The sequence below is a fragment of the Psittacula echo genome, assembly GCF_963264785.1.
Source record: "Psittacula echo genome assembly, chromosome: 10".
Taxonomy (NCBI): domain Eukaryota; kingdom Metazoa; phylum Chordata; class Aves; order Psittaciformes; family Psittacidae; genus Psittacula; species Psittacula echo.
In genome coordinates this window covers 14,739,371-14,809,364 of record NC_137741.1, presented here as the reverse complement: position 1 = coordinate 14,809,364, position 69,994 = coordinate 14,739,371, and the positions used below count along the sequence as shown (strand labels likewise).

At 49.8% G+C, this 69,994-nt stretch overlaps 3 protein-coding genes across 10 annotated transcripts; 1 reads left to right on the top strand and 2 right to left on the bottom strand.

The window, feature by feature from the left end:
• Positions 1-41,139: 41,139 nt before the first annotated feature.
• MRPL46 (mitochondrial ribosomal protein L46) lies at positions 41,140-43,699 on the bottom strand. The gene is made up of 4 exons (XM_080625953.1): positions 43,462-43,699; positions 42,912-43,101; positions 42,239-42,412; positions 41,140-41,581 (listed from the first exon to the last, which is right to left on the bottom strand). Exons 1-4 carry the CDS (start codon positions 43,669-43,671, stop codon positions 41,331-41,333), a joined length of 825 nt encoding a protein of 274 aa, XP_080482079.1. The 5' UTR covers positions 43,672-43,699; the 3' UTR covers positions 41,140-41,330.
• On the top strand, positions 43,694-46,902 carry MRPS11 (mitochondrial ribosomal protein S11). Of its 2 annotated transcripts, XM_080625954.1 has the most exons (6): positions 43,694-43,786; positions 43,897-44,001; positions 44,507-44,596; positions 45,313-45,442; positions 46,080-46,145; positions 46,551-46,902. In XM_080625954.1, exons 1-6 carry the CDS (start codon positions 43,734-43,736, stop codon positions 46,656-46,658), a joined length of 552 nt encoding a protein of 183 aa, XP_080482080.1. In that variant the 5' UTR covers positions 43,694-43,733; the 3' UTR covers positions 46,659-46,902. The 2 variants fall into 2 exon arrangements, with proteins under 2 accessions (XP_080482080.1, XP_080482081.1); XM_080625955.1 differs by lacking the exon at positions 43,694-43,786 and having other exon boundaries at positions 43,974-44,110.
• On the bottom strand, positions 45,450-69,252 carry DET1 (DET1 partner of COP1 E3 ubiquitin ligase). 7 transcript variants are annotated; one of them, XR_013957710.1, is made up of 6 exons: positions 69,188-69,252; positions 67,414-68,522; positions 63,591-63,781; positions 61,808-61,999; positions 52,351-54,904; positions 45,450-45,724 (listed from the first exon to the last, which is right to left on the bottom strand). XR_013957710.1 is itself a non-coding variant. In XM_080625951.1 (6 exons), the coding sequence occupies exons 2-6, from the start codon at positions 68,494-68,496 to the stop codon at positions 57,919-57,921; spliced, it is 1,554 nt and encodes a 517-aa protein (XP_080482077.1). In that variant the 5' UTR covers positions 68,497-68,522; positions 69,188-69,252; the 3' UTR covers positions 55,412-57,918. The 7 variants fall into 7 exon arrangements, 3 of the variants coding, with proteins under 3 accessions (XP_080482078.1, XP_080482077.1, XP_080482076.1); XR_013957711.1 differs by lacking the exon at positions 45,450-45,724 and adding an exon at positions 47,014-47,364; XR_013957712.1 differs by lacking the exon at positions 45,450-45,724 and having other exon boundaries at positions 52,000-53,020; positions 54,007-54,904.
• Positions 69,253-69,994: the final 742 nt, after the last annotated feature.

Below are 69,994 nucleotides of genomic sequence, written 5' to 3'. Positions count from 1 at the left end.
TGGCAAGTGAGGACAATGTTCTGAGCATCCCATGAACACGCTGAGGACTTACGCAATACATGTTTACCAGACAAAGGGAAAGACAGAGAGGAAAAAGCAGCCCCAACAAGTGGCTCTGTAAACAGAAGTACCCTCTCTTAACTCAGATTGCAGGTTTTCAAGAAATGCATTATGCATTTCATTAGCCTGCAATTAAATTCATCTTTCCCCAGTATGCGAGACAGCAATGAAAAAGGAAAGGGAGACACCAGGGCAAAAGACAAGGAAAGCCCATGGTGCTCATAGGGTTGGAAGTTGGAAGAATACTGGGAGTTGTTTTGGGGAGCCTTTAACAGCCACATGCCTCAGAGATGGGCAAACTGGTGAACATCAACACAGACCCATCTCTAGCACAAATGTAACCTTCTCACCTGGCTTTTTTGGCATCTTCTTGGCCTGATTCATTTTATTCCTCTCCCTCCACACACAGCAGGTCTCACAGATAAGGGAGAGCAGACTAGAAACACAAGAGCAGACTTGAAACACAAGAGCAGACTTGAAACACAAGAGCAGCTTCACAGGAAAGCAAAAGAGACGTGGGAAGGACCAAGACCAGCTGCTCTGGGAGACGAAGCAGAGAGTGGCTTCAGCTGTGGGTCTGAAAAGGCTCAGAAGGAGCGCTATGACCTGGGGACAATGGGGCATGGTGCATCGGGGCACTGCAGGGACAGTGCGGGACAGCGAGACGCAGGGCTTTGGAGAGCAGAGGACAAACCACTTTCCACTTGGTAAAAGCACCAGCACTTTGGTTTCACTTGTACCTGATCTCAGCACCTGTCCCCCTTTATGAAAACTCCCTTATTTAAAAAGAAATCCTTGGGGGGGAAGGAAAAAAAAGGGAATTAAAAAACCCTCTGCAATTTGTTCCTCCAAGCTGGGCTGCCTTCCTGGCCCTGATTTTATCAGAGTGGAGACAGGCTGTCCTTGCAGAATGATTTTACCATCTTGAAAATGATTACAGAGCTGCACAATGCCTTCAGCTCGCCATGTAACGATATTTTTATAGGCTGTCTCATTAGATCGCCACCCGGGCTGAGGATATTTTCAAACATTGTCTCTTCATGGTCGGCGTACCGCAGCAATGGGAATAGAGTGACGGATTGGAGGGAGTTCAGAGGGCAGCGGCAATAATCAGAGATCTGATTTACAAGGAAACATTAAGAAAGCTGAATCCATTTTGCTTGGCTAGAGCAGAGAACTGAGCTTCCACCTACAAAGATGTGGAAAGGGCAAGAGGCGGGCGCTGGGGAAGGTGGTACCTGTGTGTAGAAGTAGAGGGGAAATTAATACACGGAAAAGCACGGTGTTATTTCCACAATAGTTTGTTTTCAGCAGGTCTGGTGTGGATTCATGGGAAGGACAGGAAAACTCAACTGGAAACATTAGGGAAAAAATGACCTCCCAGGGCATAGTTCTGCTTAGGCAGAGATGTAGATTACAAGACCTACAGGGTCTGCTTCTCCTCCAACATCCCTGCTTCCTAAATCACTGCTGACCAGCAGTGACAGCCAGCCATCAGTGACCCAAGCTGCCACCGGACCCGTGCCTAGAAGGTGACGGGCTCCAGAGCTCACTGTCACTGCTTGGAGTCACTTAAGCCCTCCAGACCCTGGCCGTGGGTACATCACACCACATGCCTGAATGAACTGACATTATCCCTGCAAATAAAGATCATGGTATGTTGCACACTTGGGGTTTTTTTTTCCCTCTTGATAAATATATGTGCTATAGCATGGCTGCACTCTGTGAACTGAGGGTGTGAGCAGCCTGTGATTAGAGGAGAATGAAATGCTGATTATGGGTTAATTAGCCAGGCTAATAAACTGCCTGTAGCTTCATTTAGGAGAGAAACTGTATTAAATTACACAGAAAATAGTGAAGAACATGGACTGGAAGAGTGTTTTTCTTAGAAGGGTTGAAACGTTGCCCCTGGGAAGGAGGGAAGGATGGAGGAAGGGAAAGAGATGCCCTGTGTGCATGCAGAGGAACACTGCAGGTGTGCAGTCTGAGTTCATCCCTGCTCTTCCCCTACAGCCAGGCTGTAGGAGGAGGAGCAAACCGGGCCAAAATCAAGCTGATTGGAAACGTTATCTTCAGATCCGGTCCTCAGCCATAGTCAAAGGTGGGTTGGGACCTGGCAGGGAGAGCATCCCAATGAGGCAGGAGCCAGGGTGAGGGGCAGGACTCAGGGGGCAGAGCACTTCTGGTACTGGAGGAATGAAAGCAGTTCAGCACAACTTAGCCAGAAAGTGACAACAGGAAAGGGACAATCCTGCCCTGGGGAAGGATTAAATGATCTACAAAAATGATCTTACACAAACCAGTTGTTTCCATTGCGTATTTCCTCTCTGAATCAGATGTTTAAAGGTTTATCTGAAGCGGCTTTTCTTTCTTCCCTTCTTTTTCCCTTTCGCCTTTCCCCCCACCATGATGGGACTACATGCAAGGCTCTGGTATCAAATTAAATCCCACCCATCACATTCCAGTGTATTAATAATGACACTTAATAACTTCTGCTTAATAGTCACCATATTTGTGTGGAAATCTGTGACACACGGAGGACTGGACATGTTTTCTCAGCACATGCAGCGTGGTTGCCCCATATGCTGTGCAGCTTGCAAAGAGGAGAGGGGCAAACAAATGGCACACTGGGGAAAAAATACTGCAGATTTTAATTGAATTTCATGTTGCTGATAAAAACAAGGCTGACAGCTCTGAAGATTGGGGTCTTCTCATTCTACAGTAGATATAAGCACCACGCATGGCTATGGCCAAATCCTGTCCTGGAGGGGCTGGGAGGACATCTCTTAGTGTGCATTGCATCCTCATTTCCCAGCCACTGTGGGTATCCGGAGCAGGCCAGGGTTACCTGAGGAGGTTTAACTCTCAAGGGCTGTGTTTTGGCCTATACCAAGCCATACCTGTGGCTTGCTCCACGTGTGTACAAATATAATTGTGAGGGCAGCCAAAATACACCCCTGAAGAGACAGCCTTAACATACCTTGTGAGTCCAATGAGCCCATTCACAAGCTGAACGACCACCAAATAACGTCTTCTGTTTAGGATCATGCAGAGGGGAAGGGAGTCCAGAGACAGTCCCAAAGGAGTTTCTGTATGGATGGAAGACCTCAATGTCTCCCAAGGAGACATCCCTGGGAGGGGATATCTCCACCATGTGCCCAAGCTGGGTGAGGAAGGGGTCTCCTGAGAAGATTGCAGGTGGAGATGATGTGGGGGGAAGCTGCTGGAAAGACCCCTTCATGTTGGAGACACGGGCTTCAGTTCTCTGAGCTCTCGCCCATTTACAACTTCGCTCCTTTTGGCTGGGTTTCCAGCACGGGTTAGATTCCTGGCTCTGCTCACTGAGTAATTAAAAACACTCATTTAAACAAGAGCAAAACCAAACAAACTAGAAATCGGTCAAACCTCATCAGTCAAGACTGCTCTGAAGCAACCAGCAGGTACAGCCACGGAAAGGCTTTGATTCCCCACCCATCACCCTAGGTTTGCTGCAATGGAAAATCACTTTCCCTGTGTAGAAGAGGCTGCTATTACAACCTCTCCTGGGAGGAGCTGCATAAATCCCAGAGCACCTTTCCTTATTGTGAGAAAGGAAACACAACCTTAGGTGACTCCCAGGGTCTGCAGGAAGGCCACCCCTCCAAATCACTCTGCCATTGTCCACCCAGCCCTATTGGTCCCAGGGAGAATTTTGCCACCTAAACACTACACAGGGGATCTCACCCACTTAAATCTCCTTCATATACCATAAATAGGCAAGGCTAGAAATAACTGTGATGGAAATGGTGGTGATGGGGAGACAGATTCGGACGTGGTGATTCAAAGGTCTTCCTACAAAATCTTTCTAATTGGGCATTTACCTAAGCTGCATTCCCTGCTGCACGAAGCCGTGCTTAAAGCAGTGCATACTGCAAGACAATTGCCTTTTTAGTTTGCTGGTTATTATTCCTCATTGGAAAAGGGGGAAAAAAGCTATCGCTGTGGATTTTTTATCAGGTTTCAGCCATTCTGCCTGATGTTCAATAAAAGAAAACCTATCTCTGTTAGAGATGAGTAGTCCCTTACAGAACAGTCATTGCCTGCAAAGTAACCTTTAAGCATTTTGCTGTCTCTTAAGTTAATGCAGGTAGAGGATGAAGAGGAAGTTACAGTCACTTCTGGGTGCTTAAAAAATGCAGCTATTTCTGTTAAAATTCAGCAGCCATCCACACACACTTTGATTGGTTCCATTGATGTTGTTGTTTTCAGTTTTCCTGGAATCACTATTCTTCACCTTTCTCTTGCCCAGCTCAGCTGCCCAAATCCCTATGCAAGCAGGAGGAGGGAAGTAGCATCAGCCCTCTCTTTGGGGACCAGCAACATCTCCCCGTCCCACCACTGATGCTCATAGCAGGAAACCCCTAAACCTTCTCCTTTAGCAGCTCCTTCAGGAGAGTGCAGAGGAGCCAGCAGATCCCAAGCAAGGGTCTGGGCAACAAATGAGGGGCTGTTAGAAGGGGAATGGCTGGTGTTGCACTCCAAGCCCTTTGTCCTCACCATCACAGCAGCTTGTGTCTTATGTGCGCTTTCTGCACATCTCTGGGTATGACTTCAGCAGCTAGGATTGGCCTCAGGGTGACAAACCATCCCTGGTGCAATACATGCCACTGGGCAGGCAATCCCATCCCAACAGGAGATTGGGATCTCTGTGTCAGACATATCACACACTTCTGCTAGGGCTTGCCAAGAGCACTAACTCTCCCACTACAACCACCCCAGCAAGGTAAGTTTGCAGTCAGGCTGCTAACGTGGGCAAGGTTTGCTTTTGGAGGCCTTTTGGCATGGCAGCCTTAGATGCCCCTTGCGTATCAAAGCCCAACCCTTTTGCACAGGTCCATCCTTCTTCAGGGCCCACCAGCTGCGACAACACTCAGGATACAGGGCTGAAGGATGGCCAAGCAAGAAGGACACATGGGGGTCACCTACCGCCTCCCTCCACATGCATCCATCCCCACATGCTCTGAGCTACACCAGCAGAGAAGAAACCCCCACAGTTTTGTTGGTCTGGCTCTACAGATAGGGGTGGCAGAGCCCAACGAGTGAATCCACACATGCCATAGGAAACCAGAGCCCTCCCCATGCGACTCACACCATGGCCACATCCCAGGATGCAGGAAGGTCAGGAGTTAGGGTACCCTTGGCACCTACTGCATAAGCGACAAGCAGCTGTCAGCAGCTTACGGGGGTCTCCGGCTGCCTGCAGATTTCCGCATTAAAGCTGTAAGCTCTCATGCCTCGCTTGGGACCAATAAAACAGGATAGGGTAGAGGCTGTCGTGATAAATGGGGCATAAATCACACCTCCCCCTGCTCCTTCCCCTTCCCTGGGGGGAGGTATGCTGCCAGAGCCTTCTCCGGCCCTGCTTCAACATGCTCAGGCAGGTCCTCTTCTGCCTGCGCAGTCAATTAGAACTTCATCAGAAATCAATTTGCGAGGCCCAGCTGAGACGTACCTATAGATCAGGCAATGCCAAGTGATTATTACACTAATGGAATATTCCATTGATTAATTGAATATTTAAGTCCTGAAACGTAAGCCCCGCTGTCTTATCCATGGCTTGTTACAGTGCTGAGCGGCAGAGACATCACACCAACATGAGAAGCTAACCTTGGAGTTCACTCTTTTGGGGTGAAAGGCAGAGTCTGGTACTGGTCACAGAGGACAGATTTTTACCTCTTTGGTAGAGTCCTCAGCCAGCCTGAGAGGCTGCTTATTCCTGTGGCAGCAAAAATAGGATCCTACCTTTCCTAATAGGATGGGCTTGGATACTTGTCCTGAGTTGGATGTTAACGCAGGAGCTGTGCATTCTGGGTGAGGAAGTCCATGCAGAATAACAAAGGGACTTACAAAAAGCACATGCAAATAGCTAAAAAAGCAGAGAAGATGCTGTTGGGTCCATTGCCCGGACTCCTTCTGAGGGCTGTCCAGCTGGGCAGCACCCATCACACCACCTCACCTCCAATGCATGGCTCTGGAAAGCTCAGCCTTTCTCTGCCTGCTGCACAGCAATAGCTGAGGACAGCGCTGCTCCTGCTCCCCAAGCCCAGGCTGGAAATCCTCGGTGGTTTATTTTCCTTCTTGCACACCAGCAGATGTCAGAACTGCAGATCACAGCCAGCGGGTCAGGAGGGACATCCCAGGGGTTTCCCAGCTCCTCTACACACAACTTGAGATCTCCTCCACGCCACGAAAGCCCCGGGGGTCCAGAGGGCAAAGGTGGCCCCATGCCTGCTGCACTGGGCTTTCAGATTCACCACATGGAGAGGGCCAGGTTACTTGTTTAGTGGAACACCTGGTTAAGTGCTTTGTTGGATGAAGGCCACAATGATCAAGAGAGGGAGAACAAGGCAGAGATGGGGAGATGGGAGGGACAGGAGGGGCAAGTGGAGGAGATCTGGGCTGCAGCTGGGGCAATCACCACCAAAGGGCTCCGTGGTGAGTTAATGAATACTATCCCCAAATGGTATTACTGATTAACTCAGTGAAGAGCCATTAACTAGGTGAGCAAGAGAAAGGAGTCCAGTTCTCTGCTCCAATGCCAGATGGTGAGGACCCCTACCCTGGCTTAAAAAGCACTGATTGCCTGTGCCCAGACCCTTTGGGTTGGTAGCTGGAAGAAGAAGCCATGCAACCCATATGGCAGATGTCCAAAGGAGTGGAGATCTATTTGCTTTCCTCCCAGCGAGGCTACAAGCATCCCCTCAAAAGCTGTATCCAAGGAGATGCTAGAGGCTACAACAGTGGTCACTGTTTTCAGGGAAATCTTTGCAAGGGTGAAACTGGACCCTTGTTCCTGCCTGCTGCCTATCCACAAGGCCGAAAGCAATGGCTGTCATACAACTATAGATGGCAAGATGCACATAGGCTCCCCATTGTTCCCTCCTTCCCTTCTCCCTGTGCCCAGCATCTGCCCTTCTTCCTGTCCTTGGTATTGGAAAGGACCTTGGAGCCAGCCAGACTGAAGGGAGCACATGGAGAGCAAACACTGTGCCTTGCTTCTGGCTGGAGAAGAGTAGGTGTTCCCCCTGCATCTCAACATCACACACGTCTTTGCGCTGCCTTGGTCATCACTGGGGACTCCTGGTCTCTGCTATTACCCTCAGGGTGTACTGGGATCTTTGGCCTGAGCTCTGGCAGTAGAAGGAAGATGCTTAGCTGCTGTCAAGGGAAGCAGCATTTTTTTCCCCTCTTTATGTATGTTTTTTCTGAACCAGAGGGTAAAAGTAAATGGAGAGGAAAAACAAGTATTGATGGAACAGACAGAAGGGAGAAGAGAGCTTTTTGTCTCACTAAGAGACCTGACCTTTCTGTGGTAGCTTCAAGAACCCTCAAGAAAATGTGCTTTGCTTGCATTTGCTGCAGGTGAATCATTGGGAGTTTTCACCCCCTCTCAGGAGATAACGTCTAGACGTTTATTAACTTGGAGGCTCTGGGTGTCTGTGAGACCTGAGGAGTCTAGAAACTCCCAGCTGGTGAGACCAGGCTCTGAAATGATGCTCTCAGCCTTTTCTCAAGCAGTGGATCCCTAAGAAATCCAGCATTTATCCTTCTCAGCCCACCCTCTTGCGCTCATGCTTGGACCCGCTAACAGGGCTGCAGCGGGATGTGGTTCTGCAGGGGCCTCATGCACTACTCATGGTCTTCAAACCACACTTTAGTCACAAAACACAATAGACTCATAAAAGCAGCATGGGAAGATGGGCCAGAAATTAAACACATTCCACTGGGTTTGGGTTTGTGTTTGTGAAAGAGGAAAGTTCATCTGTGCTGGCATAAAACCATACAGCCCCTCCTCTCCCATAGTGATGAGGAGCCAAGTGTCCAGGCTGCCTTCCTCACTGGAAAGGACTGATCAGTATTCTGCTGATGCCAGGAACTGAGAGGGGAACTGGAGATAGGGCAACAAAGGGGGTTGTGCTGTTGATCAGGATGAAATGAGATGCAGAATGATGGAGAACGTATCTTACCCATCTGCCCTTGAGTTCCTTTAGCCTCTCCTTGTCCAGAGGGATGCAAGAGGCCCGCGGCAAAGGTATTACAGCAGTAGAATCCGGACACACGCTGGGGGAGGCATGCAGTCCATCCAGACATGAGCCTCCATCTCCTGCTGTGTGCAGGGCAGGAATCTCTTTGGCAAGCCCTAAGACGTGGCCCCTGAGGCAGAGGGCAGCAGAAGCAGCGAGCTGGCTAGTGCAGGGTACCACGGAGGTTCAAACAGCAGTCACTGCTGACATGGGGAGAAGGGATAATATCTCTTAAGCAGGGCTCACTGCCTGCCAGGCAGTGCACAGAGGTCAAATGCTGCCCTCACAGCCCCTGCAGCCTCCTGCCAGAGGGCTGCTACAGCCGCTGAGTGCCCATAAACACATGTACCATCTTTCTTTTCCTCGGCAAACATCATTGATTTTAGATGAAGGATCTGCAAAGCATCTCCCTTTGTGCAAAACAAAGGTGTTCTGCACAAAGGCAGAAAGCCTGGGGTGGTTTTCTACCCTGGTAGCAATGCAAGCAAGCAGCTCTCCCTTCTCTGCCCTCCCCAGGCTGCTCAACCTCCCCAAGGACTGATCCTCAAGCTGCAGGGAGCTGATGTCTCAGGGATCATCCAGCCTTGCTAGATGAGACAAGGCAGGGGGTGAGAAGGCAGGGGGAGAGGAGGCAGAGATGAAGCCCTGCCTACTGCAGCCCCACAGCAGAGACCCAGAGACCCTCCTTCTGCGCTGAGAACCTCAGCTTCAAACCCAGAAGATGGGGAGCAGAAATGGAGGTATCAAAAGCATGGCATGAATCACAGGGAGATTTCAGACTGATAAATATTTCAGACTGACAACTATTCCTGTCCTTGAAAGTTCATTCATCAAACTCTCAGCAAGGCCTTCACTTCCCAGGACCATAAATACTAAGACCTATTTTAACAACTGCTTTCAGCGTGGCCAACACTGAAAGTATGGAAACCTGTTACAGATCAGCCCATATCCTTGCATATCATGGTATAATTTATTGCACCTATAAAATCTATATTCAAATATACCTCTGTTGTAATTACAGTCCCTGACTGTGCAGGATCTATTTGTGAGCTGATTGTACCTTGTTTAGACATGACTCCACACAATGACAACAATTTAGAAACAATAGCAGGTATTAGTATCACAGCAATATAAGCAGCCCTGGTCTTACGTGCAGGGAGAGTTTTACTGCCTGTCCAGGAGGGAAAATCTGATCCAAACCCAGGAAAACCTGCTTGCTGTCAGAAATGAAATGATGCAGACTTAGAGCTGTGACGCTCTCCCCTCTGTGGTGCTGGTGTAGTTTCTGAGCGATGCTACACCAGCTCATCCCTGACCCCTGCAATGGTTATCACAGACTCCAGCCAGCAGGCATGGGTCCTACTCCAGCTTCTCTGCAAGCCTCAGACACCTGAAAGAATTGAGGGACTGGGTTTTGGGGGTATTTGATAGTTTTCTAGTTAAATTAGCCCTGAATTTTTGGGTTGCCAAAATGATGGAGCAGAACTGTGATCTCCTTGCTAAACGCCACTGTAGAAGGGAAGCACAGAACCCTTCGTTGCACCACATCCCTGTTAGCAGCGATAGCCTATGATGATAAAGGGGGAATTCACTTTGCCTTCTGTCCCACAGATAAATATCATCCCCAGATCCTTACACCAGTCCCAGCCTTTGACGTCCAGGCACTGAGCAGCCACCGGGCTTCTTTGGTTCCCACCTCCATGCACCATCTTGGCTGCGAGCTCTTTAAGCAGAGCCTTTGCGTACCGGGCTCTCTTAAGCACATTTCATTCGTGAATTAAGTCCCTGACAGCCCATATCTCTGTGATCAATATGTTTGTTTATTAGCAGCAGCTGCTGCGTTTCAGCAAAACTGGAGGGCTCCAGTAGGAGCAGCGTGCTCTAACCGCAGAGCAGGCCTTGGGATGGGGAGGAGAAGGACCTCCCGCTGGCAAATGGGAGCTGGGCTGGATAAGATTTCACGCTAATGACCCTTTAATTGAAATCGCTGCTCGGGACAGATTGCTCAGCTCGGGGGTATCTGCACTGATGGCTCCCGGTTTGGCCACTCCCGAGACGAGCCCATGAAGTCAGCAGTGGTGAACAAAAGCAAGTGACTGGGACAAGGAGGGGTCGCTCATCCCCAGTAGAGCTCATCTGCACATCTAAGGAAGCCTAAATCAGCTGTAAATGGAGACCTGTGCAAAGGGAGAGGGTGTGCAGCTTGTTGGACGTTATTCTTCTGTTTCCCTGTATCTGCCGACCCGGGCTGGATATAGCCGCTGCTGTCTCATTGTTTGGGCAGGGTTGTCCCCGTGTGCTGGTCGTGTGTGCCCAGGAAGGAGAATCAGGACAGCTGGACCTCATTCCCAGCTCATGGTGTGACCTGAGCCTTGCTTTGCATTATTCCACCTTCCTCTGTCTCTCAGTCTCACTGAGTGGATGTTGCAAGGCAGTAGTAATACCTGTCTACCCTTATACGTGCTAGGCAGGAAGATGGACATAGCAGAGAAGAACAGGAGCTGGAGAGAAGGGGAAAGGGCTGAACATGGTTTTCCTCCCCACAAAGGCAAGGGAGCTGTGATATGAAACTCAGGATTGAGTCCTCAACAGCTACAGAGATGCTCCAGGGTGTGAATCCTGCTCTGTGCATCCAGCTTAACCCCAGCCAAGGGGGAACCTCCCCGTCCCCCTTTGTATCACAAAGTGTATTACGGGACAGAAAGTGCTAATGAAACAAAGGCTTGTTAGAAGTAGGCAGCTCTTTTGGATCTGTTTTGTAACTAGAAATGTTGATGTGTGTCTCTTGCAATGCGAAGAGATGTCTGAGTGCACAGAAAGGAGGGTTACGAACCTGCTTTGAATGCATTTATTATTCCCATTAATTACTATGCCTGCTAAAGAGGACCAGCTGTTCTAGGAGGCTGTGGTACCAATTTATCAGGAGAAGATTCCAACAGAAGTCACAGAGAGTTTTCCTCTGAACTTGGGAGGATGGAAGATGGAGGGTTTTTAATTAGAACTTATTATTAATGGGAATGTAGCAAATTAAAAATAGTCTGCTTCCCACCTCCCCATTATATGAAGCTCTGATCTCAATTAGAAAGATCAGGGACTAACCATTGAATGGGAATTACTGAGATGAAAACGGACTGAAAGGCAAAAAACCAAAGACAGAGGCATCACAGGGAGAGAATGGAGATGGGGAGCAGCAGGACCAGGGAACAATGAGCAGAGGCTGGCAGAGGCTGCCTGCAGCTGCCCAGCATCACTGGCACAGCTGGAGCTGGTGACTTTCTGCTTTCCCCTCCCAGGGCTGCTGCTAACAGGGATTGTCCCATCTAGAGCCATCACCAATCATCTCTGTTTGAGCTTGAGACATGGTGCTGAGCATCGTTTGTACCCCAGCTTTGCAGGCTCAGCAGAGTGGGACCACAGGGTCTGGCCTATATGCGCACCGCTGTAGGAAGGGAGATCCCTGTTCTCAAGCTCAGGGCCATCTGTGCAAGCTCACTGAAGAGTGCAGACTCCTATCTACTTGTCATTGCACCTGCAGAAGCGTCCCGTTGCCACTGTATGGCTCCATCCCAAAGGTCTTCACCCCAGGCTCTGCCCTCATGCAGGCTATCGGCAAGGCTATATCCTGCCTTGGTCTTGTCCTGTTGGTTCCCCAAACCCAGCAGCATTGAGGATGCCCTGAAGCTGCTGAGTTGTCAGCAAGAAATGATCAAATTGGTCCTCAGGCCCTCCAGCCCTGGAGCTGTAGTCTATCACACAGGTATAAAGCAGAGGCTGGCTGCAGAATCAGTCCCTGCCACATTTGGGCATGCAAGGATGCAGTAAAACAACCCAGTGTGCAGGTTGAGATGGAGCCTTATGTTTCATTCAGGTTTTACCAGTCTGAGTCATACCAGGTCAAGGAATGGGCAGTCAGGAGTCAGACATGGGCTGATGCATTGATTCTTTGATTCTATGATGCAAAGGGACAGTTGGGTCCAACCAAACCCACCTCCTGCATCCCACTGTTTGAAAGACTTGGTTAATGACTTCTTGATGAGAATCTCATCTGCTCCTTTCTCTGGTCACTTATGGATCAGAGCCCTGGACTCCTTTCCAGCATATAATCCATGCCATATTCTAGGGCAGGCAGGGACCTTAGGCTGAAATTACAGCCTTGCTTACTAATTGCTGCATGTTCTCTCTCCGTAGGTATATCATTGCCAGCAATTAGCACAAAATCCTTTCCCACTCTTGTTAAGTTCCTGTGCTGCAGTTAAATACTCCCAGATCCCATTTAAATGATTTCAAATGCAATTCATTCTGGCTCGTTAAATAATTCCACAGCAGTGTTTGTCGTCTTCTCTCTCAGTTTTCCAACAGCCACTTTCTCCCAGAAAGGATATGATGACTGAAGAATGGAGACGGGGAAAAAGTAAGCGATACGAACATGGGGTCCATCCTCTGCCCCTCTGAAGATTGTGTTCAGGGGTGAAGGCAACCTTGGTCAAAGGGCAGAACTCTGTGACTGTGTCCTGTGACTTGTGATAGACAATGCTGGGGAATGCTGTGTAAGTGGTGATGACAGGCAGGCAGCGAGCTCAGCCCATCCTGGCCTCCCGCTTCACTATCTCTGCTCCTAACATGCGATATTTCCCTTAAAGCCTCAGTTCCTGGAGACAAATGATGCAGCAAGACTGAAAGACAAAAAGAAAGAAAAAACGGGGAAAAAAAAAAAAAAAGAAAAGTTCTGTTCTTGTGGCTGGGTGCAAAATAAATAAAAGCTGTGAGTGCCATTTGAGTGCAACCCACTGGTTCCAGAGCCAGAAGGCAACTGGAGAGAAAACAACATTTAATATCTTTGTTTGAATTTGGAGACCAGACTGGCGAACTCTGAGCGTCTGGGGTCAGCGGTCTGGCATCTGCTGTGCCTCTGTGCTGGAGAGGAGGCGAAGGAGCAGGGCTCGTCTCCTCAGGCGCATCTCTGTGGCTCCGCAGCCAGCGCTCTGCTCACCACAAGGCAGGGACACTGTGGCAGGGAAAACTCCCCATCTCCATCAGGAATAGCCACACTCCCATTGCAACTTCAGTAGCTTCTTATTTCCTCCTATATCCACGCGTTAAATTTGATGGCTAACCCATTCCTACCTATAGACACTACATGAAGCGATCTGCATATGCAGCTTGATATGTCGGTGGCTTTCAATACGCAATCCTTGAGGCGTTGGAGTCCAGCCACTACTTGCATGGAGTCATGAAAAGGTTGCAAAGAAAAGCAATTTCCTTTCTGCCGTTCGACAGTCCAGGGCTGTGCTACTGCTGGAGAATTTGTAGTGGTCCTTAAGCTGATGAAGCTGAAAGCCACTGTGCTAAATGCATTAAAGATCCTGCAGGACGAAAGGTGGAAGAACAAGAGAGTGCCCTCTTGTCAATAGGAGGGCAGCTGCCAGACTGCCTGTCGGGGAAGGAGGAGGATACACAGGGTTCAAGCCCCTACTTTGTGTTTATTCCTGCATGCTTTTGTTTGTTTATGATGGAATGAGTTTCAAGTGAGGTGCATGGATGAACTCCTTGAGCCACTTTGTTTTGAGGGCGACATCGAGTGCTCATAGCTAATGGTCCTCCTGAAAGGCTTGGATGAGAAATGAGAGTTTGGTTGGAGGGGAGTTAGCACTGAAAGGGGAGAAAGCAAACCAGAGATGCCAAAAAGAGTCCATGCAGTAAAGTTTGCTGCTGAAAATCAACTTGGCTAGCCACACACCTCAGAGCAGGATGCCGTCCTATTCCCAGGCAGCCATGGCATTGAAGGGATGGTCCTGAAAAACACCCTCTAAAATAGATAGGGCAATGTAAGGGAAATCTCTGCTTGAAAATGTGTGTCCCCATCTGTTAAACAATATTCAGGTGCTCCTGCATTTATGCTTCCTCCAGATTTATGCAGCCATGGCTTTCGAAGGCAGATTGTCAATGAGAAGAACAGATGGAGAGAACAATACTCCCATCCAAGCTTTGCACCAGAACTGAAGAAGTTTGTAATCTGGTTCTTGTTTACAGATCCCAGGCTTCAAATTAAGCCCCCTCTGGTCTGAATCACTGGGTAGCTCAGGAGCCTGTGGCAGAGATGAGATCCTCCTGGTTTTACTTAGTCTTTTCTGCTGGTTTTCCATTGAGGGCTATTTTATGAATGCAACAGTGGTTTTGGGGATGTTTTCTGCATGAGCACCCATTGGGGTCAAAACCTGGGCCAAAGATAACAGGGCAGCAGGGCCAGAATTTCCTTCTTCTCCATAGATATGGGAAAGCATTTTTCAGGTTCCCAAGCTTCATGACCAAGCGGTGAGCAAAGTCTGTCCACTGCCCCGAAGCTTTCATCAATGCAAAATTTGCTGTAAAGTGATAAAACTAATTTCATGGAAGAAAAATAATACTCAGTTGCATCGGCATCGAGCTCCCAATCTCTCTGTTTTCTGTATCTCCATCGATATTCAAAGGAAAACAATGTGATTGTTAATTACAAACTGTTTTGAATGCATGAAAGAAGCCGTTTCAGAGCCAGAGCCTGCCGGAGGCAGGGGAGCTGAGAACACGACGTGTGCCGAACTGCTTTAAAGGGCAGAAAGTCCCACTGTAATTAAGGCTGGTGCGATCGCTGTAACAGACACAAGGTGGAAACGTTACCTTGCTTAGCTTCCCTCTTGTCTTTTCTCTGCCTCTTGGGTTGTGCTTTGGACTAGGTGGAAAACGCTGGAGAGTTTTGCATTTCAAAGAAGTTAATGCATAAGTGATGTTGTGATTCATTAGTTGTCTATCAATGCACTGGTGTCCCAGGGTCCACAGATAAGTCAGCAGCTGGTGCTCCCCTGTGCTCATCTTCTGCTGGCAAGGCAGAGATGCATAGGAAGGAAGAGACCTCCTTGGTGCAAGAGTTAATGCTCAAAACACTTTTTTATTTATTTATTAAAAAATACAGCTTTTCCCAGCTGTACGTGATCTTCTTAATCCCATCATGATCCAGCCCACTGTGGAGAAAGCAATCCCAACAACCTGATGATGCACAGGATGAAAGCGTAGCACACCTCAAAACAGAGGAGTCTGAATGCAGCACATGTACAAGGTAAAATACATACAGGCATGCAGCGAGGCATGCACAGGATTCCAGCGAATACTGGGCAAAGAAGGAAGTGCCTCAAATGCAGACACACGGACATGCACCACACACGTATGGAGATAAACTTCTAGAGGAACTTCAAGCATGTGGCACATGGGCAGCTGTAAAGCAGCAGCTCACAGGGAACAGATGCTCAGAAGGTCCCAGGACCAGCCCTGGGCAGAGTGCATCCCTGCGCTGTACACCCATAGCTCACCTGCTAGCAGAAGGTCCCACTTGAGCAGGACCAACCTTCTACAAGCCCCCATGGGGCTGGAGAAGATGTGGAGGATGGCATTTCACAGCAGCACATCTGTGGGGCCAGAGGTGGGGAACAGTGGCTGGAGTATGTGTATGACAGCAGGGAAGAGAGACAAATAGGATGTAAAAGAGAGGCTGGATCAGACACCCAAACCCAAGGAGACCTTTGGATAGAACCACGTGGAGGGTCTGTAGAAGACTCCAGGAGGCCAGGACAGCCTGCAGCACCCATTCACAGTCACCTACTCATCACCAGAGAGGGACTGCAGAGGCCAGAGTGCTTGTACCTGCCCAGCCAAGGACAACCATGCCATTGCCACTGCCACATCTGACTCCTCTCACCTCTTCTCTACAGCACCATTGCAGAAATCACCAGCACCCCATGCCCAGAGCAAGGTGCCTGCTGGTTTGCCCTGAAAAGAGGGCAGCTGCCTGCTCTGCAGTTCAAAGGCAGCCTGCTTCCACTTACCAGCAGGGCTGAGGTTAATCCTCAGGGAAGGAGATAGTGCAAGTAAGCATTTGTGGTTGCTCTGTCCTCTGATTTGCTGCTCCACAGGACTTGGAAGCTGCAGGCCTCCTTTTCCAGCTCGGTGGCTGCTCCACACATTGTGGCCAAGGCTGATGATGTTGGGACCCCTCCTCGGTACTGCCAGCCAGGCTGTCTTCTCCTTGCACCCTCTTGCAAACTGCTTGAAAGGGAACATCTCTCAACCCTGCTCTTCTCCCCTTGGAGCACCACGAGATGATCTCAGCAGCCCCACAACTGCCTTTCTCTGCCCCTGCCCTGGTTTATTGCCCATCAGTAAGACAAACCACCCGGGGTGCTTTGCTTTCCCCTCTCCAGTCCATCTCCTCTATCCTCCTGTCCTCGCATTCCTTCACATCCAGCTCCTACTCCCCAAACGAGGATGCTCATAAATGTTTTGGCTCCATCACAGGGAAATGCTCCTGTGGCTCTGCCCCTCTCTTGACCCAATCCCAGCCACATTTCCCCACATCAGCCCAGCCCTTCCTTCCTGGGAATTTACAATGCTTCCAGGGTGGTTTTTCTCCTCCATAGGATTCATGCTGACATTGGTGTTCCCCAACACCCTGCTCAGGAGGCTGCCTGACCCCAGCAGTCCCCCCTGGCTCCAACCGCACAGACGGTCAGCAGGAACACCGTGCCTGAGCCGGTGGCTGTGGTCTTACTCCACACTGTGGCTCCGCTCCTCCTCCTCTGCTCACAACCTTCCTCCTACAGGCTCCGGTGACTAATGCTGATGGCACAGGCTCCTCTCGTCGTGCATCATCCAGCACACGTGGGTGTGCGAGGGTGAGAGCGAGCACACGGAGGGGGAGCTGGTGAGAGTGTGAGACGGGCTGCGGGAGCCTGCGTGTGATGGTGTGAGGGGGGAACAGCCTGGGGACCAGGAGGGCAGCGAGAGCTGGGGATGCGAAGAGACATCCGTGTAGCAGTGGTTGGTGGGACATTGCTCAGAGGGTCCTGATCAACCACAGTGAGCAAGGGAATGGACTTGAAGCAGCACTGGGTACACTGGGAAGATTGGTTTCTCTTACATGAGAAACAGAGCAGGAGGCCAGGCAGAATGGCTGAGACCCCAACCCCTGCCTCAGTTTCCCCCTGAGCAACACTCACTATTGCCACAGCCATTCTTTCTCAGCAGACCCCCCAGGCTGCCATTCTCACACTGGTGATGCAGCTCCAGGACTTGATAAGACACAGCTCATGATGCACCGAGTCATCAGCAGTGACCATGAAGGTGCATGTGCGGGAACTGGGAGACAACGGGGTGGCCCAGCACTGCTCAGTGTCCCATTCATGGGCTGCTTCACCACCCATGGGGTGTCAGAGCCTCAAGAAAAGGAGCTGCTCTGGGTCAGGCACTGAAGAGACCCTTCCCTCTCTCAGCAGTCCCACCAGCCTCCATTTAGCCCCAGTGCACAGGGCACCTCTTGGTGGCTCCTGGGGGATGCAGGATAGCATCCCAAAGGAGCCAGGTCCGTGCCAACTCTCAACCCAGTCATGGAAAAGTGCACTGCACTGAGGTGTTCTTGCCTGCTGTGTCCTGGCCAGCCTTGGGTGCCCACCTGCAGTTTATCTGGGCAGTTGTGCACTCATGGATGCCTTGGATATTGCTCCTAAAGGCTGCAGGGCTCCAGGAAGGGCTGCCTTTGCTTTGTAGGAGGACACACACAGTACCCATGGCTGGGATGCTGCTGTGATCTCAGGCTTTGACTGCAGGATAAGCCCCAGCATCCTGTCCACCAGGTATTGTAAAATCCCACCTCCAGAGCCTGCTGTCCCCTCAGGCTATTACATTACATCACATCATTACAGCTATGAACTGCTACTAGGGGCTCATGGCACATCTGCCCACCTTTGACCACCCCACCACATGCCAGCTACCCACTGGGACAGCCAGGAGCGGGACCCTTTGTCCTCATCCCCTCTTGCCACCAGGGATGCACCTCCTTGGGTATCCCATGGGAGGCCATGCAGTGCACTTAAACAAGGCCGTTAACCAAGCCTGTGCTTCCCAGGCATGTGGTTTGTGTTTTACAAGCCCACTTAAGAGCAGAGGAAGGGGCGAGCTGTCGGCTGCCGGTGTCCCCAAGGGCTCCGGCGCCCACGCTGCCAACCGCAGCCCTGCAAGCCTGGGTAATGGGCTAAAGAGCAGCAGAGAAAGCTGGAGCAGCCGGATGATGTGAGCAGAGCAGGCAGCGCTGCCCATGGGCTCCTCCTCCTCCTTGCTCACAGGGGGAGTCCGGTTTTCTCCCTCCCTCAAGAAGATCCCATCGCCTGATGGGGTCAGATGGGGAGGCAGGATCAGGCTGAGGCCAGGGAAGCCTCTCTTCCCACCCTTGCATCCCACGGGATCTGTTCCAATGCGGCTGTTTGCTCCCCTGACCTTGCCCTGCTGACACCATCCAAGCCACGCTAAGGGACACAATGTCCTGGAGCAGCAAGGAGGGTAGCAGGGTAAGACCTCCAGCATAGAGACTGGGAGCCACCTAATAAACTGAGGGTTCTCATTAGCTGTGCACTGGATAGAGCTTTGTCTTGGAAGGGGATGGATCCAGAACACAGAGGGCGGAGATGGAGACCCTTCCCCAGAGTCCTGCCCATATCTCACAAGAGATGCGCTATGGGACATGAAAGACACGCTTAGAGATGCTGAAGGTGTTCAAGCCTCTGTTTGCAAAGTTTCAAGGCGCAACAGTCAGCAAATGTCAATGCAGCAGGTCAGCATCAGTATTGACTTAGAGGATTTCTCAAGACCTAATCCCCTCAAAAGCTTCCAGACATCAAACCCCATCACTGACCCCGTGACCATTGGAGGCACGTTTCATTTCCTAGCGGTGGTGATTTGTTGTATAAACCTTGTTTATATGCAGCAGGATGGGGCCCCAATCAGGAGGTTTCATGGTGGGTCCTGGGCACTTTTTGCCACCTACTCTCTGGATCAGAAACACAGTCCTCACAGGCACCTTCAACCATAAGAATGGAAAGGAGAAGCAACAAGTACTGCTCAGTCTGAGGCATAAAAACACGTATGAAGGAAGAAGAGCACTTTCAGCCCAAGTGGCAAGGACAGTGCATCTGCAAGTCATAGAATAGGTAGGGTTGGAAAGGACCTTAAGATGATCAGTTCCAACCCCACATCCCTCTGTCCCCAGAGTCCTCCAGTGCAGGTCCTCACACCACCAGGCTCACCAGGACCTGTCCCCTTGGCACGTCCCATCCTCAGCTGCCCCACAGCATCCATCCATCACACTGAGGACATATTTCCCAGTCAGCCCTCATTCAAAAGCACCTCATGGCTTTTGGCAGCTGCATCACAAAGCATTTTCCCAGCTTCTACATGAACATCTCCATTCCAGGAGAGCCCATAAACACCTGGCAGCAGCTTCAGCATCAGGGTGGATGCTGGCTGGAAGATGCTGCCTGCCAATTCAGCAGTGCTGTGTACGAACACCTCGCAGGGGCCTGCTGCAAACAGAAAGCTGGTCAAATCCTGCTTATCAGATGGGATCTACCCATATCCCTGCTCACAGCACTATGGCTGCACGTTCTTTTTGTCAGCTGATGATATGAGGCTGAAATGAAGATAAATGAGTGCAGAAAAAGAGATAAATCCCTCCTCAAAACACATCTGAATGCGGGATAAAAAAGCAGCTCTGCAACAAGGGTTTCTTCTTTTCTTCTCCCCAAAGTTTGGGAACTTGGATGTGGGTGTGAATATCACTTTAAGGATTTATAAAATGACACATGGCCTCACCTGTCAGCATGCCAAAATCTGAATGTCGGTTTTAATTACACTGAATATTTTACTTTCTTATGCAGAGGCATAATCAATTATCTTATTTAAAGGCATTACGATAATGTGTGTGTAAAATGGAGCCATTCCCTGTATTGCATTAGATTCTCTAATTATAGGAGAATGTTTGGAGCTAAAATGTCAGCCTGTCATCTGGCGGGTGTGTAATTCATGATCTGCATTTGCCGGCACGGATGGAGCTGACAAAAATCACTTTCACTCCTTTCCACTGCTTTGGCCTCAAACTTGCCTGCTCTGGAGGTGATAAATCCCACCCCATCTCCCTTCCTAGAGCACAGCGAGTCCATCCCATTCTGTCACAGGTGGATGATGCTGTGAGGAGCAGAGTCTGATAAAGTGCTTTCTGTTGATGGGGGTTTCTTAGCTGAACCTCATTGTGCACAGAGATCAAGTGTGAGGTTATAGATAAGCTCTTGGGCAGCGTGGAGCTGTTAGGATGTCATCATGGGCTCAGCAAACAGCTTCCTTATGGTCCTACCTGGCAGGAGGAGACCCAGGCACGAGCAGGGCTGGAGGCAGAATACAAAAGCCACCAAGGACTTTTCAAAACACCCTCATCTGAATTATGAATAATGAAAGCCCTCCAACTCTCAGTTATTAAAGAAAAGGGATTAGATAAAAATAGTGCGCTTGTTTCTTGGGAGCTCAGTCCTTTCTCTGAGCATTACCCAAGTGAAAGCAGCCTGGATCGCTTCACTGCTTGTATTTTGCAGGACAGATCATGATCGCATCCATGTCATCACTTCAAGTGGGTGACCACGCAGAGCGGTGGGAGGAGAGAAACCCCCTTGACTTTGGCATGGGGAAGGAGGAGCTCGGGGGTTTTGGTGGTTATTAAACCCTCTCAGTAGAGGAGAAATGCTGCAGGAACATTGCTGTGACAGCATCAAAACAGCAATTGTGATCCCTGCAGGGCAAAGGATGATGAGAAGCATTGCCCTGGAGGTGACACATAAGCAACACCACATTATCACAAAAGGGATGGTTCTGATGAGGGAAACACAGCTGGTGGCTTTGCCATTGACCAAAGGGACAAATCACTCATGGGAGGGCTGTCACTTTGTCCAGGTCACCCCAAAACACCCCTGCAGAACCAGTCACACCACACTGTATGTCATACCACTGGCTGCAGGCAGTGCCATGTCCTGGCCTGTCCCTGTATCCCAGCTTTCAGACCAAGCCACCTTCTTGATTTGCTGCAACGACCTGGATCTGTGCAGCACAACTGGACCCAGGACCCCCTCATGCTTTCCTCATCCCTGCCCTCCATTTCCCAGCACCAGCACCATCTTTCCCATGCATGGGCATCCTAATGCAGGCGTCATCCCAAAGCTGCCGAGGATCCACATGATGCCATTAAGAGGCTTATTAAAAAGTGATGCTCCAATTTAACACCTATTAGCCAGCATGGTGCCCTTTAGCAGGAAGAGGGGAACCTGCAAATGGAAGCCCCGGCTCCCAGCAGAACCCTAAGTGGCTGAATTAAACTTTACAGCTCCAATTAGAGGAACACTAAAGCAGCACCAGCACTGCGGATTTATTAACATTCATCCCATCCCCAGACTGCTGCTGGCCAGAGCTAGCAGCAGGAACAAGCGGGTGCTTTGCTGGCCATGCCCGTGCCATAGGGATGCTCCATCTGCCCCAATGGGGAGGTTTTGGGGAGAGTCTAGGGATGGGATGATGCAAAACAAAAGGGTATTGGGGGGAACAGAGGCTGAAATCATCCCTGGTGGTCGCTGTGATTTGAGTTTCCTGTTTCTCACCAGCTGGTAGGATGCAAGGGCAAAGAACGGATGAGTGCCCCTGTGTTCCAGTTCTTCCTTTGGTCCAGATGAGCAGGGCAAGAGCAGCAGCATTCACACACAGCTCAGAGTTGTTTAAAAAGCCTGGGTTTGTTCCAGGGGGTTTACAGGCCGCCTTTGCCTAATAAAGTAGTTTCTTAGCATCTTGCATCACCCTAATTACTTGTCACAATAACAAGAGACAGCTCTCGTGTGCTGTGCTCCATGGCCTTGCCAGGGGAGGCACAGCCAGCCAGAGAGACAGTGGGATGCACAAGTCTGTAGGGAGGATGAAGACTTGTCATCATGCATTCCCACCCCTCAGCCCCAGCATTTGAGGTCGCTTCCCAATTCATTTGATGTTTCCCATTTCCCCATCACAGCTCCCCAGAGCAATAGCACCAACACCTCATGAGAGGCCCCTCTTACCCAGGTTGCACTGCCAGTGGGACCCTTTCCCAGCTGCAGGGATGGGAGCAGTGTTCTGGCACTGTGCTGCTCTTCCAGGATCACAAACATCCCCTCCCTGGCACAGAGGGATGTCTCCAGCCCTAAGCCACTAATGCCTGTGCGGGAGAGCCAGGGGTGAAGGACAGCAAGACCAAGCAGACCCTATTCTGGATCCCTCAGTGGCACATCATCCCCCATGGAAACCACGACAGCTCCAAAGGCTCAGCCCCCCATCAGCTCCTACATAGAGCCACAGAATGGTTTGGGTTGGAAAGGACCATAAGATCATTCAGTTCCAATCCCCTGCCATGGTTAGGGACACCTCACCCTAGAGCACATCACCCAAGGCTCTGTCCAACCTGGTCTTGAACACTGCCGGGGATGGATGCCCCTTGGAGCAGCCACTTGCCCACATTGCTGCCTGCACCAGCAAAGCAGCTCCCACCTCACCATCTCTTCTCATGCTGCTGTGACAGCACAGAAAGGATTTCATCTCCACAGTTCTCTCCCCGTCCTCACTGCTGGCTCATCACCCCGCATGCCCTCGCCAGCCATGCTGTCATCTCCTCGCAGCCAACAGCATCTAACAGCTCTTTCCCCCCCTCTTCATGCAGGCAAACAAACAAACCAACCATTCCCGGCCTTTGTAACAAGAGGAAAATTAGTAGCAGGTGAAAGCAGATTTTAATGAGAGCAAACTGTTCCCAGCATCGCCCAGGAACAGCGTTTCCTTCCCCTCCCTTCTCCTGTTCTGTGGTTTGAGTGGGTAAAAAGCAAATCAGTGCGGGGAACACATAGGCTTCTCCTGAGCGAAGTACAGGCCTAACAAAGAGCTTTCCCCAGGCATTTGTGTCCCCACTTGCTCCCCGCATGGACTCCCCATCATCCATCCTCTGCCTGTCCTCCACAGGCTGAATCCAGCCCTTATTCACATACGCTGCTCCATAAAGTGGGAACTTTTCCCTCCCCTGTCCATGGCAGGGGGGGTTGGAACTAGATGATCTTAAGGTCCTTTCCAACCCTAACTATTCTATGATTCCAGTCCAAAGTGAAGCATCTCATTTTGTTCTCACATTGCTTAACTTGGGGTTTTAAGTCTTTTAGAAAAGGAAGATCAATGGCAAACCTCAAACCCCCAACATCTGGGAACAGAAAGCCCCAAGTTTAGGTTCCAGAGGGACTAAGGAATCGCCTGGATGTGGTTACATGTTCCCCAAGAAACGCTGCATCCTTGAGCCAAATGGGGGTGTTTGGCTTGAATTCATTAGTACCTTTTGTTCCTCGTGCCACTATTTGTTCTGCATTTGTTTACATGAAGAACCCCCCCCTTCCCATTCCCCAGCTCCCCTCACATATTAGAGGAACATTATGGGATATTTATAGCTCAGCTGAGCTTGCTAAATGCCTTCTTCTAGGAAAATAGTTCCTCAAACTGTCTATTTTGACTCTTGGTTTAATCTCTCTTACCCATCCATTCCCACTGATGCCACCGGAAGCCCAACACCACCTGAGTGTGATGGGGCCCCAACGGGCATGGGTGCACAGCTCCGTCTGGGGATGTCACCTTGGCTTAGCAAGGAGCAGTGAACCCCAGCCCTGCCACCAGGGCTCAGGGGACATCCCTTCAGTGCCATTGCACGGCAAAATGGTGCCATCACGTGCCTATATCCAGGTTGGGCACAGCAGGGAGCTAGAACAGCCAAGCCGGGTTAGCTGAGCTGAACACCCCACTGGCAGGGCAGACAGGGCTTCGAGCATCCATGGGACAGCTCAGATGGGAATAAAGGCTTGCCTCACTCCAAAGGAATCCCATCCGCTTTGAGCAGTGCTGGCGTGGGGACAGACAATGCATTGTCTCTGCAGGAGGCAAGAACAACTTTTGAGCTGGCTGCACCCATTTATCACACATTGGGCAATGCAGAAATGGGCCCCCCAAGGCACACAGAGCAACGTGCTGCCTGCCACCCCGGCTGGGAAAGAACGTCCCCAACCCAGGGCCCTGTGCTGCACAGCTCTGCTCTCCTTGAAACTTGACAAACTTTAGAGAGCAATCCCTGTGCCCATGGTCTATAGCTCCAAAGTCACATCTGTACTAGCACATCTGGCTGGTGCCACTCAGAGCAAATCTGTGCTCACCCCCTAAGGACACAGCTCTGAGGCATAATCCCTCTGCATCCTCACCTACAACCACATGGCCAAAAGCTTCTCTGATCCCCTTTCTCTTAATATATAGGAGGGAAACATCTGAGATCATTGCAGTTTTATTGTCAGATTTGGCAGCCCTTTCATATTTGCTTGGATTGAGATATAAATTGAATTTGGTTTTCTCCTGCTGACTCAGTTATTTGTTATAGGAATAAGCATGTTGTAATGGATTAGACTGGGGAAAAGAGATTTCTCTTTCAGGCGTGTGCACGAGGTGGGATTTGCCATACCCTGTCCCATGTTTTCCTGGCACAGCTTTGCATCACCAATGACTTTGCAAGCTCCTTCCCCTCAGTGCCTAGCCACAGCTGGGTGTAGGATTTGTTCTGTATCAGACTTGTGCTTCTTCCCCCAAATTCTGCACTGTTTTAGAGCAAAGGAAACGTAACCAGTGGTGAAATCATTCGCTAAATCTGCTCCCATGTCCTTCCACCTACTTCAGTCCTCATCACTCACTGTGGTGGAATCAGTGCAAAGCATTTATGGGACTCCTCAGCTGTTCCTGCAGCCATCTCCCTGCCTAAGGAGCTGTCAAACTCCCTTTGCCCTTCCCTTTGAGCAGACCAGGAGAGGTACATCGTGTTCTTTGCATCCCAGCCACATCCTTCCCTATTTGCAGCAGGGCTGTGCTGCACTGTCACCCAGCCCACAGGGACTATGGTAGCACATGCAGCATTAATCCATGGATCTGCCCACCAGCCCTGACATTTCCATGCTTCCCATCCCAGCATTACCACTTCATCCAGAGTTTAGCACCCTGAGTTTCCCACATTGCCACCAACTAGGGGCAGAGCCCCCAGACATGGTCCAGGCAGCAAAGCCCAGCTGTGGCTCCCCACCATGCCTGCTCCATGGCATCATGTGGAGAGTTCTCATGGAAAACCCATTAAATCCTCCTGTCCCCGGCACTTGACAGGGGCTGCAGGTCCTTGCAGCATCCCTGAAACCACAGCACACTCTGCAGGCGTTCACACCGCAGCACCAACCCCAAACCCTGCTTCAGCTCATCCCAAGCAGCACAGCACCAAGCCCTGGCCACCCCATGGGATGGAGGCACTGGGATGCAGAAGGGTCTGGTACAACACAAAGGCCATAACCACAGACACCAGCAGGAAGGCAAAGGCATCAAAAAGACCCTTTCGCATCATCCTCCTACCTGGCCCTCCAGTTTTACCTCCCCTCTGCATCCTCTGTTTGCAAACCACTGCCTGCAGCAGGGTTTGGCCACTACCATGGGACTTTGCCCCTTCCAAGGCTCACCACAGCTCAAGGCTCCAGTACAGCAGTGTCCCTGCTAATCATATCAGCATGAAGATGGTTTATAGCACTGCCACTGCTGTGCACCAGCTTTCCTAAATCACCCTCTGCAGCAGCCTCCATCCCTTGCCTCAGCACCAGCCCCTGGCCTGACCCCTGCTGAGGTTAGAGATGCTGGGAGAGCCCCCTCAACAGCAAACAGTGCTAAAGGGAAGCTTGCAAAGAGCTACCTGGCAAGGACGGGGCTTGCTGGCAGCACCAAGAGCAGCCTCCAGCAAGGAGGCCTCCACAGCAGTCAGAGAGCAGGTCAGCCCCAGAGCACATCCTGCAAGGGGTCACTTAGGGAAAACAAAAGAAAAAGCAGAGCCCTAAGAGAAAAAAGCTACACAACACTACCAAAAAACAACAAACACACACCACCCACCCCACACCCTTTTATACCCAGGGCATGCCCAGTTTCCCACCCACCAGGGCAAACACCCCACTTAACAAGCCCACATCAAGCTGGATATGAAGCAGTTGTGGTCTCTCCAGACCCATAAAGCCGTCACATCAGTGGCTTCACCTGCAGAAACCATCTGGCCCCAGCCCCTGGGCATCTCCCCATGCCAGTGCCTGATGCCTTGGTGCAGGGAAGGAGTCCAGAGCCTGACAGAAAGCAGCAGCATTTCTGAGCAGAGCTCTTGCAGAATCCCCATCCCTTCCCGCACGATGCGCAGCAGGAGCAGCCGCAGTGTTCGCTTCCCACCTCAGAGGAAAGGAGCCGCGAGGCAGACGGAGTCTCTCGGCAGTGAAGTGCTGCAGCGCAGGCTGCCAGGAGTCGGCTGGGATGCTCCTGAAGAGCATCCGGCAAGCCTCAATAGCCTGGATCTGCTGCTGGATCCCTGTGCAGCAGAGAAGCCCTTGGTTGAGGTTCCTATTGGGACGCTGATGGCCAGGAGAGTCACTGTGGGGTGCCCCAGGGCTGGACCAGCCCCATTGATGACTGCTATGGGGTGACTCTTGATGTCCCCCCCAAAAACTGTGGGAGTTGTCCCTGCAGACAATGAGAATGATGCTGGCTCAGGGGAGCTGTGCACTGGGGAAATCTGGCTCCAGTCACAGCCTAAGGGGGATGTGTGGGACAGCAGCCTTGAGATGCACACGTGGGGGGTAAACCCCACTGCTCTGTTTGCACTCGCTGTTGGAGGTGGTGGGATCCCATGGGCTGCTGTGTCCTCCCCGCTGGAGCTGCACACTGCGCTCAGCATCCCTCCCTGGGGTATCCCACGCAGCCCCATGGCTGCCTGCATCACCCACAGGCTGGCATCTTCATGCCCAAAATCAGTCCCAGATGTGGAGAGCTCAACAGCCAAAAGCAGCACGTTCCAGCCCCTTGGGGCTTTTGTTGCTAAAGCTGCCAGGCTGCAGTGGGGCTCTTGGCTGGCCCTGTCCACCACTGGTGCCTCAGCCTTTGTTCAAGCGCATCTGCCTCTCATGGGTGTTTAAAAATAGAAATAACAACAACCTCTTCTCCCTTTGTTGCCTGGTTGGAGAAATAGCTTAATTAGTTAATAAGGGGCTTAATTTGTTGTAGAGCTGTGTGAAGAACTTGCAGAGGGCAAGCTAAGTCAATAAGTCAAAGCAATGAGACTTAGAGGTAGGCTAGTGAGGGGAAGGCGCCCCACTGTGACTGGCCATGTCCCACAGGGAGACCTGCCTCCAGCCTCAATGAGGATTTGTAGTCAGGCCTAAGGAGCTTCTCTCGGTGGTAAAATGATTGTGTCTCAGCAGAAAAATGAGGTAAATCAGTGGTTTTTGTTCTGATGAATGATTTTTGCCCACTTTAACAGGGCAGGAAGATGCTGCTGGCCCCAGATATGGCGATTCCCCTTCTTTGCAGATGTGCAGCTCCCAGTATCCTCCCAGCACTGAGAAAATGCAGGGAGGTGACCACAGGACATCTTTTATTCCCATACACTCAATGTATGAAGATGCTGCTCCTGATTATGGGTTTCAAAGACTTTATGTCCAAGTGCACTGAGCCTGTATACCCAGATCTTCCGCACCCCTGTCCTGGCTGTCACAGCAGGACCTGGTCCCTCAACACCCAGTTCCCTTGTTAGCAAAGCTCTGTCAACAAGCTCCTGCCTGATCCAAAACAACCTGGAAATGAGTGTTTATCCATAGCAACATTTAAAAGGCATAAAATGGGTCTTTATGTGGAGTCACACTGCAGAAGAGGCTTCAGCATTCCTTATCCCCAAGACTGGGGCAGGGGATAAGGACATGCAATGGCAGCCAGGATGCTCAGCAGTGGTTAACAGGTCTTGTAAACATCCTTACAACCCTGGTTTCTGCTGGGCCTTGTTAAGGATGAGCTCTTAGAGATGAGCAGGGTAGAGGAGACAGACAGGGATGGGATCTAGCTTTTGGCACAGGCTGTTTCAGCTTGTTAGAACACAAAGGGCTGATGGAAAAAGCTGAATGCAGACTGCACCAGCATCACCTCCTTCTCCATCCCTCTTCCCCATCAGGCAACACAGTCCAGCCCTGTTGAGGACTCTGGATCACATCACATAGCTCTGATCAATTTAATGCATGTCTTTACCAAGCCCATGGTGACTGGGCTTCCCAGATAAGCCTCCTTGATCCCGTTGAGCACTGGCTGATTTCCCAGCAAGGAAAGGGTCAGTGCTGGGCCCAGAGCCAGGGAATGCTGCTGAGGTCCACACCAGGAGATGCCAGATGAGCCAAAGGCTTCGCCCCTGCAAGCCAAGGCAAACACACAACAAACTCGCCCTTCTTCCCACAGCTCAGCTCTCCATGTCCTGTTTGGGTGTCGCTATAGGTAATTCCCTGCTTGATGTCCCATCAGGGATGGGGGGATGGAGACACCATTTCAGGATAAGACAAAAGGGCTCTTTCTTCCCCAGCATTAACCTCAGGCAGCTCTCGAGAAAAACTCTGGGCAATTAGGGGAGCAGAAGAAGATTTATAATTGAAATGCAGTTTGCAGCACTACAGGCGGTTCCCTCGAAAGCCAATTTCTCAGAGACCAGAGGACAAAATAAGGAGAGAAAATAATGGAGACAGAAGGGGGAAAGGGAACTAGTTAGAGAGTTTTAAAACCTCGCCGAAAACTCCATTTAGTTTAACATTGCATGATAGCTTTCATAATTCAGAACAAAGTGCAAAGCTCTTTAATGAGGCCATTAATGACCCTTTAATTTACTCCACCAGGGCTGAATTCATAAAACATTTATGTTCCATTTACACAGGATTTTCCTGAGATTCTTCAGGGCAAGTCACCATCACAGAGCAGGTGGGATGAAACGAAGGGCTCTTCTCTTCTGTTCCCTCTCTTCTTCACCCTCCACATGTGTCTTTTAATTCTGCCAGAGGAGCTGCAGGGACCCAGGGGGGAGAAGAGCCATTTCTGACCCTTCTGCATGGTAAATAGATGCAGAGTGCTCTCTTGTATTCCTGCCCTAGGAACAATGAAACCCTTTTTAACAGCCAGCCTTAAAAACCATCCTTATAAAGATCATTACAGCCCAGCTCCAGTTCATTACTCATTTGTCTGCTGAGAGAGGTCTCACTTGTGGTATTGGATTTGCTCTTGGGGCAGCACTGTCGATCTCTGAGCATCTGGGGGGGATACATCCCACCAGCTTTTCAGGCTGCTTCCCACTGCTTTGGAGAGTGATGGAGGAAGGGATGGAGGGAGGCTTGAAGGATGCAGGTACCAAGGTGGGTGCTGAGGCTGCTGATGCTGACTGCTTCGCTTGCTAGGGAGGGTGGGCTGGATTGGAAGCAGAGGTACCTGCGGGGCACTGGTAGAGCTGGTAGCTGAGGTTGTCTCTTGGCACCTCAGTATCTCCTATGGGCAGCTCACAGAGCTGTCACAGCACACATGGGGCAGCACCCCATGGTGAGAATAGCTTTCTCTGCTACAGGACTGTTATGCACTTCTGGCTTTGACCTAAGGAGGGTTTCTTGCACCAACAGACACAACATTCATGGCAAACTCAGGAGGACAGAGGTGCCAACCCACAAGAATCAGTCCCCCAGAAGCCTCTGCAGGGAGAAGCAGGGGAGATGCTCTCATGCTATCGACAGAGGAGAAAGTTGGAGAGCACTGGAGAGCACATCAAGAGCCAGTGTTTCTAATACCTATAAATGACAGCCACAGTCCATGCCTGAAGGTGCATGGACCTGGGTCTCTCTTCTACATGTGGCAAATTGTGGGGGCACAGGCTCAGAGGGAGCTTTATTTTCCATATCACTGCCCTCTCCCCCTCACATCCAGGTTGGGTTGTCATTCCCATTTCCTTCTTCACCCCCAGTTTTGCTGATGCAGAACAGAAACCTGACGGACCATCGAGGCACTGACACTGCTTGCGTCTGTGTGGTTCATGAGTCATCCTCCTGGTTTCACAACTAAAGGACTGCTGACGCTGATGCCCTCCGAAAGGACACATCCGCAGGAGCATCAGTACCTTTGAAACCATGTCAGCGCTCATCGGCAGCAGGATATGGGCACTTTGGGTTTGTTATTGTAGGGTCTCTTGCGTGCACCAGGTTTTATGCACCAGGTTTGTGGTTGTAGGATCACTGTTTTACTTCAGGGGAAGGAAGCAGAGAGGAAGATTGCTTGACCTGCCTGGTTCACTGATGCAGAACAGCTTTGCAACAGAGGGTCAGGTTTGTCAGAACACTTACAGCACAAAAAGAAATTATGGCCAAAAAATCTTAAACATGGATAAAAAAATCAGTTAGAAAAAGAAAAAAAAACATTTCAATGGAGAGGGAAAGAAAATAGCCACCATTTTCAAATATTCAATCTCACACTCAAAAGGGATTAAGCATTAAAAGCACCAGGACAGGATAAATAGGGAACTGGTCCAGTTCAAGTCCAAAGCGTCCAGTGTCAGCAATGCAAGTGGTGTTTCAGGAGATCAGAGGATGGGAGGGGAAGGAACCTACAACAAGAAGAGGGGGCAAAACAGAAGTGGCTGCCCAAGGGACCAGAACATCCAGCAACAGGTTGCCCATTCCGCCTGCTATAGAAGGAATGCTCTGCATCCCTGTGTGGAGGTGGAATGCGCCTGGTGGATGCATTTGTGGACCACAGAGGCAGGAAAAGCCACATTTCCTTGCTTATATCACCCCAAAGGGAAATGAAGAGGCAGGAGAGCAGCAGTGCTAAAGGGAGCCCAAAGGTGGAGCTGGGATCATTCCTGAAACGCTATCCTATAGAGTGACAGTCAACTGACAGCAGAGAAAGGAGTTGGCACAGGGGCTGTCACACAGGCTGCCTGCAGATCCATATGCCCCAAGGGCTCTTGTTCCCCTTGACTCTGGCAGCAAAGAGCTCTGGGCAGCTCCAGGAACAAGTTGCCTTTAGCTTGAGTGTTATTTGATTTCCAGAAACATCAATGCAGGGATCCCATCCAAACTGGACCCGGGTTGTTTACGAAGCACAGGCTGCCATTTAGTTAGAAACACATGGGCTCTTCTTACTGCATTTCCCCAGAAAAGAGACAAAAACCAACAAAACAAAGAGTGGTTTAAATTAAAGGGGAAAATATTTAGTAAAAATCAAAACTTGCACTCACACACAGAGGCTCTGACGGCTCACAAGCACTCAATTCCTTGCGCTTCCATCCCAGTTTCCCACTTAGCCTACAGCCATGGGCTTTGGTTTGCTGAGATTACCCATGTTGGCCATGGAGAGAGCCACATGGGGTCAAGACTTGCAGACTATGAAATACAAGCAGGCTCTTGAAGCTTCCTACATTTGTATAGATTCGACACTTCCAGGTAGCTCACACGCCTACAAGAACAGAGACCTCATAGCTGCTGCCCTGGAGGACATGCAGTACTCGAAGCCAACAGATACATCACCATTATGAGGATCTTTTTGTACTGTAGCTAAACCCAGAAACGCAGAGTTTCAGATACACTGAAAGACCTCTATACATATATCCATGAGTGATCCGAGCTCCTCTGAGCAGTCAAAGATCTCTCTCCACCACTATAACTGAGTGCACACACACCTGAGCATCCCCATGCATCCACTTTCCTTCTGCTGCTTAAAACCCTCAGGAGAAGGCAGCTGAAGCATTTAAAGCCTCAGTTAGGTCACTCTGACAGGCCCCAGGAGGTGGACCAACGCTCACAAGGTGTCTGTCCTACTGGTGGTACTGATGCTGTCTGAAAATCAAGGTGGTTTCTCAGCCAAACCACAAGCTACAAACAGGGGAAGATCAGCAGGCCAGTGGGAAAGTGCTGTTTTCTTTAGTACAGCTGCTGGGGTTTATAATCAAGACTATCTGATACACTTGATGTCATGCTAGTAATGGTATAACTCCATATCAGCCTAATGGCACAATGGGTTTACAAAAGGAGCAGTATATGCAGAAATATGCATTCATGCTTGCTAATCCCTCATAAGCCTGTAATCCTGATTCTTTCTTTTCCAAATAATAAGTGCAGCTCTATTAAGACCCTATCACTAGATGCACACTGAATTCCTTTCTTCCTGCCTGGAATCAGCTGGGTACCCTACACATGGTGGGGCAGGGGGAGATATGTCATCCCTGTCAGCCCTTAGCCCCCCATAATGATGACTGTGATGGTGCGTGCTTGAAAATACCATTCTGGGGCTTCTCCCTCACCTGTGCCTGGGGAGCACATGGAAGCAGCCACAGCTTTGCTATGAGGGGTCACAAGTTGCCTTCTGACCCTATGGAGGGTCAGAAGTTGCCTTCTGCCAGGTATTTCTGCACCAAAATGAAGCACAGTTACCCACAGGCATGCAAGTCAGCAAGAGGATACCCACTGGTGTTTGACAGCCTCCTCCAGACAGAGCTGGCAGAGGTTTTTTGCCTCCTTCTTGCTGGTTGTGTCCCAGCACTGCCAAATTCCCACCTCAACCAGCAGATCCAGCCACAGACAGCAACTTCCAGGGACTCTTGGCGTCAAACAACATTTCATAGAATCACAGACTGGTTTGGGTTGGAAGGGACCTTAAAGCTCATCCAATTCCAGCCCCTGCCATGGGCAGGGACACCTTCCACTAGAGCAGGTTGCTCCGAGCCCCTGTGTCCAACCTGGCCTTGAACACTGCAAGGGATGGGACAGTCACAGCTTCTCTGGGCACCCTGTGCCAGTGCCTTCAAATGGTTCTTTCATAACCATTACTGGTTCTTTCATAACCATTTTCTAGCCACTGCATACAAACAACCTGGAAATAACCCTTCCAGAAGTGGCAAAGTAATAGTCACTAATTACACAATTTATTCTTTGGCACCAATAAAAAATGAATTTGTGTTACAAAGAAGGAGAAAAAATATCTAAGGATTTGTTTAATTAAAACCACAACGTATTGAAACACCAAGTAATGTTAATGACAGACAATTCTGTGTGTGTATAATTAGTAATTAATTACCTCAAAAATGACACTTTCTTTGCTTTAAAGCTATTCATCTCTCTCCTTGTTTTCTTTTCCTCTCACATGTGACTGTTTTCAGGTACATCAAATCACGGTGCATCAGCTCCCCACCTTGCTCCATGTGTAATTCCTTACCTGCAGGCAGATGTGCTGCACCCTTATCTCTCGCATCCCGATCTGCTCCAAGGAACAATCCCAGTCCTCCCTCCTCAGCATCCCTCTGCCCAGAACAGCTGCTCTCCATACCTAAAGCTCAGCAAAAAATGGTGCAAATTGTGACTCCAGCCATGAAGAGCCGCTGGGATAGAGCTGACAGGCAGAACAGCTACAGCCTTCTGCAGAGGGAGGCATGGAACAGGCTGTTAACTCAGCGCTATATACATATTATGCTTATAAGTCCTGATGTTAACCAATGTTATATATATATTTTAAGTATTCATGTATTCATAGCTATAAAGGCCTTTCTCTATTTGAACTAAATTGTATAACCATGACCTATTATCCCATAAGGCTTTTTAGTCATGTTATATGGGCACTGAGATTATAGCGCTCCTTGGTAGTAGGTGCAGAAGCGTTCTGGAGGAGACAGAAGGTGATGGATGATCCTAGTGAGGCTCAGCAAAGAATCCAAAACCACAAGAACCAAGCAGCTCTGTAGCACAGCCAGTTTCACATCTGAAAGATCAGCTGAGGGGCTGGCTTTTCCTTGGGAGAAGGATGGGATGTTACTCAACCTTGTCCATTCCCCAGGGAGGTGCTAACTGCACCTACAGAGTGGGGACAACAGTACTCAGCACATACTTCTTTCACACTCATATGTCCCTACTGCTGGTGGCTACAGCTTCCTACAGTGGTCCCTCTCTGCTCCCTGACCTGTGAGGCAGGCTGTTGTCTGTGGTGCTGCTACCAGTGATCCTGCTCAAGGGCTCTATATGCTGTATCCCCGACATGCTCTTCTGCCCTGCTCCTGGGGGACATTGTACCTGCTCACATCAGCACCTGCAAACAGTGTGACTTGTCACTGGCTCCCTGGTACTACCCATCACAGAGCCCAGATGCACCCTGGCAGCACCCTTAATGTTCAAAGGAAAACATCCTCCTTGGAAAAAGCTCTGCATCAGCATCCTGCAAGGAGCTCCTGTGCCTTTGTCCCTCCCTGTCCAGCCAGGAGATCACTGCAAGTCATGTTGAGATTGGCAGGTCCCCTGCTTGGATCTTCACCTTTATCCAAGACCTGGGGACCCATCTGGCTGCTGGCTTTGAGATTTATGGTCACACAGGCATAGGCAGTGAGATGTTCCCAGCCTGCCTGTCCATTCCCAGTGCACACATGGAAAGCCTCTGAGACATGTTATCTCCTGCTGTCTTGGGAATCATGACAAGGGTGCTGGTGCGAGGATGCACAGTGGTGGCCAGGGATGCTGGTGCCCTCTCACCGTCTCCAATGCTCCAGTTGCTCCAGCACAGTCGGGGTGGAAGAAGCAGCAGCGAGCTGGCTGCTGGCTGTTACGTTGGTGCCAGATGGTGGATGAGATTAAAAGAATTTGATTTTCAAATAATCCATAAACCTGGCTGAGCTAATGTCGTTTCATATGCATTATCTTGTAATCCCAGGGAAGAGAACGTTTCAGAGCAAAGAGCCTTATTCTCCCTCCCTGCAAGGACTCTAACAAGCTATAGATAATCCCCTTTTTGTTGGAAAGGTGCTTACAGGGGACCTACAACACCCAGAGCATGGCAGAGAGGCTGTGGCTCTGCACTAGTGCTTGAGAAGAATACAACAAGGAACCCAGCACCACAGAGGCTGTCTTGCCCTGAGCTTCATAAGGGTGGGAGCAGCACATAGCAGGGCCCAGGGACACCTTGAACTTTAGACCCCTGGTCAATAAGAGAGGATAAAGGAGGAATTTTGTCACTCCTATCCCATAACAATGCATGGGAGCTCATGCTGCATCACTGAGATAAGGGGGGAGATACATACCCTTTTCTAGGTAAATCCACTGTTATGACCCCTTTTTGGGATAACCGCCAAAGCACCCCTTCTGCACCCCCATCGCCCTGCCCAGCACCCAGAGCATCCCTCAGCATCCCATCACCCACCCTTGATCCTCAGATGCTGCCTGCCTGCTCCCTGCCTCTTTTCTCTGTCCTAGAGACTCCTTTGAGGCCCCTGTTACTTGTCAAGCCTCCATGGAGCAAAGATGACCTTCTGCCAAACTCTGGGATCCTTCAACATGCAAGGCACCCAGCTTGGGCACAGCGGTTAAAAATCAGTGATCCTGACTCCATGCTGCCGGCTCCCACACTGGAGCGAGGGAGAAATGGAGCAGGAGGTGACTTTAAAGGGAAAGGGAAAGAAAAGCTCCACGAATGGGATTTCCCAGTCACTGCCTGCCATCTAGTGCCTAGCACCGAGCTGTTTCACCGTCAGCAAGTGACATTCACCTCCATCCTCAGGGGAATTTAGCTCTTAAAGTAGAGCCAGAGACATCTGCGTATCAGGCTCCCAGAGATGGGAAGCTCCCCACTGTGCTGCTTACTTTGAGCCAGGGAGAGGGTTTTGGTGTCAAATAGCCCAGATTCTGGTGGGATTTCTCACGGAAAGCATCCAAGGAAGGAGGGGAGGTGATGCTGTGTGCCTGCCTGGGTTGCAAACATGATGCCCAACCACATCAAACTAACTATATACAACAGATCTTGCTTCACTGCATGCTGTTACCTTCAAGGTCGTGTTGCCATCATTGCCAGCAGCTCTGATCAAAACGGTACACACAGGCATTGTGTGAAGAATGCCACAGACAGGCTAAAAATAGGGAGACAAATAGAAGCATGAGGAAAAGGAGCGAAAGGTAAGGCTTTGCCAGCTGTGCAGGAGCCTGAAATCCTGCAGATGATCAGGAAATAAAAATAAGCAAGAAACACTGGCTTCGTGACTCATATTCTGGTGCTTGGAAACACTACTGGAGTTTCCCACCCAGTTCAATCTATGGGCAACCATTGCAGCAGGAACACGGTCCCTGCAAGCCGCTTGTAGCCTTTGGGTTAGCACTAACAGCAGGAGCTGTGGAGCAGTTTACAGGTCTTCTGGCAATCTGGGGGGCGGCTGATACTCTCCCTCCCTTCAGTAGAGGTATGTATACCTGTGTCTGCCTTAGGAGCTGGTCGTCTGGCAGCTTCTTGCCCCTCTGAAAGGGCTCTGATACCCACAAAGGCAGGAGAGAGCAGGCAAGACAGCTACAGCTCACCCCAGTCCTGTTTCTCAGACAGAGAAAATTAAGAGATATGACATCCAGAAGGGTCTGGGACAGGCAACATCCATCCTGCACCACATCCCCTACCTCTGCACAGAGGACAAGGCTGGACATTGAGCTGTGAGCACTGATGGAGCCAGAGCAGAAAAGTGGGTCCCTATGGGTGCTACCTCCAGCAATCACTGCCCCTCACACACGGCACTGGTAGGATCAGACACTCCAATACCCAGCCTCCCTCTACAAACCCCTTATCACTTGGCTGCCTTCCTCAAGCTCATCCACCCTGTGCTGTTCACTAGTACCATGGCTTGGGAAACAGCTGCTGTGTTGCAGAGGGGTGTGCTGGGTCTGACACAAATGGGCTGCCCTGGTCATTTGGAAAAGGCAGGCAGGTAGGGCAGGAGCTTACAAACATACACACACAACCAGATTTACTGATTAGCACATGGCTCCGATTTCCTCCAGTGCTTCCAGAAAAGCAATAGGCGACATTAACAGAAGGATTACTCAGAATTCAAAAGTAAATGGGATTTGTGACCCATTATATTAACTGGTGACTGAGGAAAGCTCTACAGAGAGAAAGCACTGCCAGCAGGTCACCAAACCAATTATTAAGAGCTCACAGATCACAGAGCTAGATATATACATACATCAAGATAACTTTCTATTTGCCTGCAGAAGGAGGACGCTGGCTGAGCCACACTCCCAACCCCATGTGCTTTCTCTATGTGCCCATTAAACCTGGATTATATCTAGTTACTTTCCCCAATAATTCGCTTCCCCCACAGGTTTAATGCTGTGGAATAACATTTGGGAGGGTAAAACCTGAAAGGAGAGCTGTAATGGGCATAATTACTTTGATCAATGAAAGAGAGCACAAAGCAGGCAGGCAGCACGTGGTGGGAGCAGGCCAGCAGCACACGTTCACCCCTGACATCCCTCTTCCCAACAGCAGCACCGGCCTACACCTTACTCTGACATCCCCAGCTTCCCTCTGCCCTGATGCTTGAGAGGCACTGCAGCCCTTAGACACAAGATGATCTTCCTCAGACATCAGTTCTCACCTCCACCTCCAGCACAGATCAGTTTAAGCTGCACATCGATAGTTGTAAAACCTTTCCCTAAAATTTTGCCTCGGTTCACTATGAGACTGAATGTTCATGGTAGCCAGGGAACGGACCAGCTTCTGCTAGCACACTGTCCTGTTTCTGGAGGATGCTGTGATGGCAAGTCTTAAAGCCCTGTGTACACTGCATAAAGGTTTTATTGCATTGCCTAGGTTTTAAAGAAGCTTCATTTTAATGTTTCTGAAAAATCCTTCACATTTCGATTGAGGAATGCCCCTGGGTCTCCCAGCATTGCCTATGAAGTCCTGCCAAAGGATTTTATACCTCCCAAAAGATCTGTTTGTGAAAAGTACTCTCGACAGCAAAGCAGTAGTTAGAAGTACCTGAAGGGGTTTCCTGCTGTCAGCAGTTTGTACGGCTCTCACAAATTCCTGGCTTTGCTTTTTGAGGGCTTGGAGTTAAGGATCAGGTATGATCAGCAAAGCTTTTGGAGCAGTTTTACCCTGAATTCAAGTTTCTCAGTAGCACCCCTTCTTTTATATCCATCTTACCTTTGCAGAGATTCACTCAAGAGTTCCTTTCTGCCTGTCCTGTGTCCTTCCAACACGCTCGTTATGTCAAAACACAGGCGTGTTTTCACAAAAGGGAGGAAAAAGATGTCCTCAAAACAAAAATAAGGGACCTAACCCGCTCCCATCACTGCTGACCTCAACCACACCATTTGCTGTGGGTCTCTGGGCTGCCGTGGGCAATGCTCCCCCTGCTGCATCCCCTGCAAGCAGCTGAGAGCAGCAGGAACAGGCAGCACTTGCAAGAAATCCCAGTCACTGCCTGAAAAACTTCCTCTAAAGAGACAGATCCCTTCCAACACAAGAATGGGAATGTGAACAGAACAAAAGCAAAGTGACTGATGCTGCTGGAGACACCTTATCCTCCAGGGAGTGAGCCCACAGGCAGCAGAACTCCTTCCCTCCCTGGGTGCTCCCTGCACCAGAACAGAGATCTCTGCTCTAACAAGCCCAGGGCTGTGTTTGGGAGCAGTAGCATCTATCCTCCTCCTCCCAGTTTCCAGAGAGCAGGAAGCAGCGTAGTCTGTGGCTCCAATGGCCTCTCCTGGCTCTGCGTGTATTTATCTTCCCAGTGTTGAAGCCTTTGGCTGTTTGGAGCCAGCCAGAAGGAGCAGCAAACAGCAGCTTCCTATTACAAGAGAAAGCGGGCAGTTCTGAACAGTTCACAGCGTATCACAAAACACATTAGCAGGGCTCTGCTTAGCGAGCACCAATTGCCAACCCTCACAGACAGGGAGGGATATCAGCTAGGGAATGTACTTTGTAGGGCAAGTAGAGGAAAGCTGTATCAGCGAAGCTGGAAAGTGGTTTTGTCAAGACTTGTTTTCTCTCCTTCTCTGGAGAGGTGTGCTAGCATCAATTTGTCACAAAGAAAACCTTCATCTCTCTTTCCTAACATGGTGGCTTAAGCAATGGTTTAGATGATGGTGGTTTAGACTGCAACAGATCCTTCCATTTGTTTCTGCTCCTGGAGGCTTTTAGGAAGAGCTGCTGGACTGCATCACACCAGGGAAAAGTCATCTTGATATGCCTCCTTCCCCCCTGGAGGGGAAGAGGATCTGGCTTTTGTGTATCACCCACATGAACAGAAGCATCCTGTGCTGAAAGTGTCTTTGAGGAGCAGAAACTTCCCCAGTCTGACTGCTCTCCAGCTTCCTCCCAACATGCAGACTCAGGGGAAGATAACACTAGGTGCTACCCTTCCAGCAGTTACCAGCAAAATATAACCCACCAGCCTGCCTGATGAGACTTCTGCAAGGAGCATGGGTATAGGCTTAGCCTGCAGCCACCAAGTTCTCAAAGGAAAATAACAACCTCAGTACAAACCATCAATACAAACTCAAATACAAACCATCCTCTCCCTCTCAGGCTAAAGAGGAGGGAATAGGCCACACAGAACTGAGCAAAAGCACCCGAGGTGCAAGATCCAGGATCGACTGCTGCAAATGGCCAAGGGCTTTTCAAAAAGGGCCTGTTCCTATGCAGGCTGAGAGCAGGAATTTGTGTTTTAGGTGACGAGAAAACAATTCTGGCTTCCATAAAAGACCAAGCCTTTTACACATCCGCTACAGGTTAAGAACAAAGGCCATGAAGGCTGTTGATTCTGACCTTCCCACTGCTGAAGGGAGCTACACCTCACTCAGCACAGAGAATGCCCAAAGCCTCATCGCTCAAGTAAGTCAGAGGGCAAGAACTGCCTGGGTTTGAAGATCAGCAAGCTCTCACTGCAGCTTTTTCTCTCTTTTGTGCTCCTGGTTTTGAGAATGATTGAATAGCATTTTATATGCTTTGAAAGTTCTGTTCCAGCTACCCAAAACCTGCCTTTGGCATGGGAAACAGGGCAGAGACCTTGGCAAAGGGCATGCCCTAAGCCTTTGCCCACAAAGCTCTGCTCAGGGGCTGTGTGCTACAAAGGCAGCAACAGCCTGATAGAGAGGGGAAGAGAAAAGCCTAATTGGGGCTGAATGCACCCATGGTCCCCCAGGCTGATGAGGAGACAGACTCACCTCTCCCTTCTGCAGCGGCTTTCAGTGCTGGAGAAGGCAATAGCATCCCATTCAGCAATGCTGATCTCAGGCAGCAGCCAAAGCATCTGCAGCTTTTCAGGCACATATTCACATTAATTTCCTCTTTTCAAGTGCTCTTTGTTGCAGACACAGTCCCCTGGAAGGGTGCTTCAAGAAACCAAGTTTTGTTTTGTTGGTAATTTATGGTAAGCCTGCTCCTCCCGAAGTGCCCAGCATTAGAAAATAGAAGGCTGCTGTCCTATCCCCAACTTCAATGGCTTGTGGCGTGATTAAGGATAGCTTTAATTTGAGGCCTGCAGCTCAACAGCTCCCAAAGGACTGATAAAATACATATAGCAATCTCCAGTTCCACCTCTGGAAACTGAACTCTCTCCCAGTGATTAACGATGGCTATTTCCTCACTCTCTCCTTGCCACTGATTCTCTGTAAGGTCCAGCCAGCCCTGAGCCCACACTCTGACCACCAAACAGCAACATTTACAACCAGGAAAAACCCTCCAAGAAACAGCACCATATAAGCCCAGGATAGATCTAATAAAGAAATTGGGGTAACAGTGTCAGGCCACCTGAGGCAGACCCAGCTGGGATGGGTTAGCAGTGTTGGCCTAATGCACCACAAATGGGAGCCAAGAACTCCCCAGAGCCAATTTTGGGGTTGCCCCCAGGAGGCAGCAAATGACAGAGCAGCCTTCTGAAGCCAGGAAAAACTACCTTCCCAGCCCAGACTGTTGTTGCCCAAGTGTTACCCTTCCTTCAGTGTCTGTTATTATAGCTTGAGGCTCAAGAGGAGGGCAGTGTGGGTGGGAAAGCAGTACTCATCTAAAGAAAGAGCTGCTGCCTGTTCCTCATGCATCTGTGTACTCCATAGCCACCATGTATCATGGGCTCTAGGCCAGAGGCAGCTCCAACACAGATTAAACATTAATAAACTGTGAATACCCCAGCTTCCATCTCTCCCCAGAAACCCACCTTTCTCAGCCTTGTGTTCCCACCTGGACACAGATAACCCCCAGTGCTGCTCTTCAAGACCAGATATCAGAGACAAGCACTAGCCAATGCATAGAAGAAACCATTTGAGTTTGAGACTACGATAGAAGCCTAGAGAGGAAAGCAAGCCCCCTGGGTACTACAGCCCCAGGGAATCACACACTTGGGAAAGGAAAAGATCACAACATGCATTTCCAGCAGAGGTGGAGGAGGAGGATTCAACAAGAGCACAGAATTCCCTCAGGAGAACTTCACTTCCAAGTAGAAGTTTTAATATTTATTCAGTACAGGCCTGGTGAAGAGAAGTAGCAAGTAAGGCAAAGGCAAATTATCCTCCAGAGCCCACATTAACATCTCATACACACAGACCATGCAAGGCAGCAGCTGTGCTTCTCCCTGGAGTTGCATCCCACATCTTCCCCATCTGTTGGAGCACAGCCCATCCCTTACAAGTCCAGAAGGAATCGATTGACTTTCTTCAGGTACTCTGGCTTCAAGTAATCTCCCAGCTCATCCTTTGTGACCCACAGGTGATTCCCCTTCTTCTCTGCTTGGGCCAAGTCACTGCTCTGGAGGAAGGCTTTGAAGAAGAATACTTTAGCACCCACATTATCTTCAGTCCTGATGGCCCTGGGGAATTTATACTTGTAAATCCCATATGGAGCATTCCCCAGGACTTTGGCTTCAACGTGGTCTCCTGCAAGACCCCAGCAATGCAAGAAAAAGAAAACAAGAGGTAAGAACACAAAGCAACAGCACCTGCTCTCCTGTAGTAACAAAAAGGCAGCATAAGCCACTCCTTGGGCCTAGTTCAGACTGACTGCTGCCTCTCAGCAGAAACACTGCCAACTGTAAATTTCATGACAAAACCAAGCTTCTCTGGAGTCCAGAAGGTCCTCCCAGAGTGAGAGAGGGAGGGAACTGAGCTTTGTCAACCCACAGGGAAGAGCAAGGACATGAGTTTGCCATCACTCATCTGCCACAGGGTGACAAGAGGGAAGGAGAAGCCATAAACCTGAAGCAAGCCACAGAGCATCACCAGACTGCCCCTGCAACATCAGTGAGGGCCAGATGCAGCAGTGCAGCTGGTGGCAGGCAGAGATCCTGTCAGCCCCACCAGCCCTCTACACACTGCGGTTGCTCTGTGACAGTAATCAGTTACAGAGCCAGTATCACACTTCTTGCCACAAAGCCCATCCCATTGAGCTCCATCCCTCTGCTATGAAATGCTTATTCCCAGCAGACGGGAGGTGATTTCACTCCAGCTGATGGCAAAAACCCCTCAGACAGGGCACAAAAAGGAAACCACTGGGACAAAGTGGAGGGATAGCCGGGCACAGGGCAAACTACACACCCAAGAAGGTAGCCATGGCTCGCTCAGCCGTGCTTCGCAGCGTCTCCCCAGGCTGCCACTCCACTTGAGGCAGGAGCCACAGCTCCTGGTTGCCGATTTTGTGTTTCACCAGAAGCATCAGGTTTCTGTCCAGCTTCCTGTTCAGCGATGTTCGACTGTTGCTTTCATCAGCATCTGCCAAAAAACAACATATGCTGGAAACAAAGTCTCCCGGCAGCACTGGTCTGATCCCCTTGATTCATCAACCCTCCGCATCTCACACCCTCCCAGCAATAATACACAGACATGAACACATGCAACAAGATCAAGACAGAAATGCTCCAGAATTGCAGGATTCAGCTGGAACCCACGGTTAGACTGCACTCAGTTTCAGAAGGAACTTATAGCAAGAAGCCTGGACCTCTACCTTGACAAAACTCAACATGAGAACTAGGCAGAGCTTGGGAACCAAGAAACCAAACATTTCTATGTCTGGAAACAACATCTTTTCATCATGAGAACACCAATTTCCTTGTCAGCCAGTTAATTCCTTATGTGCTAACAGTGCTGTCACAGAGTCAACTCTCTTTAAAACAAAAAGACTCAGTGAATACCTTCCCTCTACTGAACTGCACTCAGTTGTGTCCAGCAAATAATCAGGGTGTTCTCACTCCACCTGAACTTCAGCCTGTACCTGTTATCCGCGGAGCAGCTTTGAATCGAAGGAACTTCTGTTCCCACTTGTCCTCCAGGTCCCGAGCCATGATGACTGTTTTGCCGGGCACTTCATCATCGTAGCCGCTTTCCTTCCTCCTCCGGAGCAGCTCCTCCTCCTCCAGCTTGCGGATTTCATGGTCTGAATAGTGGCTTTTCTCCACCTCTATCTAGAAGGGCAATGCAGCGAGTTATTGAGCCACCAGCACTATGGGCTGGACTCGGCACATAGAATTAAACTATGTTCTACCTCACTGAATGAAAGATGGTGGGAATTTCCGTGCTCACAGCAGGAGCCACTAGCAGGGACATCGACAGCATCAAGGAAGAACTATTAAGCCCCACAATACCCAAGTCTCACACAGAGCACTCACTATGGCTTCGCGGCGAGAAACAACATCACCTAAGGTGCACCAGACTGGCTGTGCAGGGCTGCTATCTCCTCCCAGCCCATAGCCCCCGGCCAGCCCCACAGTGTGCTCTCCCCTCCAAGCCTGAAGCAGCAGCATGCCGCCAACAGCCCGCTCTACCTGCCCCATGAGAGCCGCCATCTCTTCCTCCTCCTTCTCGAGCGGCTGCGTGATGCGGGGCAGTCTCAGCAGGCACATGGCCCCGAAGAGCCGCCAGGACCGGGGCGCGGCCGCGGTACAAGCCCACCGTGCCCAGCCCACCGCCCGCTGCCTGGGGGCCGCCATTGCGCTGTGGCGCAGACCACAATGCACTGCGCTGCGCGCCGCCATGTTTCCTCCCCGCTCCCGCCGTGCTTTGCGGCGACCTCTCCGGGCGCGCTGTGGGAGCCGCCATGAGCGCGGCGCTGGCGGTCGCTTGGCAACGGCTGCGCGGAGCGGCCTGCGGGTGAGCTGCAGTGGGCACGGGGGTATGGAACCCGGTGCGTGTGTGAGGGGATCCCGGTGTGTGAGGGGATATCGGTGTCCTCACCGCCGGTTGCTCCTTGTTTCCCGCAGGGGCCGCGCTGTCGCCCTGTGCTGCGGCCTGCGGACCGGCCCACAGGACCTCGCGGAGGCGGCGGCCTCGAAGGAGGCGGAAACACAAAGCGCGACCGGCCTGAGGTGAGGTGAAGTGGAAGGGTTCTGCCGGTTGCAGCTTGATGGGAGCGTTTATCAATTTCGGTGTTTCCTCCGCTGAGGAAGGGAGTGATCTGATTCAGTCACAAACGCGGTTTGTATGTTTTGGAGACTTGATCACCTCTTTCTTCCCCAGTGTCACAGAATCACACAATTACAGACTGGTTTGGGTTGGAAAGTACCTTAAGATCATTCGGTTCCAGCCCTCTACCATGGGCAGGGACACCTTTCACTAGAGCAGGTTGCTCCAAGCCCCATCCAACCTGGCCTTGAACACTGCCAGGGATGGGGCAGCCACAGCTTCTCTGGGCAGCCTGAGCCAGCGCCTCAGCACCCTCATAGTGAAGAACTTCTTCCTTATATCCAACCTAAATCTCCCCTGTTTCAGTTTGAACCCATTACCCCTTGTCATGTCACTACTGTTCCTAATGAATGTGAAATAAAACTTTGCAAAGAGTGAGTATCTGATAACTGTTGTTTTGCTCCTTAGCCCTTTAATCCTGCAGAGGAGCTCCATGAGATGGGATGGAAAGGTCTATGAAGAGATCCCGATAGCTCACATCAAAGCTACGTACAATAAGTAAGCAAATCAGCAGCTGCACTCCTGCTAGCATGCAAAAGAAAGGCTTACAACATACCTGGGCTTTGGTTAGTCAGTGTTTCACCAAAAGGCTTAAAGGAAAAAACCCAGGGGAGTGGTGGTCATTACTAGGAAGAATTCAAACCTCGGTGCTGTTCAGGAAGCATAACCGTCCTTATTGTGTCTTTAAGAGCAGTAAGATTGTTACTACATTGACTACATTCTGGTATGAATAATTACATGCTGATGGCTTTAATGACAGGTTACTTCCTGCTCTAGCACTGTCAGTTTTCTCAGCAGCTGTACAGCAACATGTTCTCCATGCGAGATGGTTGTGTTTCAGTAGTGATCCATAGTGTGATATTTTACTGTTTCTCTTTCAAGTTCTAGGAATGTTTTGTGCATTATTTTAATAACCAGAAGAGGTAAAATGCTCGTTGCAAGAGGTGGGTCTGAAAGGGCTAAGCAGTGTCTGAGGTGTACCTGGATAAAGTATACCTTATCCAGGAAGGTTCTGCCATGTTGCTCTGATTCTCTGGGGTGATGGAAAGCCAAATGCTGGGAGGTCTCTGCAGCAGGTTCATGTAGGTGGGATACCTCAAAAGGGAATGCTGAGTGAGGGTGGCGTTGAGAAAGGAGACCCAAGTCCTGTGCCAGTAAGATGAGTGAGAGTGAAGTTTTGTTATAGCTTATTTTTTTTGCCCGTCTTTCTGTAGCACCCATGTCCAAGTGGTCACCTTTGACAACATGTCATTGGCCCACACATCCTGTGGCACAGAAGGCTTCCAGAATGCCAAGAAGGGAACTGCCATTGCGGCACAGACCGCAGCCATGGCAGCAGCAGTGGTGAGTCTGCACTGGTGATCCTCATCCTTCCAAAGGGGAGCACCCACCACCTCCCCAGCACCTGGGTCCATCCATGCCTCCTTCTCAGTGCTTGAGATCCAGAGGAGCTGCCTCCACGTGGTGGCAGCACAGCTATGCTTTGCAGCACATTCTCGGTTTCAATTTACAAGCCCATTGCATTTTGGCACTGAAGGTGTGGACTCCTGCACAGCAAATACAAAGCTTGTCTGCTTTTCTCATTTGCCCTCTAGAAGAAATGCACTGCTCACAGGAGAGAAGTTGCTGCATTAGAGAAAGGAAAACAGCTTTACGTTAGGCCTTGTTAGTCCCTTGCCAGTTCAGTCACATATGCATGGATATGTCATTTTCTGCCCTGGCTTTAGGTCACAGATAATTTCAGTTCTGTGTATGCAGCCCTGAAAGCTTGGCACAGTTCTGAAGCTGCCATGGCTATATGCAGGTTCCTCCTTCTAGCATCTTTGTGCAGGAATCCCCATATTTGCCTTTTGTATCCATTACTACCTACTCCTTACATAAAGAATACTATGATAGTGGGTCAGAAGGGAATGGGAGAGCCCAGGGAAGCCACAGCAGCAGTAGTTAGATCACAGAGAACACTAACCAGTTCTTCTTGCAGAAAGCCCGTGGGAAAGGTGTGCTGCACGTACGAGTGATGGTGAAAGGACTGGGACCGGGACGAAAAGTAGGTGCCGGTTTCTTTATACATTTTCCTTTCTCAGGCATCATCCAGAGATTTTAAACTCTGGCTGGTCTCATGACTGTACCTGTGAAGTTGGTTCTTGTGAAGGTGATGTAAAGAATTCTTCACTCAAGTGCCTGGTAATGAAATTTTAGAATTTCAGAGTTCTGTCACTTTGGAGGCAGAACAAAAGCTGTATTTGATACTTCTTTCAAGTAGGAAAATTGCTGGGAATGCCAATGAAACAAGCAGATAAGTTTAAACTGGATTTTCTGACACAAATTACTTAGTTTTAAATTAATTACAAAGTAGAACCGCTGGATTTTCGGACAGGGACCAAGCTATTTTTCCCTGAGCTTTTTCCCTTCTCTGCTGTTCACTGTGTCATCTGCTGTCTTGTTCTTCCAGGCCGCCATCAGGGGTTTGACAATGGGAGGTTTGGAGGTCATCTCCATCACTGACAACACCCCAGTGCCACACAACGGATGCCGTCCTCGGAAGGCCAGGAGAATGTGAGGGGGGAACGGAAGAGACACACAGCATCCAACATTGGTTCATGCAACAGCAGCTGAATATTGCTCCTGTGATAGATTCTGGGAATCCACCTTACCTGGAAATACTTGTTGAGGGAAGCTTGAAGAGAGACCATCCTGGGCCTTAAAAGCCCAGGTGGTAAAAGCAGGAACATGTGTACTCCCTTAGTGGGAAGCCTCTTGTGTATAAAGTTTGTTGATTAAAATGTTGGTCTTTTGACAGTCATTCCTGCTGTGTTCCCAGAAGTATTTTGGATTATTATTGCCTCTTGACTGCACTCTTCCTCTTACCACCGTATGTGGCTCTTGCCTCGCCCTCTGTGCTATTATTGTCCTTGTTAGATGAAGGGGAGCTTGAGGTGTAGATCTCCTTCTAGTCATGTGTAGTAAACAACTGCATGGGGTCATATCAGCTTCCTTCCCTCTTTCTCTTACTGTACACATTTGGAAACAAGGCCTGGAGTAACACTTCCCTTTCCCCTGGCTTGCAGAGGTCAGGGTGCTGTGCAAGAGGCAACTCCATGTCTGGATCCCCTATTGGCAAAGAGCTGCTGTGGTGCTTTGTTTCACCCAAGTTGCCAGTGCTGCTGGAAAATACCAGTCCTAAAGGGGCTGGGATCTTGCCAGTTTTGATGCTGGCAGCCTCTTTGCTCCTGCCTGGTGCACCATGAACTCTGTTTGCTGGGGTCCTGGGGAAAGCAAGCAGAGGGGCAGCAGGCCTGAGGAACAAGGAAATGCTGAAAGGAGATTTAAAACACTCAAGTGTTGAACTGTACCACTCTATAGCCACAGACAGCATAGGCATGTCATGGGGCTGTGATGTATTATTGCTGCCCCAGCTCCATCCAGAGAGAATTTCTGCCAAGGTAATATGTCTGAGGCTCTCTGGAGCATTAAGCAGGGAAGGCAACAGCAGTAACTGACTACAGGATTGATTTTCCTGGATAGCAGAGGCAAAGGGCATCTCCCCAGTATCCTGCTGCCAGAGAAGCCCTGGCCATATCCAGCACACGCTGGGCAAGCATTTCACCTGTAAACAGTGTATTTTGGTGAAGGCAGCAGTTCTATCACAAACCCAGCATCTTCCTTTCTGTTATTTCTCTTTCTGTCGTTCCTCCTTAGTTTCTTAAATTGCATAATTAACTATTCTCTTCCTCTTTAGAGAAGGGCTACCATGGCAACGAGGCAGTGAACCTCCTTCATGGGGCTGAATGGCATACGGCAGGTTTTGAAAGAAATCCGCCTGCTTAGAAGAGCCTGTTGAGTTGCATTTGACAGAAGAGAAGAAAACACGATTCAGGTGAACCCCCTACCTTACTCCTGCTATCTCAATTTGATTAGAGGGTAGGTTATCTTAAAGGGAAGTTCCTTGAGCTGTCACAGATCTGACAGCAAAGAAGAGAGGCTCTTCCATAGATGTTTGACACACTAAAAGCTTCCCCCTCATTCCAGAAATATGGCTGAGCTTAAAGTGACTTCATATTCCTCTTTTAAAGGAGAAGATATTCAGGTCAGCTATAAACTGCAAACCTCACACCTCCTAGTACCCAGGCAGCTGGATAGGGAGGGCCTGCGTGAGCACTGATGTGCCTTAAGCAAGACTGGACCAGCTTCTGTGCTGAACACAGTGGCCAGCCCTGGAAGGGAGGAGCACCAGTCCGCACTGGCAGGCTTGTCAGTGATGTACTATCTAACATGCTGAGAAAACCAAACACTACCCCTCTCCACCACAAGCTGCTCATTGCATCAATGCAGGAGTGCCCACGTCAGATAAAGATGAGAGAACAAATGGAAAAATAAGATTGGGAAGAGATTTGCAGTCTCTGAAATTCAGGGAAGAGGAGGCGGGTGACTCGAGTCAGAAAGCAATGAAAGAGAATAAAGCTCTGTCTTATCCAGGCTCAAGGCTGTGCCCTTTGTAAAGGCCACTCTTGGTTTCTGAGTATTTGTGAGCATTCCATGAAGTCTACCAATACACTGCACTGCTTACACAGTGCTAAGTTTTATCTCCCTACCTAGTTCTGGTAGCTCCCCTACTTCCTCCTCTAACTGACACTCACACAGCACTCTGAGCTGGAGAGAAGAGGCTGACACTCCTGCATGGTTCAGTGGCTGGGTCTGTACAGTATCATGCAGTATTTGCTTTCCAAGTCCCCAGCACTCCTCAGCTGTCCAGCATGGTGCTCCAGTTGTGCAGCTTTCCATAGAAGTCACACTTTCCACCTACCTGTCCTCCTGGAGCACCCCCAAAGCCAAACTCTCACTTAATGCTCAGTCTGAGCTGTTGATTCTGCAGCACATCCTGGGCCTCTGGGGCAGTGGGCAGGGAAGAGGGAGAGTATAGCACTCAAGGCAAGCTTTCCCACCCTCCACAAGCTCTATGCTGCTCCTTCCTGCACACACTGTACTCTCTATTGTTCATCTTACAGGAGATGAATAGACACCAACAGCACTTCATGATTTCCCTACCCTTGAGATAAAACTATGAAGGGCCTGGTTTTAGTCAGCCACTGTTGTTCACCAGTTCCAATTGCTTTTCTTAGTGCCTGTGTGGAATCCTGTTTTTTACTGGCTCACATTCCTCCTGAGCAGCATTACTTCACTTGTCATAGCACAGCCACAGCATTAGAACCCTCATTAGGGTCACATTTTCTCCCTTTGGGCTTCCCCTTTGCTTTGGGACATTTTCTCCCCACTCCTTCCTAACTTTTGATTCCCTACCCTCAAATAAGCCTTTTTCTGTGAAACAAGCTCAGAAACTGCTACTGACTGCAAAGCTTCACCCTGGTTTGACCCTGCTCTTTCTGGGGTTTTGCTCTCCAAACCACCACATGGACCTTTCTCATCATATAGGGGGTGAAATACAAACCAGTCTTCTGATTTACAGATACAATGCTGCCTCAGGTCTGTTTATCCCGTAATGAGGTCCATTCCATCTTGGGGATTTGGTGTAACTCAGTTACCCTTCCCTTGGACAGGGATAGCACCTGGTAGCTTGGAAAAATAGCCCCCGGCCTTCTCCCTAATAGTACATTATTCTGCAAAGAGGAATTATTTCCCTAACCCCAGCAACAAGGACTTTCTACCCAGAGCTGCAGCTTTATGTACTGAATTGGTGATTTACTATTTCTTATGTGAGCATTTCAACAACAGGACTTGGACAGCCAATTTCAATTCCTTTGTGAGATTCAATTAAAGCAGTAAGCAATGTCAGTGTCCTTCAACAGCTGATTGCATGTACAGGCCAGGGAGGAGAGGGCAGCTAATAACCTGGAGCAGCTAATAGCTTGGGGAGGCAGGGGTGGTTAACCACAGCCTCATTGCTGGGGACATCTGTAGGTCTTGCTGGCTTTCCCTCTGTTGTGGGGATACCTGGCTGGAGAAGTGCCCAAAGCAGGGTGGTGAATAGAGCTCTTAAAGGCTCAGGAGCCTCTGGAGAAGGAACAGTTCAAGTTAGGTGATGTTTCTGCAGATAATCAGGATATTGCTTTCCTGCCTGCTGTCCTTGCCTGGCCTCTCTTCCCCTCACAGCTGCCCCTCTAAGATCAGCCCATGACTTTTCAGACCAAAAAAAGCGATCAAGGACCCTCACATTGTTTTTGTGCTTTTCCAATGCTCTCCTCTCCCCTCAAGAGGCATTAATGGGTACTAAACAGCAGTGGGAACTGCTCAGAGGTTTTACTAATGAACTGCCTAATAGCATCCAAGTTCCCGTGCTGATAGTGAAGCTAGGCCACGGCGTCCTCTTGGGTAGCTGCAGAGGAAGCCAAGCTTCAACACTATTCCTTTTTGTCTGATTCATGCTTCCTCTTGTGTGCTTTCCAAGCTTCCCCAGCCAGTGGCACTTGTCATGGCCCCTTCATCCCTCAGGAGTTCGTAACTCTCTTCCTATGCCCCATCTATGGAGGGCTGGAGGCTGTGCCCCTTGGACCCAAACCTCCCTGCAGCCACGGAGCCCTGACAGCTATTGCTGCTCCCAACAGAGGCTTCAAAGCTTGTGCTTCTAAAGTAAGCAGGAGGGAGAAAAGGTTGGGTGTGAGGGGCTGGATGCTAGATGAGGATGGGGAAAGAGATTGAACACAGAGGGGAAATTGCAGGAAGAGAAAATAGAACGTACGCCCCCCCAAAATACTTTCCTAAGGCTAAAGTCTCCCAGCTGGTGGTCCAAGAGTCAGAACAGATGAGGAGAAGGATGCAGGAAAGGGCTCTCCAGAACCAGGCTAGATGTGCTCCCCTTTTTGCTGTTCCCACAGCCAGACCCCCAAGTCAGAAGCACAGGGTGGCCTTGCTTAGGAGCCCCTTGCCAGCATGACCAGCTCTTAGAGGCTTTCACTTCACTATTGTAAAGAAGGCACAAAAGCCATCCCAAAGCTGTATTTAGAAACTGCTCCAAAGCATCTCCCAGGGGCAATGGCAGTCCTCAGAACTGTCTCTGAAATCCTTCCTCTGCGCCTTTACACTTAACAATTCACTTTGCAAAGCTAAACTAAGCCAGCAGGGCTGGGACTGATACCTGCTGTACCTCCCAGCCACATCGCTCAAGACTCCAGCTTTTGGCCCTTCATCCCTGTGCTTTCTCCTCAGTGCAGGAGCAGACCAAGCTTCACATCACACACAGGACTCCAGGTAATAAACAGAACCTGGGGCCCCAGGCAGTATAAATACATGTGTTTCATCCCCCAGCCCCTTCAGCAGGTCCCAAGGTGAAGTGGTGAAACAGGACTCGTTTCTTCATGCACCAGCCTGCAGGCAAACAACTTGCTCTCCTAATTGCCACCCACAGCTCTCACATAGCCCCTTGCCCAGGCCTGGATGCTGCCTATCATTGTGTTCCTATTGAACCCACAGAAGGAATCAATCTCCTGAGTTGCCGGGGTCAACCTGACCAAGGAATGCAAACTATTTGAGATTGGGCTTCTCTGTAATGGCAAAGGTGGGAAGCAGCTGGGAGATGCTCCGGAACAGTCTGCCCTTGGACATGACTGTAAAAACAACCCCATTTACCAAAATCCCTGCAAGGGAAGCAGTGCAGCCGGCTGGGGAGATCCCATCCCCTAATAATCCTGCAGCCAACAGCAGTAGCGCTGTCACCAAAAGGGCCAGTGTAAAAGTGGGACAAACCCTGCTGGGTCTGAAGCCCTTATCAGAGCACCAACATCACCTCCAAATCTGAGCTCTCTCTGGGGAAGGAGCCAGCGTGGGCAGAGCGATTGTCTGAGGGTTTAAGAGGTAGGAGGCAGGATGGGGAGGGATTAACTCAGACTTCACTGCCTGAAGCCAGATGGGCTGCACGACACACATTTGTCTGCCCTATTTTACAGGAGACCTGTTTGGCTGCCAGCTGCCACTTCTCCTTTACAGAGAGGGATTTCACCAGCATTAACGACTCACCTGTCAAGACTGAACCACTGACCTACCTATACTGCTGCAGGTAACAGCACAGCTAATCAGGACCTTGCCCTGACCTCAGGACTTAGCCCTAAAAAAATAGGGCAGCAGCAATGAAAACCATCCTTCAGGGCCAGACACTGGCTGTGTGAGGGGGGCAATGCTTCAGGAGAGGCACCCCAGCGATGGGGACAGTGCCAATGCTGCAGTACCCCAGAGGATGCGGGCTCAGCGCAGTGACACAGACCAGGACTCCCCGCCAGCGCCCCTCACTTCTCCTAACTCACCATTTGATGCATTATCCCCCCCGGATCGGTTGCTGGGCGCAGCAAGGCCGTTTCCATGCGGATGGCTGTTTCTCACCGTTGCCATGGCGACAGCGCCAGCAGGCCGGAGGCGGGAGGGCCGAGGACCGAAGCTCCTGGAGCGCTCCAAGGGCAGCAGGTACATCTAATCCAGCATCGCTCCATTTTACGCCTTTGAGGAGCACGCAGGAGCTATCAAATGACCAGCTGGAAGGCAGGGAGCAGTGCTGAGGGCGATGCAGCGCTGCCCGCTGCTCCCATTAACACCCTGAAATCAGGTTGAACAGCGGCTGGATGGCTCTGGCACTTCCCCGGCTCTCATCCCTGTGACCCCCATCACAGATCCAGTCCCACACATCCCCCTGGAGCTCAGGCCCAGGGTCAGGTATCATCCCCACCAGTGCATCCTCACAATCCCCATCCAACATAACCTTAATGCCCTGTTCATGAGGTGCTGGGTCACCCACCTCTGTCTTGTACCACTCTGACTCCATACCTGAGGCTGTCATAACATGCCCAAATGGAGGAAGGACACTGGAAGGCAAGAGAAACCTGTGCAAGAGCAGCTTTCAGAGGTGGAGGGTGCACTGCCAAGAGCAGGGGCTCAGGGAGTCCTCCAGGCAAAGCCAATGCCTGACATGTTGCAAAGCTACTGGGGAGAAAGAAGATAGCCACGGAGAGCATAAGTAACATGCTCCTTGCTTTAAAAAGGCTGAATTCACACTAGTTCTGTCACCCACAGAAAATAAACTCCTCCAAAAACTCCAGTTCAAACCTGGAAAAAGCAGAATGCAGAAAACACTGGGGGCTTTGCAGTGTTACCCACAAATTGCCATTGCCTTGTTGCAGTTTTATAGGAGTTTCTTCTACAGTGACCAAATGTAGTAGTGCTGCTGCTCCTCTGGCAAAGCTGCCCCGGGAGGCACCTCTCTCTGTGGTCCTCCTCCCTAAAACCTGCCAAGGGCCTTGTGTACCCACTGAGCATTTCCTACCATGCTCCTTTAAAACAGTCTTTTCAGTGCTCTTCGCACCCTCACAAACCCAAGAACATACATCAACCCACCCTTGCAGCAAACTGCAACAGCTAAAAGGTGCCCTAGGAAAAGATTTGATTTCTGGGAGGGAAAAAAACAGTCTAAAACCAGTGTGGTATTTTTATGTCAAAACATTAGAAGAAGAATGTGCAATTCAGGGTTTCCCCACATAGGTGTTTTCTTGAGAGCTCCTTTCCTTATACTACAACTCTTCCCCAGGAGAAACAAAAGCAAATCAGACCTTTGCCAGCAAACAGCTCAAGCAAGGAACGCCGCTGCCTAATGAGGCGTCAGCCTGGTGGACAGGTAGTGCCAGGCTGTTACTGCTACACTGACCGACCTTGCACAGCTCAGCCCATGTCCTGCAGCTTTGGAGCAAGGGGAAAAGTTAAAGAAATCAAAGTCCTTTCACTATTCAGCTGAGGAGTGCTTGGCCAGAAAAAAGCTTTTGTAACCATATAACAAGACAGGGAAGCACAAGGATTCAGATGCATTGATCACCAGGGGCTCTGAAACTTGGGAAGCAAGGCAAAAGCAAACCCACAAAATCCTGTCCTGTTGCTTGCCCACAGAACCATCAATGTGCTCTGCAGCATGTACCCACCTGGTTCACAGGATGAAAGCTGTTGGAGTGCCACATGTCCTGTTGCCATCCAGCCTTTACCATCTCTCTGCCCATAGCCCTGAGATCCTGCAAGAAAAGCTGGCAGAAAAGCAGCAAGACAGGGGACAGACACAAGACAGACAAACAGACTTCTTAAAGCATCAGAAATCTGATTGTGCTGGCTGGGTCAGAAGGACCAAGGGAAGCAGAATAGGCACCAGCACCTGAGCAAAAGGAAGGTCATACAAGTGCACTGAGAATATCAGGAGCTACATCAGCGCCAGTCACTCAGTGCTGGAAGGTTAATTGAAAGGAGTCTTTATCAGGGACACACCATTACTGGATACAGAGGTTTGAGTCTAATGGGATTTCTGTGGCTCACTGTCCAATGCGGTTTACATAAGAAATATTGCAAGTGTCCTGCTTTTACTGCTTTTTTTTAAAAGCAAACGCAGCACAAGAAGTAACAAAAGATGGATTTTGCTGCCAATCAAACATGGCTCCCAAGTCAAGCATCACCTTATCATTTAGTGCCTGTCTGAAAAGCCACAGGCTCAAGAGCTTTCCGATATGCTCAAGGTCTCCAAAGGAAAGCATCAGAGCACTGCACACATGAAAGTGGAGGGGGGGTTCAAAAGAAAGTGGATTTCGTGCCCAAGATGTGGATGCTCAGAGGAACTAACACAAACAGGGATGCTGCAAGGTTGTTACAGAGCAGCTTCCAGACACTGGGAAGGTGCCATTCACATGTTGTTCTGCAAAGCTGGGAGCAGCACACAGTGGGAAATCTGAGTGCCTCAGGCCAACCTAGAAGCCATGGAGAGGTGATGGCTCTTCTGCCAAGCAAGGTGTGTTCAGCTGGCATCTTCTGGCCATGAACCATCAGCAGAAAACAGCCCTAGGGTTAGACAAAAGCTATAAATGGAATAAAGGAAGAGTCTGTAAATACAAATTGGGCTAGCAATAATATACAAAGGGAAAACGTAACTGAAGGCCAAGAATGCCTCCTCCAGCATTAGCTCACGTAAACAAGAACTTGAGAAATCTGCAGTAACCAAAGGAATGTTCCTAAGACAGGAACATCCTTGAGCATACTCGTATCCCAAATGCCAGGAAGAGGTGCATGTGACACACCTGCATAGTCCAAGGCACACCTCTGCTAATTCCCTTCTTAGCAAAGGAATTCCCATCTGCACCATTAAGCTTTTTGGAAGACAAAGACAATAAATGAGGCTCTTAAAGCAAATTTTGTTTATTAAATTTCTGTCTTTTGTGTTGCTAACAAATCTTCATCCTAACCTAGGAAAAAAATAGCAGGTAGAAAAGATCCCCCCTTTGCTCAAGCCCTCCCCACCACACACACACACACTTCTTGTTTCTTCAATAAAAGAATTCAAATTTCAAGCATGAGAAGCTTCTCGTTCAATACATCTCAGTAATAAAATTAACTCTGTGGTAGATATAAAAGGCAGCAGCCAAGACCAGAGGATCTGCTGTGCTACTCCCAGGCAATTAGTACCCAGAATGATCAATCAGTTTGTCTGCAAACAGAGTAAGAAAATACTTCGCACTTAGGCAGCTCTTTTTATCCATGAATCTCAAAGTGGTTTTACAAAAGCTGAAAAATAGGGGTTTTGGCCTCATTTACAGAGAAGAAAACACCAGCTGGAGCAGGAGGAGATTTGCCCCGGTCACAGAACAATTCACCAGCTGAGCTAAGAAGAGATCTCTATGTCTCAGCTCCACATCCCACAATCCGTGCCATGCTCTCTGCTTCACACAGGACAGCCTGAATTTGGCGAAAGCTCTGGTTTCAGAAATGAAGTAGTTTATGTTTTTGCCACCAAATAGAAGTCTAAATGGGGATCTGACAGCTCTTTTAGGAAGCACTGATTTCCCAAGGCTGTGATGCCAAGGAGAAAACTCAGTCTTGGATGGAGCTGCTGACAGCTTTGGAAAAGGAAAAGTTTCATACTAGAAATGTGAACAAATAAGAGAGTGGTGCAGGAGGAGGTAAATCCATGACCTACAATGTGCAAATGATTCTCCACTTGGAGCTTTAACTAAATGTTTGAGGAACAAATCACAGGATAAAAACCTAAACCCTTGGCAAATAGTGTTATTAGATGGAGAGGAACCTGGAGCTGAAGCACACATGGCCTAACGCCTCCTCTATTAGCAGGCTTCTGACCTGAAGTTGCTCCTGACAGACCTGAGAAACCAACAGTGCAAACACAAGGAAGAGAGCGGTGAAATACAATATCTTACCCTAGAAATATGTTTAGCAAGGCCAGGAGAGGAGAGAAGTACCATGAGATAGAGTAAAGGCTGATTCAGGGAAGCCTAGAGCACCCTCCATTACAAGGTCCACTCTTGATACTAAGCAAGCACCAACAACCCACATGATCCTCTTCCTATGCAGCACCATGCAAAATGAATGCATGACTTCAACGTTGTTCTTCACAACACATCACCCACAGCACAATTTGGTCCAAACAAGACATCCCCAAGGGTCCTTTAAAGTAGAGGGTCTCCCATGTATAAGCACCAATTTTCTAATGCCCCCTCTATACTTCCTATAAGAATGGGACAACAGCAGGCTTGTGCTGGATGCAGAGGGATGGGTGCAGTGCCTGGCAGCACAGAGCCATAAACCAGACTGTGTGCAGGAAAGCCCAAATGTTGGCCTAGAACTAAAAACATGTTTAAAAGAGAAGGTCAGGCCAGCATCCTCACCAGCCCACGGTGGCAGGTAATACTATACCCAGGAGCTTATTTTATCAGCAGCATAAACACCACAGTGGTTCAATCAGCACTGATGCACCAGCCAACTGTGCTTTGAAGCCTGGGAACAGCAAATCAGGTTCTCACAGAGAACAGCATATCAGACAGCGATAGGTAAGCAACCTAAATCAACAAGCTCATCTCCTAAGTCAACAAGCTCATCTCCTAACTGCAAACCTGCAGCAATGCACATTAATTCAGGTTTCCTCTCTCTGTTCTGGGCAAACCCAAATGCTACTAATTCTCCACACTGATACTCCAGCACACAGGAGGGGCCAGCAGCTGGGTCTCCCTTGCTCTGAGCAGCAAATGGCTGTGAGGATTCACCCCCAAGCTGCAGAAAAGCCCTTCTGATGTGAGCAAGGAGCTGCTGTTGCTCCCCACACACTCATCTTCCTTCTGTGCCCACCTCCTCACGCATTAGAGACACAGCCAGCTGCCCTGGCTTAATGGTATCAACACACCACTTTTCACTTAGGAGCTTTTAGATACTAAGGCACAAAGATTAAGTGACTTGCATAAGAGTCAGGAACACACCTCATGTCTCTCAGTTGCAGTGATTTCTCACACTATTTTTTCCTGATCTCTTGCGTATTAAAATCACGAGTGGATTGTACAGATGAGAACAGGATTTCACTTCCCTACTAATACTGAAGACACAAACATGGATAGCTGCATTTCTAAGCCCTCCCCATGGCTCCCATCCATTCCCTCTATGATGTTTGTCTCAACAAAGTAGGGAAGCACCAGTGCAGAAGGAAGCACTCCACACATGCAGTGCAAAACTCCAGCTTTGCCATCCTGAGACCTACAACAGGAGAGAAAACAGATGCATCTCTGGGAAACCGGGAAAGGAACCTCAGCTACGCTTTGTTCATCAACAGGAACAGGGAACAACAGCAGCAATTAATGCACTGGGACCTCCATGGTACAAACTGGGTGAGAAGAATCATTCCCATGCCTAACTTGAGTTAGGGCAGATGAAGCCCTGCGAGATGCCAGCTGGTCGGAGCTCCCAGGTCAGGATGCTTGACACGAGCGATGGTTTGGTTTCCTAGAAGGCGCAAGTGCTGGGCTTTGGCATGCCTGTGGCAGAGCCCCAGCCCAAGGAAGAGCAGCCAAGCCATGCTATGTGCAGCTGTGCCTCATGTGGAAGTTCACCACGTACTCAGCATTAGTGCGCTGCACTGAGATGGCAAAGGGCTCGAAGGGGTGGAAGGTGAATGCAACCAGGCGCCGCACGGTGTGATTGATGGGGCGCCCCAGGAGGCCCGCCTGGATCTCAAACTTCAGGAGGCCAGAATCACGAGCGTAAAATCTGAAAGGAAGAGAAAGTCAATTATGGCTGTTCCCGACTATTGACTTTGCCATCTGGGCTCTTCACACACACAGACAAGTACCTTGTTCAAGCTCTGGTACTCCCTCAGAGGCAAGAAGTCCTCAGCTGGGTGTCTGGCTCTTGGCCAGAAAGCCCCTCTCAGGGCAGCTAGTTTTCCACTGTCTAGAGAAGCCTAATTTCATTTTAGTATCATCAGTGCCTGTAATGTTGGTGGACATAGCCGACTTCACAAGAGGGAATAAGCTTGGGCCAGACCCCACTTGTGCTGGCTCTCCATCCTCTCTTAGTGTAAGCTGCTCCCCTTCATCCCTAAGGCAGATATACTTTACTGAACTGAGCTTATTTCCTTTAGTAATAGCCTTCATTTCAAATGTAAGGCCACCCCTTCCCTCTGCTAGTGCTGACAGGTAGGCTTTATGCTGCTGCTACACTCCCTTTCAGCCAAGGAAGGTGAACAGCTTGATCCAGCTCTGCTCAGGGGTGCCAAGATGAATGTGCAGCTCAGGCAGGGTTTTGCAGTTCCTTTTAGATTTCCATCAAGAATAAAAAGCATTAACAAGATAGGCTGGGCAGAAAGCACCCAGTAGATTGCATCCAACAATCAGCAAGGGAAGTGGTCAAGGGAACCCTTGTATCCTTCTCTTGTCACTCACAAACCTGCCTGTGGGTCAGGCTCATTTATGTATCCAAACAAGGGAGCTCTGGAACACAGCTTCAGCACACAGCAAACACTGCCAAGGGGATGAGGTAAACATTGCTGAAGAGACAGGCGAGTTTGGGAAGCTCTCTGCTTCTTGAGCCTTCTCTGTGTAACTGACATGAGCCCAGGTAACACCAGGATCCTGTGCTGCTGTGGGAACACAGGACTCTCTGCAATGACCCCACACTTCCCAAGACTGTGGTGGAGGTTTCTGGATGCGGTACCTTCACCAAGCAGCTGGGCTCTAACTCAAGCCCTCAGCCTGAAGTTGTCTCAGTTCGTTAGACCCATTTTCTCTGCTCTCCCAGCATTGCCATTTCACCTCCCAGCTGCCTCCTTTTCTACCATCACTTAGTACATGTGGATATTTTGTATTTTTCCTCTGGTCTTCATTCCGAGAATGCTTTTAATCTCAGAGCACATTCCCCCCCCGCCACCAATACAATGCAGTCGTCTCTCAGACTGGAAGAACAGGTGATGACAGATAGAGGCAATGCTGTTTCAGAAGCAGAAATACTCCACATTTTAACAACAGAGCCTATTGAGAACCTCATGTTCTTCTTGGAGGGCCACTCTCCTCTCCCTTCCTCTGAATCAAAGTGCCAGACAGCCCTGCCTGAAAATTGCACACAAGAACCCAGGAAGAGAGTCACAATCTTGGTATTTGGCTTTTCAAAAAGCCCTTTCCCTCCTACACAAGGCTAGGTATGCAGAGGGTCATTCTTTAAATAAAGCACAGTCCCCCTTCTGCTCCTCTCTCTCCCCAATTCACAACAATTTACTACTCGAGATGAAGCTCCCTGTAATCTCAAAGATGGCCTCAGTTTGGTATTTTTAAATGTAGTTTTAAAAGTGCTCTGCAATCAGAGGCCATTTCCATGGGCTCTCACTCTGGGGATAAATTAGGCACTGCAATATAAAATTGTATGTCAACAGAAACAGCAAGACCAGCCTTTTCAGACTGTATGAAAATGGAGGATTCATCTGCAGACCAATTTTTTTGGTTAAATGGCTCCTTATTAACCATCCAGATGGATTTGAGAGACCCCCTACTATAGGCAAGGCTATGTTAGAGCCTCTTCCTCACAAGTGCCATCATTTCGCCCACTGAGTATCTCTTCAAGCCTCCTGGAAAGATAGTGGAAGATGGCAGTGATGGAGAACCTAAAGTCCTTCCTGCCTGGGAGCAAACAGAAACTGGTTCCTCATGTAGAAGGAGTTGAGAATTGAACCTTCAGGGATGCAGAAAGAAACTAAAGGCACGAAGGGTCAAAGTGCTACAGTGCACAGAGGCATGAAGCCGATGTGTAAAAGGTATGGAGGCCGCCTTATCTGGTACACAGTGCCAGGAAACCGCACATGAATTCTAACACCCTGAGCTGCTGAAGTGTTTTCCATTGCAGACAATTACAGGCCTTACATTACAAATCCCATAGCCCCTCATTTCCAAGCCCTCAAACCACAACAGGCAGAGGCATTACTTTATTAATCCCTTTGTTTTGCATGTGAGAAGCACAGCAGCACCATTTCAGCTCGTGAATGGTTAAGGTTAGAGCCTCCTCTTCTGCTTACTTGCCAAAAACCAGGAGCCCCACAGCTGGGAGCCTCTATTGAAGTCCTAATTGACTCTGCACAGCTTTGAGCTTTAAAAGCTCTGGCTCTGAAGGGCCAGTTTGCTCAGGGGAGGGAGGGAAGGTGGCACTTGGCTTTGTTTACTACAAAGACTTAACCACAGCAAACGACTGTGGTTTTGCTCCCTTTTGTCTGCTGGAGCCATACACAGGTTGGCGCTGGCAGACAACTGCAGCCCTGCAAGTTTTCCCAACATCAGGCATGACAAGGTGGAAAAGGGCAGGCTTTTCTCTGCAGATAACATGGGAGCCTGAGATCAAACCAACTCATACGGGCAGAAAAAGCAATTAAATATACATAATTTGGGAATTGAGAGCACAGGAATAAGCAGAGGTTCCCCAGCACTGGAGTCAGGGCCAGGTGAGACATGAAACCACTGTTAGAGAATGCATGGACGAAAGTAAAGTTGGGAAACTGGCCAGCATGGGCTCCCCAATCTGCCTGAGCCCCCACCATGTGCGCAGTTGCTAAACAAAGCACTCGGGCATTGAAGGCTCACTTGTTTTCAGAGCGCAGGTTTGCTTTTGCAGTACTTTAAGTGGAAAGACTACTCTCGCCTGGGGAACTCGGCCTCTTTGTGCCCCTCAGGCCAGAGATGTTGGGTTTTTAACCACTACTACTTGCAGCCGTGGCTGCAGCCAAGGAAAATAAGTACATTTCTGTAAGAAGCATTGCAAACCACCTTAGGCCCAAGCTTGGGCTTACTTCTGTATCAAAAGCTCAGACTGTAAGAGGCACAGAATGGTCCTTACACCTGGCTAAAACTCCTACTAGGGAAGCAGATTTCTTCCAGACCACACAAAGAAGGGGGGTATGAAGAGGAGTACAGCTCCCAGCGTGAGAACTGTAAACAAGGCAAGTCTGAAAATAGCTACATCAATACCACGAGCATTATGAGAATCACCTAACCCAGCTACTATTTTATTCACAGGATAAACCAGATCATCATTGCCAGCTAAACCCACATGCTCAAGAAGGATCCTTCCAGCACAGGAAAGAAGGCACCCAGAACCATATATATCACACTGCAGTCCAAACACAACAGCAGGAGTGCAAGAAGAGGAGGAGGAACAAGAGCATTCATATGGAAAAGGTTCAGGCTTCACTACCCAAACCTTCCCCAAGGCAGCTCAAGGAGAAGACCTGAAGAGCCCTCCTACACATATAGGATAAAACAGTTGTCACAAGGAGAGAGGCCAAGCTTTGTGCTGAAATGAACCCTCTGGTGAAAGGATGTCATGAGAGAAAGGCCTCACTCTACCCCCTTCTCTGCACATATGATGCAACATGGCAATGATTTATTCACTCTCATCTCCTCACACACAACTTCTTGGCCTGTTCCGTACCTTATAGGGTGATCCCCGCAGGTCTTGGGCCGCTCCATGACTGACACCCACTTGTCATCATAGCTGAAAAGAGAGAGGTCGAGGTATGGGCTGCCACTGTAGGACTGGGCGCTGATGGGGAGCTGCCCCAGCAGCCTCCGAACGGCCTCCGTGTGCCCTCCGTACTTGGCGTTCACAATAGTGTCTTTGAACCTGGAGCAAGCCAAGGAACAGGTTTTACTCACAAAGGCCACAGGTGAACAGCACAGCTCAAACAAGCTAAGGAGGAAAATTGATAGGGAAGGAAAAGCAGCAGCAGTGTAAGAACTAAACCAGCTCATTTCCAAAGATGTATCACAGCAATTCAAGCAGCAGCCAGATCTGGTGACCTTTTTATCCTCTCATCATTACTGTTCCTGCTCTGAAAGTCCAAACTGACAGGAGGAGAAGACTGTGCCTGGCCCCAGCTGCTCTGCGGTACAGGAAATGAACAGGATCAGAAACAGGGAGAGATGGATTAGCAGTTTATCAGTCAATCCAAGTTCTACCATGAAGCCTGGAAACAGTATAAGCAAAAGCCAGAGGGTTTCACAGTAACAGTTGAGCCCTTAATGTTGACATAGCCACTATGTTTGAAACGTGTAAAGGGAAAAACCTGAGAGGAGGAAGAACCTTGAGAGGAAGCCTAAAGCTCTTCAGAAACTCCACTGAGCTGAAAGTTCTTCCTGGTGGAGAGATGAAAAGAGGCTGGATTTCCTTTCCAAGTAAAATTGGAGCTTTCTATGTGCAAGAACACTCAGATCAGCTGCACAGATGTCATACATCAAGGAGGGTAAAACACCTCCACTTGGCCAGAAACACACAGCCAAAAGCCACCTCACTGTGGCCTATGCTCTATTATACTTGGCTGTGGAAGATAAGCACTCCTGTTAAAGGCCCTTGTAGCCAAGAGGATGAAAAGATTCTCCTCTCTATTTTAACAGGAGGCAGGAGTTGTTCTTTGGGTATCTGCACTGGGCTCTCTCATTCTCTTCTCTCCCACTAAGCACTATGGATTTCCTGACAGGCAGCTTTAGAAAGTTACAGACACAGTCAACTTCCTCTTACTTATGTGACGTCAACCTAAAATCAACAGAAGCTTCGTGCCCAGAAGTGGTTGCCAAGTACTTTGGATGATGTGAAACAAGCCACTGGAAGAACAAACACCCTGAGTCACATAAAAATATATTCCAAGAGCAATAACACACTCTGCCTTATTAAAACCACGTCTGACAACTGAAGTACATGCTAGAAATCCAGGTTATTTTGATGCTTTGCTCAGCTCCCACAATAGGCCTAATCAGAGGAGCCTCCTTTATCCTAACAGAGTTTGATGAGAGCCACAAGCTTGTGACTGATGTTGTAGAAAATGCTACAGAACAGTTTGATACACACTAAATTCAGAGAATGCCACTTAGCAATTAGCATCTTGACAAATCTTATCTTCAGGGACCTAAGCTACTGGGCTTTAATAACTTCCAGGAGTTACTGCTCAAGGAGGGCCGGAAACATCTTTCCCGCAAAACTCCCTTTACTTCTTCTACGCACTGGATTGCCACTGCTTTGCTCCTTCCTGCAATGAGACAGATGCTGTGGAATATCAAATCAGATGCATGAGGCTGCAAGATGAACCATGTCCAAGCAACACCCATGCAACTAAAGGAACTGGTTTTCTCAGGGTTGCTGTTGTTATTTGATACTGGCCTTCAGCTGACGGGGATGAGCGCGTGTCTATGTGGGATAAAGCATGCTCCGAATGGCTCACCGGCGCTGGATCTGCCTGGCAAAGTTGTTGCTGGAAGCTGAGCAGGGGAACTGGACAGCCTCGCTGTGCAGGGTGGCATTCCTGAACAGGTCACAGAAGTTCTCAAATAGCTCCAGCAGCTCGTCAGATGTATTCTCGAAGACAGCAATAACCTCTGTGGTCACCATGTTGTACACGACGAAGAACGAAGGCTGGGAAGACAGGCAGAGGTTACCCAAGGAAGCTGTCCCCTCCTTACCCTCACATGACACCACAGACCCTACCCAAATGTCTTTGCAGGGCAGGAGAATCCCACATCCCCACACTAACCCAATTCTGCCTTCATCCATGCCTCCACAGGTACCAAATTATCCACCTTTTAGCTGTGATTATTTACGAAGAAAACTTAATGGGCTTCCAATTTTCAACTCGAATTGGATGTCAATACTCCTGTTTTACTCTGCCCTCCACCAAAAGCAAAACACTTTCTAAAGTGCCAAATTTAACTTTCATCCCTGCTGACAAAATGATCTTAAATCCAGAGCTAGCTGGCCACAAATTAGTTTTTCAGACATACATTTTCTTCCTCTGCTTAATGTTTCCATCCCACAGAGATGAGCATTTTTAGTGTATTGTGCACTAAAGCACTGCCCACAAGGAGTTGTGACCTCGACACTCTGCCAGTACAGAAATTAAAAACTGAAAGACATTAATGGCTTCTTTTTAATGACAACATTCTTGTGCAAGAAGGCTCCGGAACCACGCTGCAGTGTTTCATGGCAACAAGGCAAGGTCCTGCACCTGGGTCAGGACAATCCTAAGTATAAATAGACTGGGCGGAGAATAGATTGAGAGCAGCCCTGTGGAGAAGGGGTGTTGGTTGATGAGAAGCTCTGCGTGTCCCGGCAATGTACACTCACAGCCCTGAAACCTCCCATGTGCTGTGCTGCATCAAAAGGAGAGCGAGCAACAGGTCAAATGAGCTGTTTCTCCCCCTCTTCTCCCCTCTGAGATCCCCCATGCAGTCCTGTGTCCAGCTCTGGGGCCTCCAACACAAGAGGGACATGGAGCTGTTGGAGCAAGTCCAGAGAAGGCTATGAAGATGGTCCAAGGGTCAGAGCAGCTCTGCTCTGGAGCCAGGCTGAGAGCTGGGCTGGGTCAGCCTGGAGAAGAGAAGGCTCCTTAAGGGGAGACCTTAGAGCAGCTCCCAGAGCCTAGAAGGGCTACAAGAAACCTGGAGAGGGGCTTTGGAGGAGTGCCTGTAGGGACAGGACAAGGCGAATGGCTTTAACCCAACAGAAGGGAGACTGAGATGAGCTTTTAGGCAGAAGTTCTTCCCTGTGAGGGTGCTGAGGCGCTGGCACAGGGTGCCCGGAGAAGCTGTGGCTGTCCCATCCCCGGCAGTGTTCAAGGCCAGGCTGGACACAGGGGGTTGGAGCAACCTGCTTTAGTGGAAGGTGTCCCTGCCCGTGGCAGGGGTTGGAACTTGAAGATTTTTAACTTCTCTTCCAACCCAAACTATTCCATGATTCTATGAAGACGGTGACATTGCGTCAGTGAAGCTACATCAAAGGGAGACAAAGTTCCCATTCCATTGGAAAAGGGCACATTTAATCCTTGATCAAATGTAGCATTCATCAGAGACATGAGTGCTAACAACCCAGCACCCCAAAGCAAGAACCTGCCCCGACTTCAAAGGTAACCAATTCCCATGGTACCTGCACGCATACATACCTGGTTAAATCTTCTGTCAATAAAGGCAATTATCTAACTGCTTCACCTCCTGCTCCCAAGCAGTGCTCAGGGATGATGCAGGCACTCTGCTCAACCTCCCACCCGTGAATCTCCCAAGGTTTGTTTGGTTTACAGCCCAAAATAACTTGTGATAATACAATCCAGCCCCCACATGTCCAAATGAAGAGCTCTACATGAGGTTACCCACTCGACTACTGCCTGAGGAAAGGAAAGCCCTTCTGAAATACAGGGCGGGAGCACAGACAAAATAAGAGGAGACAGCAGAAGGAAAAACTATTTACATCATTGGAGATTGCATGGATAACCTTAAATAAAAGGTTCCTTTGCCAGGTTAACACACAGACACATCTACAGGATGCCCCTGACCAGAGAAACTACCCTCACTGCTCTTTAGCAGCACTCGTAACACAGGCAAAAACCATCATCACAGCAGAGGTGGCAGAAGTCAAGCGGTGGAAATCACATAGCAAGCCTGCCAAGTCTATTAACACAAGCCTGGAACAACCACAGACCCCAAGCTACATACACACAGCATAAAAATCTTGAAGGATTCCATAAAGCCTCTGACAATATAAAGCACAAACAGCACCTTCTTCGCAGAGAAGCCAGACAGAAGAGAGGAGCCTGAAACTGGATGAAACCTCATGTTCTTCTCTGATAGACGAAAGAAAAATTGGAGCTTTAGGTATATTGTGAGCCAGGTTTTCTTTGTTCAGGATGTCCTAACACAAAGCCTACGTTCAGGCAGGTCTGTGGAGCCTGCTCCACATCTGGAATTATCTCCTGAAAGAACTGAGGTTCCTTCCTCCAGCATAAAACACACTGCTCGAGGAACACCACAAACCAACCACAATCTGCACCTTCAAGTAACCTTTGGGTGAAGAGAGTCTGGAGCTCCAGCAAACTGGGCACAGCAGCCTTGGTAACCACAGTGCAGGGCAGAGCTGAGCCGGCCACAGATATCAGGTGAGAAGCACCGTTCCATGTACCAGCAAGGAGCACAATGCTGCAGGCCACTTACACAAAGCTTTAATGTTTTTGAGGCAGATGCTCGGTTTTACACAGTGTGTAAAGCTGAACAGATTACACCTTAACCTATTCCCTCCCAGAGCAGCTCTCCCAAACAAACACCACATAAGAGAAAAATAGAGAGCCAGTTATCTTCCAGGAAGAATTAGACTATGACAACACACAAAGAACTACTGTCTGTTTCTTCTAGGAGCTAAGTCCTGGATCTGGCAAAGACAGGGAGGGAGAGAAGGGTATGAAAGAAAACCAAACATCTAGGGAACTATGAGACCTACATGCAGCACTGGAGATTTATTATGAATTCTTGCTAAATACTCTCAACAGAATCAAAACCAAGTGGATTAAAGGAATAGAACAGGCTAATAAACCATCCTTCCCAGTTTCACAGAGCTCAAAACCTGACCAGAGTTCTAATGGTAGTGAAAGAGATGATCATGGTGAAAGGTCTGGAGGTACCGAGCACTGACTGAGCTACATGTGCCCTAATTTGACTTCTTCAGTACTAAACTGAAAGGAGAAGCAATTGGCACATTAAATATACCTAAAAGCTGCTACTCCAATTTGGAGAGATCATAAATACTAACTCACTGAAGCTTGAAAGAGTGAGTGTGTAGGCAGAAGAGGGAATTCTATCGGGGAAAAACGAAGACTATTCTATTTGAAAAATATGCCTGAAGATACATGAGAGAAGGGAGAGGCTGCCTGTGCAATTGAGGTATACTACCTGAAACATCAGCTAAAAAATTAATCAGCTGAGGATCTGGGAGGGGAAGAGGCTGGTACAGCATGTGTGAGCAAGGGGAACAATCCCTGGAGAAAAGGGACTCCACGACACATCAGATGCCTTCTCTCTCATTTTTAGTTGAGAAGGAAGCAGTGAAATTATGAGAGCAAAAGCTATGGAAGTTATTCAGTATCAGAGGTATCAAATGTTCACACAAGAATGAAGTACTGAGTAGCCTAAACAACACTCACAGGCTCAGCTATGAAGCACAACTCATAGCACTGCACACACTTGAGCTGCCCCAAAGCAATGAGCAGCCTGAGGAGGCTGCAGTACCTGGGAAGGGTCCGTCACCCGCAGCGTGACCACGTCTTCACTGGTGTATTTGATGAAGAGATGGCTCTCATCCAAAAGCTGCATCTTCCACATGCGGAGCTGCCTCAGCTGATCGAAGTACTGGAAGAACCTTCTTTTTGCTATGGCACTTCCATCCTGCTCGGCCCTTCTCCACAGGTACACCAGCAGTCTGTGCTTCAAAGAGTTTATGAAGGGCTCTTTGTAGGGGTTGGCCATCCCTGTCTGAGTGTCCCGCTGCACCTCGGGATACACCGCAGACAGCGTCAGGAGATCATCCTCATAGCAGAAGCGGCCAATAGTCCGTACGTCGATGAACGTACCCTCGGGTGTGACTTGAAAGACATGAATCGTCTGTTGCTGCACAGAGAGAATGGCCAAGATGTTCTTATAGAGGTACAGCCCCTGGTTGTGAGACAGGATGACTTTGTCACATTTGAAAGTCCGTGTGTCACAAAGTCTGCCCGTGTGGAGGTCTATGATATGCAGGGAATAATCCTCCAGGGGGGAGCGGGGATTAGGGGTCACGGACTCGCTGTTGCGGTACACCTCGAAGAAGGGAGGGTGAGGCTCCTCGGGCAAGTACGCAGCAGAGCCCACGATCACGTATCGGCAGTCATCGGTGAACAAGCTGCACTCCCGGTTCAAGTGCTCTCCGTTGGAGGCCACGTTGGTGATATGGAGCAGGACGAAGAAGCGCTCAAAGAGCCGCCCGCGGATGTTGACAGATCTTTGGTCATTGCCGTTGGCCAGGATCTCCCCCTCGTAGCCCTGCAGGAGGTCTTCTGCCGCCTGGCAGCCCTGATACTCATAGATCTCCAGAGAGGTCTGGTCAGAGGAGAAGGCGATGAAGTAGCGGCCATCAGGGGAGAACTTGCGCAAGAAGCAGGGCGGCTTCTCCACGTTGACCACGGTGAAGTTGGGGAAGACGTTCTGGTGGAAGACACGGACCTGGTGCCAGTGGGTGCCGGCCTTTCCCGAGCTGATCCGACGGCGCTCCAGGCGGTGGATGACATTCTGGTTCTGGATGCGGCGGGGCCTGATTGTGGGGGCATCATGGTCCATGGTCAGAGCTCTACTTCATCTTCACCCTGATGGGGAGAGAGCACACATGTGCTGTGGAACCACATGGAAATGGGGGTAGAATGCAGGGTGCTGGGGGACCTGTTTGCATGGATAGGGTGTTGGAAAGACCTATAGCACCCAGTGGAAGTGGCTAAAAGGTGCAATCCCACTTTAGGGAAGGGAGAGATGAAACAGGAAGCCACTAAAAGGAGAATCTGGGAAAAAGACCTCAATGGCAGGGGAAATGGGGAGGAGCACAGAGCTAACCCCAGTGCACTGAGGGGTGATGGCATCTGCAAACCTGCCTAATGAAGAGGGAGACACTGAGGGGGAACTGGAAGGGGAGAGATGGACCCAGGAAAGGGACAGGCACAGGGGAGCACTAAGGGAATGAAGGGAGCCCGCAGGCACGGGGGAGGGTATCCGGAGAGCCGCGGATAAACCACAGACCTCCTGGCTGACAGGCACCGGGAGGGGACTGCTTGGAAAGCACGGAGGGTGCTGGTGCACAGGAGAGGGCACCGGGAGGCGAACGGGCCTGCCTGCCAGGGGCGCACAGGGAGCTCCGGGTCCCGGAGACTCTGGAGAGACACCGAGCTCCAGGGAACCCCTCGGGGCTCCCAGCCGCCCTCCCGCTGGCCGGGAGAGCAGACGGGGTCCCCGGGCAGGGAGAAGGCCGCGCCGTGCTCACCGCCGAGCCCAGCGCTAAGTCCCACCGATCACGCCATGGCCGCCGCCATCTTCCCGCCACCACACGACTACGGCGACAAAAGGTTATCACCCCCCCGACTTCCGCTTCCGGACGCGGGAACAGCGAGGCAGCAGCGGCTGGCCAGAGCGTCAGCAGAACCGGGAGCCTCTGCCACCTAGCGGGAAGGAGGAACACTGCGGGGCGCGTCCGGACACCCATCCAGAACCCAAGCGGCACCCATCCTGCACCCATCCTGCATCCGTCCAGAACTCACCCTGCACCCATCCTGCACCCATCTGGCACCCCCTGAAACCCAGCACCCACTCTGCAGCCTGATCAACCCCTGCACCCTATTCCAGCACTCCCTGCACTCACCCTTCACCCCTCTCCCTGCACCCTGGGCACCGACCCTGCACCAATCCTGCACCCCATCCACCCCATCCCAGCACTCCCTGCATCCCCATCCAACCATCCCCAAGCCCCCTGCACCATCCCGCACCCCCATCCCACACCCCAACGCCCCCTGACCCCCTCCATGCCTTGAGCATCCCAGACCTCTCCATCCCCAGGCACCCCGAATCCCTGCACAGGAGCGCCCCAGGGTATCAGCACCCCGACACCTCACCCCCAGCACCAGCGGCAGATTGGGGTCACCCCTGGGCACCCGTTCAGGCTTTCCAAGGAGCTTGAAAGCTTTCTGCTCGCCCAGGCTTTCAGCAGCATCCCCCTTTGTGCCCCCCGCATTAGCAGCCGGCAGTGAGGGCAGCTCCGAGGGGCACTTGTCCTTTAAAGGGAAGGAAGGAGGAA

Coding starts and splice junctions, on each gene's coding strand:
- MRPL46 (XM_080625953.1), bottom strand. CDS start 43,671: ATGGCGGCGCGCAGCGCAGTGCATTGTGGTCTGCGCCACAGCGCAATG. Junction 43,102..43,461: donor TGGCGGCTCTCATGGGGCAG/GTAGAGCGGGCT, acceptor TTGCCCTTCTAG/ATAGAGGTGGAGAAAAGCCA. Junction 42,413..42,911: donor AGCTGCTCCGCGGATAACAG/GTACAGGCTGAA, acceptor GTTTTTTGGCAG/ATGCTGATGAAAGCAACAGT.
- MRPS11 (XM_080625954.1), top strand. CDS start 43,734: ATGAGCGCGGCGCTGGCGGTCGCTTGGCAACGGCTGCGCGGAGCGGCC. Junction 44,597..45,312: donor ATCAAAGCTACGTACAATAA/GTAAGCAAATCA, acceptor GTCTTTCTGTAG/CACCCATGTCCAAGTGGTCA. Junction 46,146..46,550: donor GACTGGGACCGGGACGAAAA/GTAGGTGCCGGT, acceptor TTGTTCTTCCAG/GCCGCCATCAGGGGTTTGAC.
- DET1 (XM_080625950.1), bottom strand. CDS start 68,496: ATGGACCATGATGCCCCCACAATCAGGCCCCGCCGCATCCAGAACCAG. Junction 62,000..63,590: donor GCCAGGCAGATCCAGCGCCG/GTGAGCCATTCG, acceptor GGCTTGCTCCAG/GTTCAAAGACACTATTGTGA. Junction 58,109..61,807: donor TGCGGGGATCACCCTATAAG/GTACGGAACAGG, acceptor TCTTCCTTTCAG/ATTTTACGCTCGTGATTCTG.